Consider the following 72,089-nt stretch of genomic DNA (forward strand, 5'->3'; position numbering starts at 1 on the left):
ATTTCAATTAACAGGCGTGCCTTAATTTGTGGAATTTCTTTCCCTCGTAATGCTTCTGAGCCAATCAGTTGTGTTGTGACAGGTCAGGGGTAGTATACAGAAGATAAACCTCTTTGGTAAAAGACCAAGTCCATATTATGTCAAGAACAACTCAAATAAGCAAAGAGAAACGACACTCCATTACTTTAAGACATGAAAGTCAGTCAATACAGAACATTTCCTTCAAGTGCAGTCGCAAAAATCATCAAGCGCTATGATGAAACTGGCTCTCATGAGGACCGCCACAGGAAAGGAAGACCCACAGTTACCTCTACTGCAGGAGATACGTTCACTAGAGTTACCAGCCTCAGAAATTGCAGCCCAAATAAATGCGTCAGAGTTCAAGTAACAGACATCTCAACATCAACTGTTCAGAGGAGACTGTATAAATCAGGCCTTCATGGTTGAATTGCTGCAAAGAAACCACTACTAAAGGACACCAATAAGAAGAGACTCGCTTGGGCCAAGAAACACAAGCAATGGACATTAGACTGATGGAAAGCTGTCCTTTGGTCTGGAGTCAAAAGTTGAGATTTTTGGTTCCAAACGCCGTGTCTTTGTGAAACACAAAGTAGGTGAACGAATGATCTCCGCATGTGTGGTTCCCACCGTGATGCACGGAGGTGGTGTGATGGTGTGGGGGTGCTTTGCTGGTGACACTGTTGGTGATTTATTTAGAATTCAAGGCACACTTAACCAGCATGGCTACCACAGCATTCTGCAGCAATACACCATCCCATCTGGTTTTGTGCTTAATGGAACTATCATTTGTTTTTCAACAGGACAATGACCCAACACACCTCCCGGCTGTGTAAGGGCTAATTGACCAAGGAGAGTGATGGATTGCTGCATCAGATGACCTGGCCTCCACAATCACCCGACCTCAACCCAATTGAGATGATTTGGGATGAGTTGGACCACAGAGTGAAGGAAAAGCAATAAGTGCTCAGCATGTGTGGAAACTCAAACTGTTGGAAAAGCAATCCAGGTGAAACTCGTTGAGAGAATGCAAAGCTGTCATCAAGGCAAAGGTTGGCTACTTTGAAGAAACTAAAATATATTTTGATTTGTTTAACACTTTTTTGGTTACTACATGATTCCATGTATTATTTAATAGTTTTGATGTCTTCAATATTATTCTACAATGTAGAAAATATTTATAAAAATAAATTAAAGTAAAACCCTTGAATGAGTAGGTGTCCAAACTTTTGACAGGTACTGTGTATTCAGTTGTATAAATGTGCAAACTGTCTTTTTTCCCCAGTGACCCAGTAGGTATATAATTTAAAAAGACCTAATGAAACATTTTAAACCATTGGCCTTGTAGGAGGAGAGGAGAAAGAGGGAGAACAGTGTGGTGGAGAGGCCCTCCAAGCAGAGGATTGCTAAAAATATGCAGTTGCAGTGGAGGAGTGTCATTTTTATCTCAACTTTTAAATTAAGTTAAAAACTAGGCGTGTCAAACAAAAGCCTTTCTTGGATGCACTCATCTGTGCCCGCCTGTGACCAACACATACAGACCAGACCATTCACTGTGAAATGACAAGTGATTGAGATATTTAATTACCAATCCTATATAAATTATTTACAAGGTGCAGGTCTTTTCATTTAACAATAGACTGACTGGGGTGTCATTTTGTGTTTCTTGGAGAATAAATCAGTAGACTCTCAAGAGAAAGGCACAAGAGACCCATTGTGTAGCTAAGGGCGACTCCATGATGTACTGGCCACAATATGGGGCAAGGTGGCAGGGTGGCAGATAATCAGCTACCCTTGGGGTGTGGGGAGGCTTTGGTTGAGTTAAACGGAACCAGGACAGACACTGCAACTGGGCTGGGGAATAATAATGAGCTTTGGGTCTGACTCAAGATTTCAACAACTATAAAACAAATTAAAAAATAAAACAAAACAAAAATACAGACTGCCCTTTTGATATGTTCCGGCCGGTTCTCAAAACAGAGAGCAGACGGGTTTATAATATTTGGAACTTCAATAATCGTGGTTTTTAAATGTTCGTTCACGTCGGATCAGTGTTACGTTTCGCTCTTTTGTTCCTTTTCATCAAATCGTTAGTAAGAACATTACAAAGTACAACACAATCCCCCTAAGCAAGTCTCTAGTGGAAAAACAACCCTTAACAACAAGCCAACGTAGTGAGGAGTGGGGCTGGGGGGAGTGATGGCAACAGGAGGTGACTGGCGGTGCTGATGAGGGGTGAAAGGTCAAGCCAGGGGTCCTTAGCGCCCTCTACTGGGAGCTGGCCCTCTCCAGGGGGTGTCTGTGGCCCCTGCTCACAGTGAGTCTGAAGGAGGCTTGGGGGCCATTGTGGTGGAGGAGGGAGTCCTGCGCAGTGTATCCGGAAGGGAACATGGCCAGGATGGTGTAGACGAAGGCTGGGTCAGCAAGGGGCTTGACCGTGGGTTTGGGTCGGGGACACCGTTAGCCCCCCGACTGCCAATCTCGGAGGCTGTGGTGCTCTGGGAGCCCTCCGACTACAGCCCGGGCTCTGGAGAGCTCACCTAGCAGAGAGTCCACCTCGGTCCTGCTGATCTCTCCCGGCAGGTCAGTCACCTCCAGGACTTGCCCACTCACTGTCACAGACAGAGCAGCGAGAGACAGAGCAGCGGGAGGGGGGGAGCAAGAGAGAAACTGTCAAAACCAACTTGGAGACAACCTTAGGCCCATGACCTAATTAGTTTTACTGGTACAGACTAACCCTAGCGTCCTTTGCAATCAGTTTTGTTCTATGTACAAATCTGTGGGAATTCAAATCAAAGAAAAATACAATATAGATCTAAGAGTGAGATATGAGGGAGTTTTTTTAGGCTTGGAGGTCCACATCTCTGTCCTCTAACAGACAGAGGGTGTTCCCTACCATTACCTGGATCACCTACACTGAGATCTGTAGACAGAGCTTTCCTTGTCTGCTTCCTCCCTCTGCCCCCTCCACCGCTGTGCCGCATCCCCATGTGTACCTGGGTGCAGAAAGAAGGACAAGAGCATGTTCAGATTACCATCTCTCGCAACTATACTTTCTTTGGACTCCAGCTTAAGGTATCGGAATGATATTGATTCAATTGGAAGACAAATGAGGAACAAAAGAATTAGAGACCAATGTTTGACGTCTTTTGTTTTATTTGCACAGTACTAAAAAGATGTTTCCAGGCTTTGCCAAGCATTTCAGAAGGGTATATCGAAATCCCCACATAATTCCTCCTATAAACAATAGGTAGCTTCAACTTAAGTGGATGATCTGTCTTGTGTAGACTCACCTGATGGTTGGGGACCATGGGTGGAGCGTGGAGAGGAGGACGGATCTGGGGGTTGTACTGGAGGGCCTGCCCTAGTAACGGGTACCGCGCATCTCCTGGGAAACACAGAGATGACAACACACTTAGTTTGGCTCAATTTCATTAGGGTTACAATTTTGGAGCAACTGAGCTGTCCTCAGGGACCCTGAGCATTCCACACATTTGTTGAATTTAGTACTAGCACACCTGATTCTTCTAGTCAACTAATGACAGCAAGCCCTTGGGATATCATATTCCTATAAAATTGGAATAGATTAAATATGTAGAAATATCTGGTTGAAGGTCCACCAGGACTGGGTAGAAAAACACTGGGTGTCTCCCTCACCTTGCCCTGGCATAAAGGGTCTGGAGAACTGGGGCATCATGGGTACGGGGGCGAGGCCTGGACGGATGCTCTTCACATTGGTTAGGTGGTGTGGGTGGGAGGGTGTTGGCGACTGGGCGGGGGAAGTTGAGGGACTGCCCAGCTGGGGAATGCTCTGTACGGACAGTTGGAGAGGACAGGGGAGAGTTAGTGAGTGAACACGGAGCTCACAGACACCATTACATTTAGTCTCAGGGATACTCCCTTCTTAGAAAATTACAGACCATGGTCACGACTGTCCATATCATCAAACCAAACCTCATTACTACATTTACACTCCGCATGTGATACTGATAAATATATATATTTTTTAATTCCAATTTTTTTTTTTTTCATATATATATATTTTTTAATCTGCAGGTTCTCTCTAGGCTCAGCTGGGACCCTGCACTCACCTGTGAGGTGTCTAGGGTGGAGAGCTCTGTGGACTTCTGTCCTCTCGTGTGGTCCAGACTGTAGTACTTGCTGTGTTTCCACTGCGGGGGCGAGTGAGGCCGTGGTTGCTGGCCGGGGGGCAACGTCAGCTGCATCATCACCATCCCACCGCCTGGGGGAGGGGGAACGCCTAGGGGGGCACAAAGACATCAAGGACAGACATTAGAATCTCATATTAAATAAACGTTTATTCATCCCCTCAGGGGCAATTAAAGAGTTAATGTGTATAAACATCTTGTCCGCCTGTTAACGTGGGAATTCCATTATGTTCATCCTGTGTGTAGCAGGTTTACCTTAAAAATATTTATCAAGTTCAATAGGATCAGCATACGTCAGTGTGACTTAAATTATTATTTCATTAGTGCATTAGAAAAAATAAAAATGTCCACGTTCACTGTCTCACCGTTAGAATCCTTTGTAATCTATTTGTGTGACGTTAACATATTACATCAAATGAGTGGAGGTTAATAGTAACTAAATTCCATGTTTGAACAAAGTGTTTGTTGATATGCGTATTATTCTTGTCTTCTTTCCAAGGACAGCGCCAACCACTAATACATAATCATATCTAAAACCTTCAGCCGTCAAGCATCCATTTAAAGTTGTTTGCCCAACAATGAGGGGTTAGGACATTTACTAGACCTGCACTTGGCCTTATTAAAAGAAGAGTTCTGACTGCACTTAGCCTGTCTAATGATTTTTAGCGGTGGTTTAAAAGTAAACAGTGTCTATATAATGCTCTTATCCTGACAGGATGTAAACCACTGTATATAGCTAACTCATGCTTGAAGAAAACAAGTCTTCAAACAAAGTGTGCCAAAAAAGCTGTACTTGTAATAGAAAACCAGGCAAAATATAAAATATTTAGGCCTGTCTTGGTGCAATATGATGCAGTTTATTGGGATTTAATTGCAAATGAAGAAGCTTAAGGACCAAAACACAATTCCACATTTAAAGAAAGAGAATGCCATTATAATTTTGTACTAAGGACTTATCTAACTCCTCGTAAGCTTTCATATGAACATTTTGAATGATGCATCCTGTACACGGTGCCCTCTTAATGAACCTGTTACCTTTATACACATGGTTTAGGAATTCCCTCGTATCTCTACTGAACAAAAATATAAACGCAACATGTAACAATTTAAGATTTTACTGAGTTTGTTAATGGAAGGAAATCAGTCAATTGAAATAAATAAATTAGGCCCAAAACAAATTTGTGCACAGAATTTGAGAGAAATTTCTGGGATCTTTTATTTCAGCTCATTGAACATGGGACCAACACTTTACATGTTGCGTTTTATATTTTGGTTTAGTATATATTCTGGGATGAAGTAGCTTTGATCTTGTCCACTGATGTCCGAAAATATTCCTGCAACTCCTTTCGTTTTACTTTTAAATGATTTCTCTGTACTTCATTTCTTTGTCAGTGGCACATTCTTCTTGCTGGCCTAACGGCTGCAAAGAAAATGATTGCCGTATGATGGAAGCCTCCACACACTATCTGGCAATGGATCCTCACTTTTTTGGATGTAATTTATATGGAGGCATTCATGGAGCTAAAGAAGTCACTTTGAACCAATGGTTCTTTCCGCTGAAACACTTTGTGATGTGTTGCTTTGAGTTTCTCTTTTCCTATCATTTATTTTGATCCATGTATGTTTATTTAATTTGATACTTTAGGTCCTCGGATGGGATTGGGATGGGGGGAGGAGGGAGGTGTAACTTCATTTTGTATGTATGTATTCATGTTTGCTGACTATTATTACTCAATTTAAAAAACATTTGATTAAAAAAAAGAAACAGAACGCAACAAAATACATATGTTAATTTGATAGTATTTGCCACAAAAAAATGAAGGGAATTATTTTTCACTTGGTAATCCCTGCATGAAATTAAAACATTTACCACCTCACTTCTGAACGGAGCGAAATCTAATTTCAGGATTTGAAAGAACATTTCCCTTTCCATTTTAATTAGATATTCAAGGAGAAAAGACAAAAAGAGAGGGAGAGATGGAAAGGAGAGAGAGAGAGATGGGGTGACTGACGATGGCTATACTGATTCACAGGGGCTTCGCCACAGAGAGGAAATTAACATTAACTGAAATTAGAACACCCATGAAAGCCCTTACTTTTTAAAGATGGCCATAACTGGGAACAAAGCAGCAGAGGAATTACTTTTTAATTACCAGCCTATATCTGTTCAATAATTAGATCGTTAAGACTTGGAGTGTCATTTCAATTAGCACCTTAACGCTTCACAGCTAACAATCAAGGGGAGGGGGGGGGCTGGCAGGGTGTTAAGGCGTCTACATGACTACCTTTCTTTTGTTGTTGCCACGTCGTATAATTATAGCTTTGGCCCTGGGAGATGAGAATGCTGCCTGCCTGTCTGTGCCCCCTCACCCCTTTTAGAATCGATTCAATCAATTTTGAATTGCCAGAGAATTCAGTCTGAAGTCATTTCTCCTGATGACACTTGCCTCTGTTAAGTGGGGTTCTAATTCCAGGGTTTGGGGAAAGGTTATTTTAGGCTATTACACTCCAGTGTTTCGCAGAGGGGGGACTGGATTGAAGAGAGTATTAAAGAACAAAAAAGTACAGGTAGCAGAAAGGTTTAAAACAGGGTGCGAAGAGAAAGTCGTACATGGAAGCTAGTGATCTGTGGGTTTTGTTCTAGAGACGACCTATACGGCAGCTAATTTTATTGACAGTGATTGATATTTCATTCCTAGTTGAGACCTGGTTGTAATGGATGCTGTTGCTCAGGCTGGATCTGTGCTGTGACTGGGCTGTGTACCTGAGCACTGCTGTGCCTGATGGAGGGGCTGCTGGGAGCTGCAGGGGGAGGACGGCCGAGGGAACTGCATCTGCTCTGATCCAGGAGGAGGCAAGAACCCAACAGAGGAGCTGCAGAGAGAGAAACACACACACACACACTTTTTAAATCTGAGCAGCAGAGAGAAAAAGCTCTGGCAGCGCTTCACTCAATGTAATCAGAATTTGGCTCATCAGTTTAAAATGGGCTAAATTACTGAAGTGGAACACTGTACACAGGGGCATTAGAACTACCACTAATATCCTCAATCGGAAAAGAGTAAAGGCTGGGAATCGCTACGGACCTCATTTTCTACCAAATCAAAACAAATCAAGGGCAATCATCATTTTTTTACTGTGTCTCCGTAACCAAATTGCAGTTGCTGTGTGCAACTTTGGGTTTTCTGCTTTCCAGGCTCTTCTTTCGCTCATTTCAGTTGTGATTTAATAAGGATAAAACGCAAAGCGAAGGCAGGCAGGAGGCAGGGTGATGCGTCAGCCCAAAGCACAGAGGCAGGCAGCTGCTGCTGGAGACAGTCGGCTCTTCGCTCCGCTCTGCACCCTGAGGAATAGTGTGCGTCTGCACAGCGGACCAGAGGGCTGGCATGAAGGATGGTGTAGAGAGAGCAGCTCACCACATGGGACCAGCAATGTTATATTAAGACTCAGTAGATATCTGGCCTTATAAATCATCTTGAACATGGCCTACTAAAGAAGAGGCCCCATGAGGGGGAGGGAAGAGGGGGGTGGAAAGTGACCCCTTTCTTTGCCATGCATAGCCCAGTGTGAAGCATCACAGAGACGGGCTAGTTATCGGTTAAAACTAAAAACATCTCACTGTAAAATAAGGAATATATTAACGGTCTGTAATATTGTAATTCGTCTATAATCAGAGTATGTTCACATTAAAACATTGTGATTTCCTACTACACAGTGTTTTGTTAAACTGGGAATACATTTAGAACCGGTATTCAACAATGTAATGGGTCTACAATAAGCGTAATAATGGGTATAGGTATTTCCATGTTAAAACAGTGTGGTGACGATGTCCAACCTCATGGTGTTCTGTTGATTGGGTGTGATAACACTGTAGTAGACCTGGACACCAGAGCCAGGCATGGGCCCCTGGTTGGACTGGTTGTGGTTGGGGATGATGATAGGCTGCTGATATGTCTGCTGTGGCACACCCTGGGAGACTTGGGGCTGCATGGATACCTGCCAAGACAGACCCAAATTACACATTGTCAACATGGGATGCCAAAAAATATACAAGATCGTTATTGTAAAAGAGAATGGTTCTTAACGACCAAGGTACTTGGCTAAATAAAGGTTTAAATAAATATACTTTTTTTAACGTCTTAATAATGTTCATCATTGACAATTGTGTTTTGACATTATAGACTTACACTGACTTAGTGTTGGTGAAATGCCAAGTACCCACCTGATAAGATGGCATGGAGGGATACTGGACCATCATGCCTTGCATCTGATTTCCCATATTGCTATGCAGGCCACTGACAGTGTTCTGACTCTGTGGCACTCCAATCATACTCTGATAGCTCTGTGGCTGATTTGGCATCACAGTTTGGTAACCTGGAGAAATAAAGAGAGCAAGTTGAAGTTGATACAATCAAAAAGTGGACACAAATGACTTGAGGATCTTAGATTTCAGCAGACTTGCATTGAAATGAAATGCAAAGTTCCTTGGCACAGGACAGGCAGGCTGTGTGCTTATTTATTTGAAAAGTGATCAATGATTCAAAGTCAACATTAAAATGGCTCGGTGAATAAACAACCTTTAAGAGCCAAAGTCATTTCAATAGGATTTATCCTCCGCTGGTAAGATTATGGGAGACGAGAAGAGAGAGAGAAAAAAAACTTTTCATAGAGTATGTTAGAGAAATTATCCTCTTTTTTTTCACTGGGTAAAATACATCAGTGTCAAGGTTACCAGAGTGCGTGTAAAGCTCTGAGAACACCATTGAAAAACCCTCCAAAGCAGGCGCCCTGAGGAGAGGTATGGGGGGATGGAGGGGAGAAAACTGCAGGAGGTAAAAAGGAGGAAAGGAGTGAGGTGGGGGGCTGGGCAATTTTCAATTTCTCCTGGCTTTTGGCCAGAGCGACAGCAATCAATTTGGTCCAGATGAGAAGAGAAGTGGGACAAAAGGAATGGATGGCCCCCGGCGGGGAATGAAGGAGAGGCAAGCGACGAGAGAGGCTGGTCGCTATTTTTAGTGCCATTCTCTCGCCTCCACTTACAAACTGAGCATGAAGCGAATATAATATTAAACACTCTCTGCTTCGGCTGACTGAGCAGAGGAAGGTGAGGAGAAAGGAGACGCGTTGCACTATGGTACCACCCAGACTCTGAACCTGGACATAGGGACTCAAAAGGCTTGAATCGCTTGCTGCTTGCAGACAGTTTTGCCTGCCTGGTTAAAAAGGTACTGACTGTCAGGCGGCTATAGCAGATAAGATGAAACGGGCACGCCACCCCTCTCCTTGTTACAGCAGATAAACTGAGGCTTCCGCTGCCTTTCTCAAGTTCAAAAGCTTAATCTTTGCTTACAAGAATAAGGGAAAGGACTAGGCTTTCTCAGACGCCTGGGGAAAGGAGTTCAGACGGTACTGGTGTCCTTCAACTCAGATCTACCACAACATTTGTCTTCCTCCCTCTTTTCACCAAAAAACATTTTCCTTCAGCTTTATTTGACCACATGTGGAGAAGTATAGTACATGTTCACAGACAATGTCCAGTTTCAGCTGACATTAAGAATTCTGCTGATATTTTATGATGACAACAATTGCACAATTATGAATATAATACTTTGTCTTCATAATTGCAGTTGAGACTCTTGCACAAGCCTTTTATAGTTAACAGAATCAGCTAATAATGAGCAGTATAATATATGTTAACAGAATCTGATTTTATTATGAAATAATTATAGAAGTGGAGCACACAAAAAAGTCGAAGCCTGATGTAGAAGTCAAAACCAAAATGAGGACACTTTTTATGGCAGGAACATTGAGGATAAAAACAAAAATACACTTGAGTCTTCACAAATATTCACAGCGAGATGCATTTAAAGTCTCAGTCAAGTCAGAAGGCCTTCTGATTTGACCGTCAATAATCAAGAATGCCCAGAAGACAGGAGGGCTTTAACATGCGAGTTTTACAGCAGTTTGATTTATTGCGTAATCGTTCGTGCCGAGCGATTAAACAACATTTCTGTTATTTTTCATTTTTTAAAACAACTATTGTCCAACATTGGTTCAATTATTTGGATTCCATTTCATTCAGTGTTTTTTTGTGAGCTCAATGCAAATTATATCACTGCAGATTCTCTAAAGACAAATCAGATCAACCCTGAACTGTGCGATGTAGTAGGGAGTTATAATTCTCAACAGGCCAATATTCTATAGTTTAGCGCAGTGTTTCCCAATCCTGGTCCTCGAGTACCCCCAACAGTACACAATTTCGTTGTAACCCTTGACAGACACACCTCATTCAACTCATTAAGGGCCTTACTTTTAATTTTATTTAACTAGGCAAGTCAGGTAAGAACAAATTCTTATTTACAATGACGGCCTACCCCGGCCAAACCCTAACCCGGATGACACTGGGCCAATTGTGCACCGCCCTATGGGACTCCCAATCACGGGCGGTTACGATACAGCTTGGAATCGAACCAGGGTCTGTAGTGACACCTCTAGCACTGAGATGCAGTGCCTTAGACCATTGTGCCACTTGGGAGCCTGATGATTAGTTGACAAGGTGTGCTTGAGGACCAGGGTTGAGAAACACTGGTTTAGCGCAGAAAACATAGCAATGAACTACAATGACCATAATCCATTGCACGCCTACTTGTCCGGACACAACGCATGATGGAGGGATAAAGAGCAGTTGCTTTGCGAGGCACTGTATCTCTACCTGAAAATACATGATCACTTTGATGAACAAATAAAATTGAGATTTTGTCAGACAGCATAGACAGCCACTCTAGAGATGAGATGACTAGGAAATAAATAAAGTAATCAAATAAAACAAATGTAATATACACAACTGAAATATTAAATTAAAGTGAATAAAAGATGTGATAAGCAGTAATTGGTAGTCACTAGCATCATGGGACTTTTATTAATTATTTTATTCTGTGTTACAGCATAATGCAGTGTGCTTCTGCTGCCTTTCATTAAAAATGTCTACAAAAATTATGTAAACTGAAACCGACCGCAAAAAGCACTGATCGATCGCTCAGCACTACTAGTGGTAGGATGTGGTTGGCGAACAGTTCTGTCTGAAGAGGTGAGAGTGAGGGGCTGGAAAAGAGACCGGTTCACTGTGAGAATCATAGGCCTCTCAGACAGTGCCCCGGCCCCGTATCCTGAGCCTCTGGTTTTACCATGGAGGGCCAATACCTGGTTCCACCCATGGAGGGTCTAGATCCACCAGTATCCAGGACAGGCCTTTTGGTTCTAACCCAGTCTGGAGGGCTGATATCCAGGTAGGAAACCCATCTAAACACCTGACTTTGGACCCACAGGCATATAAACGTTCTGACATTTCCCTGCTGGAATTCACCATCATTTAATCATTTTCCCATTTGAAATCCCCATCCTTTTCTCCACTGCCAACCTGCATGACAGATGCATGTACAAAGGCTGGCAGGTAATTAAAACAAAATTCCCCATTTCCTTTCAGAGATCAGATTGGCTTCTGGATTTCAGTGGTGCAGCGGAGCATCTGTTTCTCTAGACAGGCCAGTGAATAATGCCTCAGCGATACACAGAGGGGGGAGGGAAACAATGCTAATAGTGTATTTGATTGGGAATTGTTATTATGGGGTAAAAGGGTAAGGCAAAACAATGGCCAAAACTGCAGAGAAAAGCATTCCAACACAGTAGCTTTTCGCTCTGCCCCAGGGGCACTGTCTAATTTCCCCTCTGCAGTTTACTTAAATTAGCCTATTGTGTACCCGCCATAAAAGCAGATAACCGGAGAGAAGAAAGTGCTGAGTATAATAGAAAAGAAGTGTGAAAAGGGAGGGAGGAGCAGTAACAGCCATCTCCCCGCAGCTTGATATTAACTGTCTTAAAATAAACACACAAGGAGGTGTGGTATGGGGTATTTTACCCCCCATGTAGATACCTTCAATGCAAACCACTCCACTGATGGTATTACATATATTACACCAGAGAAATAACACACCTGAAAGTAACACCTGTTTTTAATAGAAGAACTTGGCAGCTGAGATGGATGGTTGAGTTACTGGTTCAGCCTGTGCTAGATACCTACCTGTCTGTTGTGTGGGCGGGGGCATTGGCTGACTCTGTGGGGCGCTGAACTGCACTGTGCCCACAGGCCTGTACTGCTGGTTGGACAGGGGGTACTGGCCTGGCGCACAGTAACATGCTGGCATCTGTAGGCAGAGATAGAGCAGTCTAAAATGGCATACCATTAATACCAACACAGCTATCCATCTCTCTGAGGTCTCTGAACATACAGTACAGTACCTCTGCTGATGTGTGGTATATAGTTACCAAGTGCCATTTAAATGCTATTTTAATTAGAGAGAGAAAGTATTTATGAACAAATGTATTGTACATGTCTCTCTCAGATAGTATTGATGGAACATTACAATCATGTAGTTGAGGGAACAAAGATACTGGCCAGGCATTAATTAAGATAGTCAGTTAGATGGAACAAAAGTATATTAGTACTAATGTAACAGAATAGTGTAAAGACTAAGAGGAGTAAACCAGGTTAGGCTCGGATGTACAGAAACTACCTGCTGCTGCATGTAGCCCTGTTGCTGCATGACCGGCTGGTTGACAGGCGGAGGGGCGGGGGTGTTGTAGGCCTGGGGTGCCGGGACGGGCTGGACTGGAGGGGCCACCATGTAGCCCTGCTGCTGAGGGGGGGTCTGGAGCACGATGGAGGAGGGGTACATGGCAATGTGGGTGTCCCGACCTGGGCCCTCTCCAGAGACCTGCCGGGCCAAGCTCATGTGGCTGAACTGGGCTCCCAGGTTGTTTTGCTGTGGGAGCACACAGAAACGTGTTAAATTGATACATTACATTATTACATGTCTTTTATATATTTATTAATATAATGGGAGTTCAGTAATGGCTCTACAACAGAACATTGTATATAATTAATAATACATCGTACTTTTATATAGCGATTTTCTGAAACCCAAAGACTTCTATAGAAAACTATAGGCTAGTACTAACGAACGACTACTGCTGGATACAGCCACCCATGCAAATCAAAAATCTGAAGGCCCTAAAACTGAATTCCTCCTGACCTGTTTAAGTGTGGTTTGGTTTACTTTACAGGATGGCGGGTGGTTAGGGACTTTCAGCATTGCTATTCATAGAACATCAAATTCCATCATCTGCTGTGAAATTAATTATTCAAAGCAGCCTTCCACAAATGTAAAAATGTAATTAGTTATTAAGGGATGTTTATTGGTAGAGGGAGGTCAGGAAAGAGGTTAACGGAACACATGATTTGCATCAATGGATGGAGTGGGGTAGAAATACACAACACATGAAAATAAAACTGATTCCATTTAGCATTAATTGGCATATTAAGTCTTACTAAGGGGGAAAAACACTAACCATTGACTAACTGCATTCGATTAGCCTCGAGAAGTAACGCTAAGCAATGCCTGACACTAGTGAATATAAGTTCATTAAGGAACTTTTGCAAGTCTTGTTTGAAATTCTGTCCTTGTGTGTATTATTTCATGAATATTAGCCTACATGTTACATTCAGATCTTAATGTGGGCATATAGCAAGAACAGAACATTAGCTCCATTCATTTTGCTGTGGAGAATTTATATATTTATTAATCAGTCATCTATCATATAGCTGGAAAATGACCCTATAATATTCCCATTTAGCAGTCTCAGGCACCTACAGTAGCAAACACCAGTTTGGCTCTGTACTAAGTTCACTGTGTATTTACAAAAAGTATCAACAGATTATTTGGCTCTGTAATAAGTTCACTACACATTTACATATTTTTTTAAACAAGCCATAAGAGGGAAGATGGGATAGAACCCAAATATTGAGGTTGAAAGAGGAGGTGAATGAAGGAAGAGTAAAGAGATGAAAGTCAAGTACCACAGTGTATTGTTGGTTAGGGGAGACGGAGAGCAGCTGAGGTGGGTAAGAGACAGATGAGTACTGGACAGGCTGAGCAGAAGGCTGGAGGGGCCGGACCTGCTGAGGAAGGGATAGAACAGACTGAGAAGAGGAGGAGAGTAAAAGAGATAGAGGAGGAGAGTAAAAGAGGTAGAGGAGAAGAAGAGGTAGAGGAGAGGAAAATAGGTAGAGGAGAAGAAGAGGTAGAGGAGGAGAGAAGAAGAGGTAGAGAAGAGGCAGAAAAGACAAGAGGAAGATTAAAGGAGAGAAGTAGGCGTAGAAGGTGAAGAGGAGAGGTAGGAGGAGAGAAGTACAGGAGAGAAGAAGAGGAGGAGAAGTGGTAGAGGGCAATGGGTTTAGTCAAAGACATTAGGCAGAAGATGCAAACACTGCAAGAGGAGAAAGCATTGCCATCTCATAAACAAAATAATTACAGTAGGGGAAAAGGATATTAGTTTAGTGCTAGCTCCTGGGGAAATACAACTAAACAGTAATGAAGTTAATTAAGACAAAGAGCTCAGTCAATAGATGACCATGGATATGAATATCCTCTGTCTTCTACCAAGGTTGACTGGTGGAAATCAATTACAAGACATAAATATGAACACCATGGGACAGCTCTTAGTTCAACATAAATATCCTCCAATTTGCAAACCCCTCATCAGCCTCATCCCCTGTGTCTATAATGATGTCTTTATTAGAAAGGGACATTGCTGCTTCCCGTCATTGGAAAGGCATCCTTGTCCGACTCCTGGGTTGTGCACCCACACTATCAGAGGTCAACTCATTTTCCTGCCCTGGTATTTTCACTAATGAAGCTCAACCCCTCTGGCTCCGGTTTATTTTTTTAAAGGACCTCTCCATGACAGGTTGTGTTGATGGGGATCTTGCTATTAGAGATTGCTATTCCTACCACCGAGGGCCTGTATAAATTCTAATGATTACCGTTTGGGCTGTGTGCTGCACCAGGGTCACAGTGTTTAGCCGACACTCTGAACTCAATTCATTTACTCTGACAGGGGTGGCGACTAAGGAGAACGGCAGGTTGCAAAATTTCCTCAATGAATTACACCGTACCAATGTCAAGCACCGCCATGGTAATGTTTTGCAATGGGGACCATGTCAATCACCAGGGTGTTTTAGGATGACTGAGTAAGAATTGAACATGTACATCAGTTGTTTTCCTACTTTCCCTTGCCCTGCTAGGGATTAAACAAGCACGTTATGGTTTGCAATGTGTAGATGTTATGAATAAGCCAATGACATCTACATTTTCTCCTATGCTTCAATTGAATTGAGTTAAATCTTAAATTAAATTCAGTGCCCTGCTAAAGGGTGTTAGCGGACCTGTGAGAGTACGTGGTTGTGATTGGTGGGCTGGTGTTGGTGGCGGCCAGGAGGGTGTGGAGGAGGAAGCATGGGCTGCTGGGTCCTGCCCTGCTGATTATGATGCTGATGATGTTGATGCTGAGGAGCCATGCTGTGGTTGGGGTTGTATACCACAGCACTGCCATCCGGGTTCACAAAGGGCTGGCCTGTAGGTAGAGAGGAAGGGCTGAAACGCACTGGAAAACCACCAGCACTGGTATCTCTATTAACACATTAATGATCATAATTTCCAGCATTATAATCAACACAAACCATCTTTTCAAATCACATCAACCATTATTGTCAACATTCTCTTCATCCCTATTGATATTGGCCCCATTATCAACATTAAACATATTCTTCAACGCTTTGATACGAATTTGCCAAATTGTTAGGTATCCAGAAATGTAATTTGGCTAGCATTATCCTTACAGCAGTTGTAGACAGTATAGTGTCCAAAGGGCTTCATTTACATAGCCTATTTCTGAATTCACACAGTGAAGTGAGTAAATATTTATAATAAATGTGTACCTTTGCATGAGCAGGAAAAAGACTAAGAATATTGTGTGCGGAGGCACCTTGTGTAGAGAGAATATGAAAGAAACATCTAGGATAGATTTCTGCCCTCATTCTTTCCTAGGGCTCATTTCTCCTCTGAATCGCAGGTGAAAAATGCATTGATGGTTCTGAGGGTTCACTGTGAAATAGGCTGGCTCCGAATGCCGAATATCCTTTTGTGAAGGTATTTTTTAATGCAGAAAGGAGGTTATTGCCACGGAGCAGTGCAGAGACACTCAGCTCCAGTGTATGGCTTATATATCACATTACCTGGTCAAATCTTGGGTGTTTTTTCCTTACATTTGTATTCTACACACGTCTAATGAAGTGCCTGTTGGTAATATACATTGCCATAGGGACAAGGTTTCACACTCCACAGACATGTTTGCTTTGTGAGCTCTACAGTTACTCATATACTAAGAGGATTAGAGAGGGTTTGGGCCATGCTCTTATTTTACTAAATCTAATATCGGTGAGTATCTACTATAGTTAGCATTTTTCCTACACATTTGGAGTCATAATAAATTATTGAGAAGAAAATATATAGGCTATACATTTGCACTCTGGGCTCATTTGCCAGTGGTGAGAGGATGGGTTTTCCTCAACTTTTGGCACGTGTGACGCACACATGGACCTGAAAATAACTCCTCTTGAGTTTTGAACTATCAGGTGGCTAAATTAATTCCTGGGTACTACACAAGACATTTCCAAGTCCTTAAGAAAGGTCAATAAGCAATTACACACCCCTGACTGGCTCTTGAAAAACATATTAGTGCCAGCTCCATATACCCGGGCTTATCAGCCAGACCCATGCATATTTAAGAACTAACCTTCTCTATGTCGGCCTCTGAACGAGCAGACTGAAGAAGAATGCATTATACATCAGAGCTCCGACTTACTCTTTAGTTTTTCTATATTCAACACCATACAGTGTGGCTCCATTATCCCTTGTCTCAGCAACACTTTAGGGAATTTGTTTTTACCAACGTCGGGAAATATTGATCTTGCGAGCGCACTATCGTTTTTCAAAGTGCTTCTGTTCTGACCTCATCTGCGGGCAGCAGAGAGACGGATCCTCATTTGAATGCAAGCCGCCTCAGACAGCAACTCCCGTGTCAAATCTAAATAATTTGAGGACAGTGATACACATTCTGTCGGTTGGGTTTACTATTTAAAAGGACAATCAAAGCAAGTTCTAATTTTCACCTCCCCCAAAATACTCAGAACTCAAATACATCATAAATAATGCATGAAGAAATGCCTTGTGTTCTGCTGTGGCGTTCCACCACTTTTCTTCCAGATACCCCCCACCCGAGATACATCACCCTCCCAGCTGGCTCCAACGTTACAAACTACAGTACGCTGTCTGTCTCTCTATGCACCACAAGAAGAAGAAAGCAGTCAAGGAATAAGCAGCAAGTTGTGAGAGTTTGTGAGTCGTGTTAGTTTGAAGGAGAAGATATCGGTTTGTGAAAGAAACACATTTTACATCCCCCATGCAAGCCCCCGTACTGTACAACTAACTTATTCCTAACCAACCTGGTCCGATGGTAGGGTTAGAGGGTACCAACCTGTGTGTGGGTTGACCAGGATACTCCCTGGCGGTATCCCTGTGGCTTCCAGGGGAAGCAAATAGTAGCTAGTGTTAGCTGCATTTGCTAGTGGTGGCGGCACCGGGCCGCTCCTGCCTCCCGCCTCATAAGTCACAGTACTACTAGTGCAGGTGGCTGGGTAAGCCACTGGGCAGGAGGGCACGGCGTGGTTGTGAGGTTGGCCAGCCTGGGTTAGAGCTGGGACGGTGAGGGGCAGCTGGGAGCGAGAGAGCGAACCCGTGGAGGACCCTACACTACTAGAAGACTCTAGTGAACCTAAGGAAGGAAGGAAGGAAGGAAGGAAGGAAGGAAGGAAGGAAGGAAGGAAGGAAGGAAGGAAGGAAGGAAGGAAAGCCTTAACCTACAGACACAGCAGAGTTAACACACCATGCTTAGAGTTGTTATATGGGGTTGGAAAGGGAGAGTCGTAAGATGCATGCCAAGGGTCAAAGGAGATACTGATGGTATCTACTGGAGAAGCTGCTTGAATTCATTGGATAGTTATATTAGTCTGGCTTAGACAATCACCTTTAACTGTATAATGCATCAATGGTTGAGACCATTGCCATAAAAACCTTTAGTTGACCCAAGTTAGAAATCTAATGTTTTTCATTAAGAAATGCACGACTTTGAAAGGTCAGTTTTGAAATTCCAAACCTACACAACCAATGATCTATTCTAATTACCTGTGGGACTGATGCGGTCATAAAATAGAAATAGGATGATGATATCGTCAGCAGCTCTAAATGACAATTTAATTAATTTCTTGATTAACGTCTTCATTTAGCTATTCACTTTGTGTGTCCAAGCACCACCACCATGTCCATGGTGGGCAGAACACAACACAACACTTAATGAAACTAATAGATTTTTGAACTGTACATAATTAGATCATTAAGACTGGAATCTAATCACTGTCAGGTAAACAAAATAAAACATGATTGACTAAGACATTCTACTACAATTCTAAAAGAATGGCAAACCACTGATAGCATATTACCATAATATTTGTAGAACTATGGTTCAAAGAAAGAGAAAATGCATAAATGCTAAAATAATGCTTTGTTGAATTGGCTAGCTACTTCCCCTATTAAACTGACCATTGTATGTTTGAGATGGGGCTCTTCTTTTTGTGAACGTAATAACCAATGAATTCACACTCCAGATAACAAATGGTTGTAATAAAATGAGAGAGGAGGAGCGGCAAATGTAATAAGAGGAGAAAGTATGCTGGAAAGGCACGCATTAGAAAGCACACTGTCAAAAATGTACACACTGTCAATATGTGAGTGGTATGTTAAGTGCCAGCAAGGTGTGACAATGCACTAAGACCTGCATCAATGTTGCCAAATAGAAAAGTGCTCCGTCAATATCTTGATCAAATCAAATGGGGGGGACGACGACACACAAAAAGCATCCTATATCAACGCAAGGAGACAGGAGATGAAATGTGCATGGTTTGGTTTTCCTCATCTGCCGACATCTGTTTGAGAATACACCTACAGCACAAGACCACACAGTGAAGCACCCATTTCACCTGGCAGGAGTCGTCATAGGGAATTTGTCTCTTTAAAGACTAAAAGCATTTGATAGAATGATGGGCATTATTCTAGAATCTGCCTTTGTCATGTCACATGGCTTCTCTGATTGGACGCTCCTCTAAATGGACAGGCAGTTTTGACAGGTGCTGCACTGCTGATTGGCCAATATAAAGGTGGAGATTTAGAGTGAAGTGAACTGTGGTTGGTGGTTAGTTTGGTTAAACCAGACTGAACACTGCACTCACCATGGAGGGTGGCATTCAGTCTGGTTTAACCAGGCTAGTTGATAGTGGAAGTAGTGGTTATTTATTTACCAGTCTTAGAGAGGCGACCCATGCTCTTGCTGCTGCTCGAGCTGTCTCCCCTGATGAGGACAGAGATCCCGCTGAAGCTGCTGGCCTTGGTCATGGCTGGCCTCAGGTTACGGTTGGAGCTGTCAGAGTCTGTGCTGCTCCACGGCCGAGGGTCAGAGTACTTGGGTTCGTTCTCAGAGCTGCTCTGGCGACTGTTGGCCGGGTGGCCATCTTTTAACCTGAGGAAGGAGCCATTTTAAACCATTATGGGATTATACATTTATTAGCTATTATAACAGATATAAACTAATTAATCACATAACCATTTCCTAAGCAGAGAGTAAGAGATTGGTGAATTTGTCATGGCTATGTTACGGTGAGAGATAATTACCTAAACATTTGCCGCCTTTGCTGTGTACTGTTACAAGCATCATCCTCCTGTTTTCTTTTTTCAAGAGCCAAGCCATCTGGACCCTGGAATAAAATAAGCTCTGTTCGCTACTTGTATTTACTGACTCAAACTATATATTAAGGGACTTCTATGGGATGGTTCTTACATCTTGAGCAAATATCCTGTCTCTGGCCCTCTGGTACTCCTCCTCTCGTTCCTCTATAGACTTACTCCTACGGTCGTCCTTCAGCCGCATCCGCATCTAGACACGTCAACACAATGCTTTAGCACTAACATCTGACACATACATCCACTGTCTCCTTTAGCAATGGTTTGTTAGTTAATAGTAACAAAAGGCTAAGGGAATATACTCTAGGAAACACTGAACAAATCACCATTAATACCATTTGTCCATTGACTACTGCTTTTACTTTGTGCATGGAGGAAAAACATTCTGAGCTGTGCTAGTAGTGAAGACACCATTAATACCATTTGGCCATTGACTACGCTTGGCGCATCAAGGAAATACACTTTTCAAAATAGGGTGTTGTCTTTTTAAAACTTTACTGGCTTTCATGGAGAAAAGTGAATAATTTATTTTCACATTTTAACTTTCTTTCTTGGAAGCTAATTGATCATAATGAGGTCTAGTATTGGGGAGCCTCACATCAAATGACTATCTTACCATGTTGTCATCCTTGTCTGAGCCGGAGTTGTCCCTTTTGAGAATGTAGCGCTTTTGGAAGTCGTCAGTTTTGTCGTCTTTGATGTGTTCTGAAAACTTTTGATCAGGTCTACAGAGAGAGAGATATGGGGGGGGGGAAGAGAAAAAAAATGAGGAAACTTGAGTTGTAGTACTAATTCGTTCCAAGAAACCTGAGATGTTTACACCATCTCCCTTCCGCCTCAAACGCTGTTGCTCTCCTCCCAACTTTCATCACCCAATATTGAAAACGCAGATAATTACGTTTCCCCCAAAACTCATTTCGAGGGCTGCAAAGGAAAATCTCTTTTGCCTTGGCAGAACATTTCTGCAGGCTTAGCCATTTGAATTAAGAGTAGGGATGAACATTTAAATTATTGGTTGTGGCAGAGAGGGACGAGAGAGATTACTCACATTCTTGTATTGCTAGTTTTGTTGATGATTACAGATTTCCCGGTTTGGTCGACGTTGTGGTCTAGGCCGAAGTAGGCGGCGACGCGGTGCAGCAGCATTCTGTGGTAGGAGGTCATTGGAGGGAACTTTCTCTTCTGGCTTCTGAGGAGGTGGATGAGGAGAGGACAGGACAGGGAGGAGAGGAGGATAGATGACAGAGGGAGAGGACAGGAGGTGGGAGAGGATGGGAAAAGAGTGGGAGAGGACAGGGAGAGAGGAGGATGGAGGAGAGGACATGGGGAGGTGGGAGAGGATGGGATGAGAGTGGGAGAGGACAGGGAGAGGAGCATGGAGAAGAGGATGGGGGGCGAGTACAGGGGACCAAATCAATAATTTAAAGAGGGACTACAGGACAATTAGGAACAGTCGTTCTGTGCAAAACGGTCCAACATAGCCTGGAGTGAAATCTCATTAGTTCTCCCCAGGCAGAGAGAGACATCACACGAAATTATGCATGAGGCTTAATAAATGAACAGAAACAGCTTATTCTGTTTAAATGAAACCCCCCAAAATCCTCAACAAATCGAGACACAAGAGACTCGTAAATTCAGTTGAAATGCACAAAAAAAAAACTCGACTCAGCTGAGCTACTCACTCGTTATTACTGATAAAGTCGAGAATGTCCTGTTCCAACTTCAGCAGCATCATTCTGTCCCTGTGAATATAATGGATTGAACATGGAGATAATTAGTTTGGAGTCTGTTTAGTCATTTGAGCATCCATCTCATTACCTCAGGGTATGAAAAAAACTGCAACTGATGACTGATGAAGATGCCAAGTGTTCAAACCTTTTAGAGAATGAGTCTTTGCTTATTCACCAGTGAAAGAAAACAACAGCTGGGCTTGTGGGAACAGACTAAATATTTTCAAATGACTGGCATGGGTACACACCTGGGGTTGTTTTTCAATGTGTTTACTAAGAATTCATGGATATCGATCCCGGTAGAATCTGTGTACTCCTGACTGGAATCTGGAGGGGAAAAATAGGCATTAAAGAAAAACTTTTCTATTGTGTCTCCTCATTTCGCAGAAACTTCGCAAAAGTTAGAGCATTAATGAGCAAGAAAGATTTTTTTTTATAAGTAAGCTAAACTTGTAGGACATAAGACCATCCATTGTTGTGGTTTATTTTAAATCAACTTTACATCTGAGAAACCTCTGATTCCAGACAATAGCCGGTGCTTACCCACACAGGATGGCTGTGTCCCAAATGGAAACCTATTTTGTATTTAGTGCACTTCTTTGGACCAAGGCCCATAGGGGACGCAGATAATGCCTACCTCTGGACAGCATCTTCCTGGGCATCCTCTCAGTCTTCTCTAGCAGCTTCTCCACACCTTTGTCCTCCTCATCCTTGATGGGTGACACCTCCTCTTTGTCAAATGACTGGGAGACCTGGATCTCAACTTCATCCTGCAAAATAAAATACTGTTGGAGTCACCTTTTATAATGAAACAAATGGGATAAGATGATTTCTCTTACTTAAGGAGCTATCCATCAGGATAATGATGACGACCCCACCAACTTTCCAAATGTACAGATTATGTAGCTAGTGGGGTGGCATGGTAGGAAAGCCCATGTGTACTAAGGGTTATCAGTTTAATGCTATGATCTTGAGCATTCACACCCTACAGAGTAGCCCAGCCTACTCTTTCTCTGATTAAGAATCTGAAGCACCCAGAAAGGCTTTCATTTAATCTTTTGGTCAATACAAAAGTAGAAGTAAAACAAGCACACAATGAGGCAGAGGGACAGCAAATGTTTTTTTTTTGTTGTTGTTTTTTTTTTGGGGAAATCTGCTATGTTTACATTGGAAGAAAAAAAAACATTGCACCACCCCTGTAAAAAGTACTAGCCTAGGGGAGTTGCAGCTTGCTAACAACGCTTTGATGCTGCACAGACTGAGTAAAAGCGAGAGAGCGAAGGATAGTGAATAGAGTGGGGGGAAAAACTCCTGGGAAAGGAAATCTCAATCACACACCAGTTCAAGGGCATACATCTGACTGAATGAGTCTTCGTGACACCCTGCCAAGCGTATTCTTTCATGAGGTGGAAGATAATTTGACAAGCATTTGTTTAATTCACTCACACAGTCAGGGAGTTTCCATACTGCTCCTGATTTAGGGTTTTTATACAGTAAACCAGTTAAACGAGACACTATTTCTACTATGGAATGGGTGGAATGAAAGAAAGTTGGCCTAACACCTAATAAAACAAACGTGTTCTACAGAAGCTTGCATTCAAATAATTCAACAGATTTGAACCCCTGCTGTCAGATTAAAACAAATTATTTTAATAGGCTAATTCTAGTATGACCTTTTGGATCTTAAGAAAAAAATCTGATTTCATGTTGAACAAAAAAATGTGAGAATCTAGACCACAGCTAACACGGAACCCAAACCGGCTGCGCACGTGCGCCATCATGCGCTATCGTGCATAAATGTATTTTGTCCCCCTACACCAAACGCGATCACGACACGCAGGTTAAAATATCAAAACAAACTCTGAACCAATGACATTAATTTGGGAACAGGTCAAAAAGCATTAAACATGTATGGCAATTTAACTAGTTAGCTTGCACTTGCTAGCTAATTTGTCCTATTTAGCTAGCTTGCTGTTGCTAGCTAATTTGTCCTGGGATATAAACATTGAGTTGTTATTTTACCTGAAATGCACAAGGTCCTCTACTCCGACAATTAATCCACACATAAAACGGCCAACCGAATCGTTTCTAGTCATCTCTCCTCCTTCCAGGCTTTTTCATCTTTGAACTTAAATGGTGATTGGCATCTACACTTTCATAATACTACCACGAAAGCCGGCAAAACATTTAGTCTTTCAATCACCCACGTGGGTTTAACCAATGAGGAGATGGCACGTGGGTACCTGCTTCTATAAACCAATGAGGAAATGGGAGAGGCAGGACTTGCAGCACGATCTGCGTCAGAAATAGAAAGGAGTTCTATTTTACCCCTTGGCAACGCAGACACTCGTTGGCGCGCGCTAGCAGTGTGGGTGCAATAATTGAATAACATTGATTTCTACATTTATTTTGCGATGCTTGCGCCACGTGTCCGGTCTGGTCAGCATGTAAAGCTAAATATGAATCATGTGGTGAGTGACCTGAAACAAGGTAGGTGCTTCAATAGTCACAAATCCTTTCAAGCAACTGGAAACGTCGTGTTATTCAAACAAATTCCTTTCTGAAGCTTTTGTTGCGGGGAAAATGCTGTTCTGGAAGCTGAAGATAACCAAAGAGGGGAACAGTTGGTGAGGTGTGGAAACTACAGGAATTTCTTGTAAACCTCTTTCTTGACGTTTCACTATTAAAAGAGATGCACTTGTGGGGTATAAATATGCAATGAAATGATGGTTTGACACCAGCTGATGGTTTGGGGAGGGGCGGTGAATTGTCATAGGAGGGGCGTGGGGGATTTGCGGTTTACCTTGTGTTCTCGAGGCAGATCAGTGGTAATAGGGGGAGGAGGAGAGGACTCTTCGCAAACAGCCAGGCTCCGAACTAACTTTAACTTTGAGTTAGACTGGGGATTGGAGAGTGGTGAGGGTTAAGAAGAGAGTCAGGATGGGACAAATACGGTGCAGGCAGAGTTTGAAAAAACACCACAAACCAAGCGCATGAAGGGAGGGAAATGTATATATCAGAAGGAAAATCAGAAGGAAAATATCAGAAGGAAAATTGAAAAAGAATCCAGAATTCCCATGCAAGCACAGCACACACTGGCATGGCAACCCAAGCTCAAGACACCATGCACACGGTCACCTAGGTTAGATTGACCATTAACTGGTCACTGGTTAGATCACTCGTCATGATTCTGATGCATTAGAATTTACACTTGAATAACTGAAAATCACAAGCTTAAAAAAAGCGTAAAAAATATATACTACACAAAATGGAGGCAGTGTAAATTAAAAGGGAAAAACAACTCATTGTCAGCTATTAGATGGTGGGGTTCATCAAGCAAACACTGTTACAGACATGCCTCTTGCCACTGTACCTTGGGCCTTTTTCCCATCTGTCCCGGTGTTTGCCGCTGTACAGTAGGCAATGAGACAAAATGGATCACATGAGACAAGGGTCTCATTGTCTGTAAGCCCTGGGATGAGTCCCCTTAATAACAAAATGACTGAGGACAATTACATAGTAAAGATGGGAATCTGCTCTTGAAACCATTTAGTCCATCTCTACAAAAACAGATCCATTAAATGTTTTTGTAATGAAGAAATATATTATTAACCTTTTCTTTTGCCTAAATATCCAACAGATTCTAACCCTTATTTATTAATGGTTGATGCACAATAACATTTTAATTTGTTTGCCCTAATGTTTGCCCTAATGCATCAGGCTAAATTATACCCAAGTCTAAATAAGTCACTGTAGTAGAGGATTTGGAAAGAAAGAGTTCCTTGCCCTCCATGCTACTCTGAATTCTAGACTCGGAAGAACGGCCGCGGGGAATTGTAAAATAACTGTTCTCTCCTGCACACACATCTAAAACAGCACCTTGTGTGCAGTGAGGCGCCTCGATCTGCAAAGTGGAGGAGACAGATGGCAGTAAAGGCATTTGTTCCGCCTCCTCATCCCCCTAGGGGTGATACAGGAGAAGTTTGTGGATAAACTGGGATTTGAGATCGAGATTATCTGCTTTTCCGCTCTTGCATGGATCTCCTCAGCAGACTGACTGCATGGCTCCTGGCCTTTCCATTCCCTTACAGGTATATGCCCCCCCCCCTATCTCAACTGCCTTTAGTACTATACAACCACCTTTACAAGGGGGGGCAGCCAGGCTAAGATACAACTGAAGTGGCAATCTTTTCCATATAAAGTGCACTACTTTTGACCAGAGCCCTATAGGCCCTAATCGAAAATAGTGCACTATATAGTAAATAGGGTGCCATTTCAAACGCAGCTCTCCTCTGACTGCTGTAATACCATATATAACCACCAATACACATGGAGCCAGGTTGAGAGAAGACTGGTGGTGCTGAGATATGAAAAGGGTCAAGGCTTTTCAGAAAGGGGGATAGCATGAGGGAAATGTTACAACATGAAAGGAGACTAGCCTAGCTGTTCAAATCTTTCACGCACTACCTGTCAGAGGATGGGAGAGAAAAAACGATATAGGCCGCCTGCCATATAAAACCTCCACAAGGTTAACCTTCAAGCGTATGATAACTGAGTAGTGGTTTTGCGGTACACCGCTTCTGCGGGTTCTCACAACTCAATTATCTGACAATTGATTGGTTGTGCTTTGCCAGGGACTCCCCAGGGCCCCTGAGCCTGTGCTGTATCAGAAAGCAATTATTTCTCCCCGCTCTGCTAACCATTACAAAGCCCACCGATACCCCCAACCCTCACACGTCTGTCTCACTAGTCCCCTACCATTTCTCGCTGCATATACCTTTAGTGTAGTCCTCTGGTACATAACCCAACCCCGTCAACGGACATGCCATACTTTGATACGGAAATTGTGTGGGTAATGATGGTTGATTTTGTGGGGAGGGGGGGTTGCAGGCATTGGTTAAAAAAGGCTGACTGGTACGGGACGGTGTGGGGCCCAGGTGGTAAAATACAACCCTGCTCTGTGAGGAGATTTACCTGAGTTTCGTTCTTGTCTTGGCAGAAGCTCTCTGGTTGAATCTCGGGTTGGAGCTGGGTTTGAGCTTTGGCCTGTGGCGGGGTCTCTGCCTGCTCCCTGCCGTTTGTCTTGGTCGGGCTTGGTTCTTCTCCCCCCGCTGGTGTCGGTGTGGCACTGGCATGGTGGCTCTCCTCCGCCTCCACACCTCTCATAGTGGCGCTAGTCTCCTTTACAGTGACAGTATCAGACATCCTCATTAGAGAAGGCTACTTGGAGCTTCGTCTACCAAGAGCTCGAGACCTAGAGAGCAGAAAGAGATGGACAACACACGACACGGTTGCTTCGGTCAGCCTCAGCCACTGCCTGTCCTCCCCGAGGCTACTAACAGATCAATGAAGTTTCCTCAATGACAAATCACCCAATATTATAGCCAACTGTGTAATAGTGCATAATTTTAAACTCTTAACCTCTCCCCCTTTCCTTTCCCTACACCCCTCCCTCGATCTAAATTGATGAAAACCGTGTCCCTGAGAGTGTGAGCAGCACCTGGCCCTCAGGAGAGCCCAGCCAGCTCAAAGGTGCTAATGAGAATCAGTGGCTTCTGAAGCGCTTCCATTAACACTTTAGAGGGTGAGATGTGCTCTACTCCTGTGTGTGTGACGCTCCTCTACTCACACCGTGGTCCTGCCTGACAGTGCGTGTCTGGTGCCAGGGCGGACGTCAGCATGGCCAGATGGTGCAACGAGCTGTGACTGCTCTGCCTGCCAGGCTGCCTGCCTCGCAGGGAGAAAAGACACGGTGGTGGTGACACTCCCATATGCGGGCCTGTAGACGCTGTAGCAAGCAGCACTGAGGCCTCCAGGGATCCCGATCTTCCTTATCGTGAAAACGGGAGAAGCAATCTCCCTGCATTATCTCCTATCTGGCAACCTGTCACCACACTGGCATCCTATTCTCTCCCACCCAGTCTCTCTGGCTGTCACTGCCCGCTCTACCCTGCCTATCCAGTCTGCCATCTCTTGTCTGAAATGGACTGCCTTTTTAATGCTTTGTCCTGAGACATGGGCTGTGACTATTACTGCAGAGGCTGTAATGTCTGTGATGCGAGTGATGTCTGATTGTGTGTGTGTGTGTGTGTGTGTGTGTGTGTGTGTGTGTGTGTGTGTGTGTGTGTGTATTTACCGGCTGCGGTGCTTGGCCTGCAGGTCAGTGGTAGCGCCGAAGAGAAGGGCGAGACCCACTGAGGCGGGGTCCCTCTGCGTGCTGCTGCCGTTGGTGTCTGGGTGGTGCTGGACCAGTTGGTGGCTGAGGCTCTGGCTTGTGTGGAGCTGGGTCGTGCTGGAAGCCCTGAGGAAGAGGCCCATGTCCCCGTCACCAGCACTGGGTCCGGCAAGCAACAGCGCTGGCCTCCGACAAGGCTCTCATGCCCCTCAGTGACCTGGGGAGAGAGGTGGTGGAGGGAGGAAGAGAGAGAATGGTTTGTTAGTATGTGTATTCACTGGTGATTTATGTATTTAAATGTAAACTCATCTTTAACATATTTGTACAACAGGGTGTTGAAGTTATCAGTTGCATACACTCACAGAGTAGGAGTGATACTAAAACAATAATTTTGAATCAACTCTATTTGGCTGACCGAACAGCCACTGTCTAGCTGAGAAGACGTGGATTTGTTGCTTCTCTGATTCTTTACTCTCCTGTAGTTGGAGGCCAAACTGCAGTGCAGGAGGCTGTCACAGAGAGCTAACGTTTCCATCTCTCAGCTTCCTCAGAGCTCCGCCACGCTCTAACCCCGCTAAACTCTGCTCTCTTCTGGGTTAAGAAGCTGTGTGGAGGAAGTCCCAGTCAGAGGGGTTGGCCAGGAGGTCAAGTGGATTTCCAGCTCGCTCCATAATCCAGTTAACAATGGCTCCAACTCACCTCTTAGCCCTACGGAGCCCCAGGTAACCGGGCACTGTGTCACCTCGTAGAGGTTGCCATGGGCACCAAGAAGCATGGCGTCATGGTAGCTAGTTCATCCTAAATCTATTCTCTCTCTTCAGTCCAGTTTACTGAACAGTTATCTGATCTGCTCTACACTGGCCAGGATGACTGTGTTGGTGCTTCTCAATTCACATTTTTAGCAGAATTCAGCAGTGGAAATACCAGTCCAAATAGAGGCCTGAGATCATTGGGACGTGTTGACTTGCGAATGGCAGGGTACAGCTAAGCAAACACTTGCTGTGTACCTGACTGACAACGTAGCACATTTATCAGGCTAATGGAGGTGGCGCAGAGCTGAAGCAGGGGCTGCTGCATTATTTAATCCTCCGATGGCCTCGCCTGATTGGGATTCATGAGATCTGTAGCCCAGGGCTGGTGGGGGGCTGTCAGTAGAGAGGACAGGTGTGTGCGCGTGTCTGGTTGGCTTTTAGTGTCTCACACACACACTTACGGTCACACAAATGCTTGTCAACACACACACACCCCCGTCTGTCGGTGTGCGGCAGCCTCCTGTCTGTCAACAGGGCGTGTGGTGTCTGTCACAAGTCCCTCTGCTCAGTCTCTTTCCCCAGGCCTCCTGCTGTCTGGGCTGCCTGCCCTGTGCTTTTTGGGAGTGACAGCCTGCCATAAGCCCTCCACATCTCAACTACGCAAGCTGCGCTGTGGGGGCGGGGGGTCACAGGGACCAGACGTCGGCGAGGGGCTGAACGAGACACTCTGCATATTTTCCCACCTCTTCTCTAGGCGGACTCACACTCAAGGACAATTATGCTTTTAATGCGACCAGACAAGAGCAGTTCTGGAATTCATGAGAGCTCAGTAGTTCACCACCCCACCCCCTCCCGTTTTTTCCGCAGCACATCCAGCGTCAGGAGAGTAAGGACGCCCATGCCTGGCCAACCTTTTCCCTCCCACGCCCCCGCTTTGGAGTGGCCACAGATGGAGGCTCCCCCGGGCTGAGAGAAGGGGTTGGCTGGTGGTGGAGGGCTGGTGGTAGAGAGGAGAGTACAGTGCCGTCTCTTCTAGTGGGAGGACCAGTGCTGCCTGACTGAGGCCCCATGAGGATCAACCTCCATTAAACAAGTTTGTGGTGCGTGCAGTGGAACATCTAAGAAGCAGGTCTTTCTTGACCCTGGATGTTGAGCCTTGTAGTCACATGACTCTTCTGGGACTTCTGGTCTCAGCCGGAGCACTGACTGGACGTTCCGTAGAATTTTCGGTGTCTGTCCATATGCTTGTGGTTTGTGTTTTCTTATGAATTTATGAGTGCATCATTTCTACGGCAGATGCTCGTTCACCTCACAAGGTGACTTGGTTCACACAAATGCTTTTGTGGATGACAGATGGACAATATTAAAGAGGCAAAGGGCATCCCCCCCTGGTGACGCAAAAGTCCAATTCATGGAGCTTCATGGATCTTCCTCCAGGGGCTTGTAATTTTGTTACTTTTCCTTCTTTCCTCTTCAATGGGGGGGGTCTGAGTCCACATTTCACACTAATTGGTCAGGGTGCTCTATCCGAGCGGCTAGCCGGAGCCAGACAGAGACAGCACCGGCCATCTCTTCTCCTCACAGTTGACTCGAGGAATGCTTAGGTGGTTAAGGATTTACATCGAGCTGCTCAACCAACTGTGGCCGACCAGTGAGCAGAGGGAAAACTAAGAGTACAAATAAGGTTGGAAGTGGCGAGTTTGTGAGTGATTGTAACGCGTGTTTGTGTGTGTGTGCGTGCCTCTCTCTTTCCGATCGGTCATCCAGTCGGCGAATGGATGTTGGAGATACAAATGAGATCTGTGTTGGTGTCAACGAGTGACAGCTAAGAGTGGAAAAGGCATTGATTTTGTCAGGCTGGATAAATAAGCTGTTTGCTGCTTCCTCATCCCTGCTGTGTACAAAACAAGAGGCAGGGTAGCACCCCAAATGGCACCTTACTCCTGTATAGTGCACTACTTCTGACCAGGGCCTGTCCAAAGTAGTGCACTAATATAGGGAATAGGGTGCCATTTGGGACCCATGCAGGGAGGTGTCCTATAGACTTAAATAGTGAGGAAGCATGGCACGAACATGGGCAGGAGGAGAGGAAAGCGGGAGCAGTCCGCTACGGTCGATCTGCAAGTTGACACCGGAATAAACCACAGAGACAAATGGACTGATCTGTCTGTGACAGTCCAATCATGTGTTAACTAACCATGAACATACAATTTTATTTTCCAGAATATAAACTAGGTAAACAATATTTCCTTCTTATGAAAGCATGTGACTCACCAAAAATAATTTTACTCTTTATCTGTGGGGAAAGCTTTTATGACAATGCAACAAGAAACATTTTTTGGGGTCAAGAATAAAATAGTAAATTTATATAATTCTGCAAGATTAGAATACTTTGTGATATTGAAATAAGAACTGAGGGAGATGAAAACTTTAATTAAATTCCTTCCTTTCAACCTTTGTTATCTTTTAAGCACATAGACCTGGAGAGAGTTTCTCTTTTTTTCTCTTTTTTTAACCACCCACACACAGGGGGATGGCGTCCTTATTAATAATCCCCATCAGCACTGGGTGAACTATTTTTTCATAGCCAATTATATTTACGGATGATTGACAGTTGGCTGACGTCAGAACGGAATATAAATTGCAAGAAGAGGGGGGTGCTCTGAAGCTGACACAACTGTGCCTTAACTACACACACACACATTTAAAACACAAAATGAAAAATACCATATGATGCCAGCTCCGTAACTGCCCCTTTTTGCTCCCACCATGCCCCCTTCCCTTACATACAGCACCATCTGAAATATGTAATTCCCTGGCTTCAGTTTGGAACTGCGCCAAGAAGTACACCGTTCCATTGACAGACTAAGATTCCGGTGCATTCAACACTCAGAAGGCTCAAAAGACAGTCCACCTCTAGCCCCAGGGTGCTTTCTTTAATGACGCTCTCTGAGTTAGGGGAGATTTTTTTTTAAATGCCCCTGAGGCGGAAGGTTCAACTCTCAGACCCCAGTGGTGCTGTTCATTTCCATCTGCTTAAACACAAAGCCGTGATCAAAAGTAGAGTCTTGCGGACAAAACGTTTTTTTTTTATTGAATGCAGGAATAAAGAAGTCTATATCTATGTCCGAGCCAGGGCTATCAAAAATGAGATGGGAGAATTCCCAGTAGTGCGGGGCAATATGGACAAAAATCCATATCACCATAAATGCAATGAAATTACCACGATAACGATACATTGAACATTAATGTGCACCAATGTGTACTTTTTATTATATTACCCTTAAAACTACTACTTTAAATATGTCTATCATTGTCCTGTTAGCAATAGCCCATTTTAGCAGCCTTATTTTATTTCAAACTTCACATTCCTCTAGTAAAGGCTACTTATCGTTCTTATTAATATCAGTAAAAATGCCCTCGATAAATGGTCGGTATTGATACATTTTGATTGATCGTCCCAGCTCTAATTCACAGTACATCGAGCTACACTAATGACTTCAATAGCAAATCACAATATCCACTATCCATCATCTCATCCAGCAGAGAGAGGAGACATGGTGAATCTCTCACCTGCTGTGTGAGTTTCCTAATAGATGGGCCAGGTGACTTCAGGGCTGCCGTCAGAGGTGAGGCTACCTCTAGCTTCCTTTCAATTACCAACGGGGGAGAAAGAGGAGAAAGAATGAATGAAACATATAAGGGAAGGAAGGATGGATAAGGATCAAAATCTTGGTGCAGTTCTTTCCTTTGCTGGACGGCAGCAGCCGACACTCAGCACACAAAGGAGCGCTACTTTTCACTAATGAGGACTTCCTGCGGAGGTTAGAGCGCAGTGCGCCGGGCTACGCTCCCTCCCCGGCTACATCCATATAGCAATTACACCACTTAATTGCCTTCATGGGCCAGATATTCCCCTGCCTTTTGCCCCAATCATAATGCAATTACGCCAGGTTCCTGGGCAATGTTAAACGCCATCTCTGGAGTGCATCTCTGGGGCATTGTGGCTTGCAGTAGCATTGGGTCCCGTTATGTTATTAATTTCAACCCCCTCTTAGAGTGAGGCTGGAGGAGACTGAACTGAATCATTAGCCAGACTCTGAAAACGACCCTTGTCACCTCGCTCCGGCCGTCTGGGACTGTGATGGGAGCCAAAGCTCACTGATGGCAAGTGACATTTGGGCTAGGCATCAAATTAGAATCCTTCACTTGTCCCCTTCATTAGATGTCCGATTAGTAGAGATAAAAGGATATGAGTTGAAGACTGGAGGGGAATTGATGAGAATGGCTGATTCAGAGTAGCCGTTAGGTGTGCGCTGACAGTGGTGGTCTGACGGACTCCATTCCCATCATAACCTTGTCCCACTTTACCAGAACTCTGATTGCCCCATTTAACAGAAATTAGATGCATAGTATTCAGGGAAACTAAATACAAGTGGCCCCACTCTACCAATTACGACACAGTTCGCACACACTTAGCATAAAAATAATTTGCTAACAGTCCCCTAAGGTATCATATGGGGAAATGGAATAGGCGCAATTACCAGTGAACTATTAGCAAATAAAGCCAAGCTCGTAACGCTATAGAATAATCTATGACAGGGATAATAACCAATTCATCAGCCAGCCAGAGGACGATTGAGGAAACAAACACACCTGGAGACACAGAAATGAGCATAAAAATGCTGACAGAGGCACAAGACAAAAACAGCAAACCTCTACACTTCTAAATTGCTTATGAGCTGATTGAGCACTTACTAGTAGAATTGCAAAAATGACAAAAGAACAATAGCAAGCGCACTCCTACCAGACAATGTAATAATATTCAGAGTTGCAAAAGATCTGCATATTCCGCACCCCATTAGACTCAACAACTTTTCCAGTGTGAAAAAAGCCACAGTGTCACAAATTGACAACGCCATTGAAGGAGAGAGATGGAGACTGTCTTACTGTTGCATGCATTTCCCTCCTGGTCCAAGCATGGCACAGCGAGTAAGGTTTTAGAGAGGGACTGAGCAGCTTGGGTCCGAGTGTCGTGGTGCTATTCAGCACACATCAAAAGATCTCAGCAGGGGTTCAAGCGCACCGCTTCCTTCCCCCTCTCCATCCTAAGGGGAAAAGCCCTTTGGGAAAGAAACAACGTCGCAGCAGCGCAAATAACAATATTTTCAAAGGGGAAGTTAATGGGACTATGGCCAAAGACAACCTTGGTGCAAAAAACTCACAAAGCTCCAGACAGCTAATCATATTCCTCCTTTTTCGAACGCAAAGCTTGTGAACTTCTAGAAAAGCTGCAGCATTTCCCCAGCAAACTCTGCTCCCTCACTGCAAATTGCTGAATACTAAAGCCACGCTCAAACAGTCTCAGGTTTATTTCTCTATGTACAAAGACAAGATCCACTTACACAGGGTGCTCATATATTGGACCTTGTTCTGGTAGGTACTTGCACCTCTCGAGTGGAGCGTGCACAGCACATATCACTCACCTGCCACATTGTAGCCACGATTATTTCCATTGGTCAGAGGTTTAGTTTCCATAGTACCAGAGGCTGCATTGGCTGTGAAAGTTGCTGCTCAGAGAATTGTCCCCGAGACAGCCCCCTTCTTTCTTCCTTTCTTTCTCTCTTTGCAGCGCTATCTCGCTCTGTCTGTGCCGGGCTGCCTAAGTGCCAGAGCCCATGGTTGGGTTGAGACTCTCACTCCGAAGCCTCGGAGACAGAGCCAAATCAACGACTGGGCTGTATGATGTCAGAGCCGGGCTCAGCCACTCAGGTGGCTCGGCTGAGCTCGCGGCACGTCACTGGCTAAATTGAGCTCTTTATTAGCGATACAGCCCGAGCCCACGGCGTTGAGAGGAGCCATGGGATGTTTACCTACCTCACCCATCCCTCCCACTTCATAACCAACCACCCTCCCCGCAATAAAATCACAACCCAACCAGAGTGTGTGTGTAGGTGTTTGTGTAGGAGTGAGTGTGTGTGTGAAAGGTGGGGGTATGTTGGACCACAGTATATGCCTTACAGAGGAATAGTGTAAAGAGGTAGTGCGATGTAAAGAAAGCTTGAGATAATTCTACTGTCTAGGTGTATTTGATTGATTGACCGTAGCAGTCAATTAAGGGGGAGAAACATCTCATTTGAATAAAGGTTTTGACACTTCTCTTCTACAAGTCTTTTAGTGAACAAAACGTGTTTCTAAAGAGATAGTTACGACAAGATAAAATATTTGATGCATTATGCATTAGTGATGAAGAATTGTTTATTTATTATTAACTCTCTCTCCTCTGCTCTCATCCTTCTAGACCTATCGGCTGCCTTCGATACTGTGAACCATCAGATCCTCCTCTCCACCCTCTCCGAGTTGGGCATCTCCGGCGCGGCCCACGCTTGGATTGCGTCCTACCTGACAGGTCGCTCCTACCAGGTGGCGTGGCGAGAATCCGTCTCCTCACCACGTGCTCTCACCACTGGTGTCCCCCAGGGCTCTGTTCTAGGCCCTCTCCTATTCTCGCTATACACCAAGTCACTTGGCTCTGTCATAACCTCACATGGTCTCTCCTATCATTGCTATGCAGACGACACACAATTAATCTTCTCCTTTCCCCCTTCTGATGACCAGGTGGCGAATCGCATCTCTGCATGTCTGGCAGACATATCAGTGTGGATGACGGATCACCACCTCAAGCTGAACCTCGGCAAGACGGAGCTGCTCTTCCTCCCGGGGAAGGACTGCCCGTTCCATGATCTCGCCATCACGGTTGACAACTCCATTGTGTCCTCCTCCCAGAGCGCTAAGAACCTTGGCGTGATCCTGGACAACACCCTGTCGTTCTCAACTAACATCAAGGCGGTGGCCCGTTCCTGTAGGTTCATGCTCTACAACATCCGCAGAGTACGACCCTGCCTCACACAGGAAGCGGCGCAGGTCCTAATCCAGGCACTTGTCATCTCCCGTCTGGATTACTGCAACTCGCTGTTGGCTGGGCTCCCTGCCTGTGCCATTAAACCCCTACAACTCATCCAGAACGCCGCAGCCCGTCTGGTGTTCAACCTTCCCAAGTTCTCTCACGTCACCCCGCTCCTCCGCTCTCTCCACTGGCTTCCAGTTGAAGCTCGCATCCGCTACAAGACCATGGTGCTTGCCTACGGAGCTGTGAGGGGAACGGCACCTCAGTACCTCCAGGCTCTGATCAGGCCCTACACCCAAACAAGGGCACTGCGTTCATCCACCTCTGGCCTGCTCGCCTCCCTACCACTGAGGAAGTACAGTTCCCGCTCAGCCCAGTCAAAACTGTTCGCTGCTCTGGCCCCCCAATGGTGGAACAAACTCCCTCACGACGCCAGGACAGCGGAGTCAATCACCACCTTCCGGAGACACCTGAAACCCCACCTCTTTAAGGAATACCTAGGATAGGATAAAGTAATCCTTCTCCCCCCTTAAAAGATTTAGATGCACTATTGTAAAGTGTCTGCTCCACTGGATGTCATAAGGTGAATGCACCAATTTGTAAGTCGCTCTGGATAAGAGCGTCTGCTAAATGACTTAAATGTAAATGTAAATGTAAGGAATGCTTGGCCTAATCAACCAAATAGGACAACATACAGATGCTCAGGCTTACCCATGGCTGCGCCCCTGCCCAGTCATGTGAAATCCAAAGATTAGGGCCTAATTAATTAATTTAAATGGACTTATTTCCTTATATGAACTGTAACGCAGTAAAATCATTGAAATTGTTGGCTATTGCGGTTATATTCCTGTTCAGTATAGTTCTGTACGATGGCGAGTGGTGGAGTCGATAAACCAGGACGATTCTCCAAAGTTTAAATCTCCAGTTAGGGAACATTTTGGCTTCACAGTAGACTGCAACGGCGATGGAAAGAGTGGGTATGTTGCCAGTTCTCAATGAGAATAGCCTACGCAGCTGCCAACACCTCAAACATGTTGACACATTTACACCAACATCACCCACGTGTACATTGTACCTCAACATCGGTGCCCCCCGCACATTGACTCTGTACCGGTACGCAATGTATATAGCCCCGCTATTGATATTTACTGCTGTTCTTTAACTATTTGTTACTTATCTCTTACTTAAACATTTTTTTGAGGGGGGGGGGATATTTTCTTAAAACTGCATTGTTGGTTAAAACTTCTTATGGCTGCAGAGGCAGTATTGAGTAGCTTGGATGAAAGGTGCCCAGAGGTGCCCAGAGTAAACGGCCTGCTCCTCAGTCTCAGTTGCTGATATATGCATATTATTTGTAGTATTGGATAGAAAACACTCTGAAGTTTCTAAAACTGTTTGAATGATGTATGCGAGTATAACAAAACGCATATGGCAGGCAAAAACCTGAGAAGAAATCCAAACAGGAAGTGAGAAATCTGAGGTTGGTCGATTTTCAACCCAGGCCCTATTGAATTCACATTGGGATATGGATGAAGTTGCACTTTCTAGGGCTTCCACTAGATGTCAACCGTCTTTAGAAACTGGAATGAGGCTTCTACTGTGTTGTGGGCCTGAATAAGAGCTGAATGAGTCAGGTTACTGCCAGAGAGCCATTTCCTGGTCAGACGCATTCCACATGATATCGACCTGCGTTCCATTGCTTCTCTAGACACAAAGGAATTCTCCGGTTGGAACTTTATTGAATATATATGATAACAACACCCTAAAGATTGATTCTATACTTAGTTTGAAATGTTTTTTCGACCTGTAATATAACTTCTTGAAGTTTTTGACCGACGTTCGGCTGGACCTGCACGAGCGTTTGGATATGTGTACCTAACGCGCTAACAAAAGTAGCAACTTGGACATAAATAATGGACATTATCGAACATATCAAGCATTTACTGTGGAACTAGGATTCATGGGAGTGCATACTGATGAAGATCAAAGGTAAGGGAATATTTATAATGTGATTTCTGGTTTCTGTTGACTCCGACATGGCAGAACATTTTATTTATTTTCTGAGCGCTGTCTCAGATTATTGCATGGTTTACTTTTTCCGTCAAGTTTTTTTTTAAATCTGACACAGCGGTTGCATTAAGGAGCGGTATAGCTATAATTCCATGTGTATAACTTGTATTATCATCTACATTTATGATGAGTATTTCTGTTGAATCGATGTGACTATGCAAAATCACTGGATGTTTTTGGAACTAGTGAACGTAACACGCCAATGTAAACTCAGATTGTTTTATATAAATATGAACTTTATCAAACAAAACATACATGTATTGTGTAACATGAAGTCCTATGAGTGTCATCTGATGAAGATCATCAAAGGTTTGTGATTCATTTTATCTCTATTTGTGCTTTTTGTGACTCCTCTCTTTGGCTGGAAAAATGGCTGTGTTTTTTTGTGGCTTGGTGGTGACCTAACATAATCGTTTGTGGTGCTTTCGCTGTAAAGCCTATTTGAAATCGGACACTGTGGTGGGATTAACAACAAGATTACCTTTAAAACGGTATAGGATACATGTATGTTTGAGGTACATGTATTTTGTATTATGTATTTTAATTATGAGATTTCTGTTTTGAATTTGCGCCCTGCACTTTCACTGGCTGTTGTCATATCATTCCGTTAACGGGATTGCAGCCCTAAGAAGTTAAGGGCTTGTAAGTAAGCATTTCTGTTGTATTCGGCGCATGTGGCGGCAGATAGCCTACTGGTTAGAGCGTTGGACTAGTAACCGAAAGGTTGCAAGATTTAATCTGACAAGATAAAAAAAAATCTGTTGTTCTGCCCATGAACAAGGCAGTTAACCCACTATTCCTAGGCCATCATTGAAAATAAGAATTTGTTCTTAACTGACTTGCCTAGTTAAATAAAAGGTTAAAAAAAATTAAAAGACCAAAAAAATTGACAAATAAAATTCGATTTGAGTATTCCTACCAGCCAAGCAAGACGGTAAAGGCACAAAAAAAAAACTCTCCCACACCTCTGCATTCAAGCAGCCGTTTGCAGGGGATTCTGACCAGGCCAAAGAAATAACAAGAACGATAGTTATGTTAATAGCTGGGGATATGCGCCCATTCTCAGTGGTTGAAAAGAATAACGGATTTCAGCACCTTGTGAAAGTGCTATAGCTACGTTATTAACTTTGCCCTCTCCAACCCATTTGAGAAAATGGTTAGTACCAGCTCTATATAAGCAAGCTAAAGCCAAAGTTGTCAATGAACTGGCCAATGCACCCTGTGTTGCAATGACAACAGATGGAAGGAGCTCAAGGGCTACAGAGATAGCCCATCACATTACCTTGGAGTGGGAAATTAGAAGTAACCTGCTACAGACATTGGTGCGCATGTTTTTCTCTTTGTAAGAAAACATGGCATAGGCCTATATAATGTCTGAGCCATTTTTACATATTGATTTTATATACATAATGCACTTTGTTTTAATGTTACATAGTAATCGTGTATTCATTTCAGAAAATACAAAGTGTTGGTATTCCTGATTGTGCTCTCATCAGGCATTATATGACTCATGATCATATATGGAATCAGGAATACCAACACTTTGTATTTTCTGAAATAAACAAAAATTAACTACAGTACCAAAACCGAACAGTTACCCTAAAACAACAATACTACTGAACCGTGGGTTTGGGGAACCTTTACATACCTACTAAACAAGTAATTAAAATCTAGATGGGTATTAAAATAAACAATAGCATTTCTCTCAAGGATAGGGCACAGGCAGCGAAATCCTTTCTTACCCCTCTGCCATTGATCTACGTGGGGTCCTCACAACCCCCCCCGGGAAAACACACCGACACCTAAAAAAAAACATCCAATAAACAATTACTGCACATGAGTGCGGCACCCTGCCTCTACTGTAAACAAATGTGATTCTCACACCTTCAGAATTATACAGTTCTAGTAGGGAATGAATGCTTACTTCCTCCATCCTCCCCCAATAATATACTACAGATCCCTGTCAAGCAACCATCAGGAGTCTGTGTGTTCATTAAATGTGTTTACATTATACTGCAACGACGTGGGGAGTTGAGCCCAAAGTGATGGTGTTCGGCAATAACAGACGCTTTGAATGCCTCAGTAAGAAGCAGATGAGAAAGTTTGAGACAATTGGAGGGAGAGGGAAAGTTAGTAAAACAAAATGTAACCAAGTGTTTGTTTTTGCAAGCATTTCCCTGAAACCTTGTTGCATTATCCCTGGCAGGCTCGAGTCCTAGATTAAAACATGTCCCTGGGTGTCCCTGACAATATTCATATTTGATGATGGCTCCTGAAAAGATTGAAACTGCAAGTGCACACACCTTCTCTAAACTGTAGGAAAAATATAATTTGGCTATGGCTTAAATTATCTTGAAAGATAAATTCTGCTGAAAGAGAGGCTACTCCTGTATATCCAACCTATTAGACTTTACTCTGTAGTTGAAGAAAACTGCACCCCTGAAACCTGTGCGGACAAACAATTATTTCAGAGAAATAATGACATGAGGTATAATTAACTAAATTGGTCAAAGAGCCTGTTTTTTTAAGCATCACACCATTGAGCTGCAAAGTTTCACTGTCACCTCTGGGTGGACGACTATAAGTGGAGCTGCGAGGAATATAGTTGTCATCGCTCTTGAGTGCTAGAGCAGGTCTGGTTGGGCGAACTGTGACAAGCTCACAGGGCTATTTGCATACACACCAACAGGCTACACAAGTACACACACAAGCTATACTTACGCACAAACAGGCACACACGCTCACAGCATGGTGCGGTGGTGAAGGAAACATCTAGGCACACAGGTGCTGGTGCCCTCAGCATTTCATACTTCACCAGTGATTGGAAGAAATTGAGTTACATACCGCAATATTATTTTTGGCAATATTATATTGATATTTTTGATACTATTTCCTCATGCTCTCTCGTCTTTCTGTAGCCGACATATAGTGAGCAATATGTTTGTAATATCAAATCTTAATACATATAGAATCTCAACACATCGTTTTGGCACCTAAGAATTGTGATATCGTATTGTGAGTATCTGGCAATTCCCAGCCCTTCAGCTGAATAGATTGGTTAACAAAATACCTCTGGAAGATAAAATCCACCCGGTGCACTACACAACACACCCCTGGCAAATAAGGTAGTTCCTTTCGCCACTGTAATTGGAGAATATTCACTCATACTAATTAACTGAATGCATTGCAAAGCAAGCTGGGGTTGGAAATGGATTCAGATTAGGGCTGGCGATATGACCAAAATATCATATTACAATATTTCTCACATTTTTTACAGTATTTTATGTTTTTGAATAATAAAAGTTTGCTTTATGAGTAGCGCTTGTCCCTAGGGTGGCAACACATACATTCTAAGTGATTTCAAAATGGGGCTTTCTATTCTGATTTATATTATTCAGTTTTATACTGTTCAATTAAACTTCAACCAAAAATGTTTTTCAGCATTATCAATTTCCTGCACTCATTTCAGACCACACTGCCACTTAGAGCTGTACAGATGGGCAAAAAATCTAGACCTTATTTTAACTAAATATTGCAATTTGACTTGTGATTTAGATCAAAACACTTAAGCTGTTGGAAACTGTTGGAATCATGGAAATAGAACGATTATTCTAATAAGTGGGCACCACCTAACGTGAGATTAGCATTAGCGGTTTACATCATTTGGCCACAAACTAGCTGTTTATAGACAGTAAGAAACAAACAGTGCAATTATAGAATGCTTGTGGATTTAAATTAAGGAGCAAAGTGGAAACAGCATCGTCGTCATCATTTTGTTGCATGTGCCCCATTGACCATGCAGACTGAACGCAAGTGTTCTCGTGGTCGAGTAACATCTGCGATCCTTGAGCTTGAGTGACAGGGGACGGGCTAGGTCTGTGTGGAAAGTGGCAGGGAGAGGAGAGAGACGACTCAAGTAGCAAAGTAAACTATAAAAATGGACATTACACGCGGCTGAGTAGCGCATCACATTTAAACAAACCAAACATTGAAATAAGGTTATAGAAGGTAAAGTAAAAACCTAAACCGGTCCTTGCATCAATACCGGTATATAGTCAAAAATGGTATACCTCCCAGCCCTAATTCAGATTAGCACTGATTTAGTTCAAACTGACAAGTGTGGTAGTGGTAGTGGAGACAATGTATTTACAAAGAGCAACCAACCCATGAGTGACTAATTCTAGTAGTGAAATACATCCTGCAGTCAATTTAACTTGAGGAACATACAGGTAACTGTGAACTTTAAGGAAACACCAACATAAGTGTCTTAATGGGCACTGGGCCTTCATGAGCCAGAACAGCATCAATGCACTTTGGCATAAATTCTACAAGTGTCTGCAACTCTATTGGAGGGATGGGACACCATTTTTTCAATAAATTCAATAAATTCCCTAATTTTATGTTTTGTTGATGGTGGTGGATGGGGGCATTGTAATACCTATGCAGGGATAGCCATGGGAGCCAAATCAATAGCCAAAATAATGGCCTGCTGTAAGGGTGGATGGTAGGCCCCTTACTTAATCTGGTGAGCAAGGAGAGGCAAGAAGCAGAAGATCCCGTGCATCGTATTTATTTAAGGCTCTTGGAGCAGGTGCAGGTATTTACAAAATCTATAAATCATCCAACAAGATGGTGTACCAGGCTCAAAGTAAATAATAAACTGAAACTAGTCAAATGAATATGAAGACGGAAGATCAAACAACTCTACAGTAACAGTTGAGATACTATAACCTGTACGATACAGAAATATATATAGAATACTTTTAAAGAGCTGGACTAGAGCAGAAACCCCCCCCCCCCCCCCCCCAATTAGTAATGGAGTGTTCCTTCTTAATGAGCAGACCATGGCCACGCCAAACATTTGTGGAGACAAATCTCACACGCAAAAATGTGTAAGTAATGCTTCAGACTAGCAACATAAAGTTTATTAGTTATCTAATTTAAAGTTTTTAAATTATTTGGACTAGATCAAAACACATGAAACATGTAACTTAACCAAAATGAATGTTTGGTGAGATGAAGCAATTATATATATATCACTGTGTATACTGTGAAATGGGACCAGTGAGAAAGCACAACTAGCTTTCTCACACCTGCCCAACATTTTTATACATGGCTATAAGCATGATGAGGTGTTAATCGCTTAATTAACCACATCTGTGTTTAAGAAACTGCTTTCAGCATACTTTGTATCCCTTATTTATTCAAGGGGTTCCATTATTGAGGCCGTTACCTGTACATGTAGCGGTAGCAAATATGACAAAAATACGGTCTACGAGGCGACGGTGCCGTCACGTATACGCACTCCCTCTCTGGGACTCGAGGTCACCAGGCTGCTCATTATTTATTACGCACACCTGTCACCATCGTTACGCTCACCAGCGCCTCAGTGAAATCAAACTGTCCACTTAGGAAGCAACACTGATTGACAATAAATTTCACATGCTGTTGTGCAAATGGAATAGACAACAGGTGGAAATTATAGGCAATTAGCAAGACACCCCCAATAAAGGAGTGGTTCTGCAGGTGATAACCACAGACCACTTCTCAGTTCCTATGCTTCCTGGCTGATGTTTTGGTCACTTTTGAATGCTGGCGGTGCTTTCACTCTAGTGGTAGCATGAGACGGAGTCTACAACCCACACAACTGGCTCAGGTAGTGAAGCTCATCCAGGATAGCACATCAATGCGAGCTGTGGCAAGAAGGTTTGCTGTGTCTGTCAGCGTAGTGTCCAGAGCATGGAGGCGCTACCAGGAGACAGGCCAGTACATCAGGAGACGTGGAGGAGGCCGTAGGAGGGCAACAACCCAGCAGCAGCACCACCGCTACCTCTGCCTTTGTGCAAGGAGGAGCACTGCCAGAGCCCTGCAAAATGACCTCCAGCAGGCCACAAATGTGCATGTGTCTGTTCAAATGGTCAGAAACAGACTCCATGAGGGTGGTATGAGGGCCCGACGTCCACAGGTGGGGGTTGTGCTTACAGCCCAACACAGTGCAGGACGTTTGGCATTTGCCAGAGAACACCAAGATTGGAAAATTCGCCACTGGCGCCCTGTGCTCTTCACAAATGAAAGCAAGTTCACAATGAGCACATGTGACAGACGTGACAGTCTGGAGACGCCGTGGAGAACGCTCTGCTGCCTGCAACGTCCTCTAGCATGACCGGTTTGGCGGTGGGTCAGTCATGGTGTGGGGTGGCATTTCTTTGGGGGGGGTCGCACAGTCCTCCATGTGCTCGCCAGAGGTAGCCTGACTGCCATTAGGTACCGAGATGAGATGATCCTCAGACCCCTTGTGAGACCCTGGGTTCCTCCTAATGCAAGACAATGTGGCTGGAGTGTGTCAGCAGTTCCTGCAAGACGAAGGCATTGATGCTATGGATTGGCTCGCCCGTTCCCCGGACCTGAATCCAATTGAGCACATCATGTCTCGCTCCATCCACCAACGCCACGTTGTACCACAGACTGTCCAGGAGTTGGCGAATGCTTTAGTCCGGGTCTGGGAGGAGATCCCTCAGGAGACCATCCGCCACCTCATCAGGAGCATGCCCAGGCGTTGTAGGGAGGTCATACAGGCACGTGGAGGCCACACACACTACTGAGCCTCATTTTGACTTGTTTTAAGGACATTACATCAACGTTGGATCAGCCTGTAGTGTGGTTTTCCACTTTAATGTTGAGTGTGACTCCAAATCCAGACCTCCATGGGTTGATCAATTTGATTTCCATTGATAATTTTTGTGTGATTTTGTTGTCAGCACATTCAACTATGTAAAGAAAAAAGTATTGACTAAGATTATTTCATTCATTCAGATCTAGGCTGTGTTATTTTAGTGTTCCCTTTATTTTTTTGAGCAGTGTATATACAGTGGGGCAAAAAAGTATTTAGTCAGCCACCAATTGTGCAAGTTCTCCCACTTAAAAAGATGAGGCCTGTAATTTTCATCATAGGTACACTTCAAAAATGACAGACAAAATTAGAAAGAAAAAATTCCAGAAAATCACATTGTAGGATTTTTAATGAATTTATTTGCAAATTATGGTGGAAAATAAGTATTTGGTCAATAACAAAAGTTTATCTCAATACTTTGTTATATACCCTTTGTTGGCAATGACAGAGGTCAAATATTTTCTGTAAGTCTTCACAAGGTTTTCACACACTGTTGCTGGTATTTTGGCCCATTCCTCCATGCAGATCTCCTCTAGAGCAGTGATGTTTTGGGGCTTTTGCTGGGCAACACGGACTTTCAACTCCCTCCAAAGATATTCTATGGGGTTGAGATCTGGAGACTGGCTAGGCCACTCCAGGACCTTGAAATGTTTCTTACGAAGCCACTCCTTCGTTGCCCGGCGGTGTGTTTGGGTTCATTGTCATGCTGAAAGACCCAGCCACGTTTCATCTTCAATGCCCTTGCTGATGGAAGGAGGATTTCACTCAAAATCTCACGATACATGGCCCCATTCATTCTTTCCTTTACACGGATCAGTCGTCCTGGTCCCTTTGCAGAAAAACAGCCCCAAAGCATGATGTTTCCACCCCCATGCTTCACGGTAGGTATGGTGTACTTTGGATGCAACTCAGCATTCTTTGTCCTCCAAACACGACGAGTTGAGTTTTTACCAAAAAGTTATATTTTGGTTTCATCTGACCATATGACATTCTCCCAATCTTCTGGATCATCCAAATGCTCTCTAGAAACTTCAGACGGGCCTGGACATGTACTTAAGCAGGGGGACACGTCTGGCACTGCAGGATTTGAGTCCCTGGCGGCGTAGTGTGTTACTGATGGTAGGCTTTGTTACTTTGGTCCCAGCTCTCTGCAGGTCATTCACTAGGTGTGGTTCTGGGATTTTTGCTCATCGTTTTTGTGATCATTTTGACCCCACGGGGTGAGATCTTGCGTGGAGCCCCAGACCGAGAGAGATTATCAGTGGTCTTGTATGTCTTCCATTTCCTAATAATTGCTCCCACAGTTGATTTCTTCAAACCAAGCTACTTACCTATTGCAGATTCAGTCTTCCCAGCCTGGTGCAGGTCTACAATTTTGTTTCTGGTGTCCTTTGACAGCTCTTTGGTCTTGGCCATAGTGGAGTTTGGAGTGTGACTGTTTGAGGTTGTGGACAGGTGTCTTTTATACTGATAACAAGTTCAAACAGGTGCCATTAATACAGGTAATGAGTGGAGGACAGAGGAGCCTCTTAAAGAAGAAGTTACAGGTCTGTGAGAGCCAGAAATCTTGTTTGTTTGTAGGTGACCAAATACTTATTTTTCACCATAATTAGCAAATAAATTCATTAAAAATCCTACAATGTGATTTTCTGGAATTCTTTCTTTCTAATTTTGTCTGTCATAGTTGAAGTGTACCTATGATGAAAATTACAAGCCTCTCATCTTTTTAAGTGGAAGAACTTGCACAATTGGTGGCTGACAATACTTTTTTGCCCCACTGTGTATATATATATATTTCCCTAGACGTTATGATTTCTGTTTCAGCGTTTCATGTCTGTACGCTACTCGAGTTTCTTGTTTTGTTCCTTGTGTTATTTATTATTAACATCACTCTCTGTACTTGCTTCCCAATTCGCAGCGTACACGTTACAGGCTCCTTCACTTCGGCTGTGTCTGACGAAGTTACTTGAGGTCAAATCCTTGCTTTCGTTCTTGTTTCTATCAATTCTTTTCAAATCTCATTTTGGGAGTGAAACATGGATGGAAGAAGCAAGGACTTGACGCCAGCAAGTAAAGTTTTCAGACACAGCCTTGGAGTTGACCAGAGAGACAATAAGTGGAAGAAATAGACAAAACAAATGCCATTTCTTCATCCAGGCTCCGCCATCTAATTGCCCCTCGCCTTCTTTCACCCAGATGAAAATTATCCCTCTCCGTTATTCAATTAGAAAGAACATATGTCACGGGCAACTCAGCATTGGCAAATTATAATCCTTCTGACCATAAATCAGAAGTAGCGTCACTGCACTGCTAATTACAGACACTCCAGAGGTTCGGAGAGTCAACCACACCGTGCCACCCTACCTCAAAATAATTAATGGACGGACACTATGCACACTCACTGGTTCATCAGGATTCTATAATCCCATGGAAAGAACAAGAACATTTGGGGGAATTAAACGTCTGGAAAATCGTGAGTCATTCTTGACAGAGGGTCGCTTATAATGGCCAACAGTAACACAATCACAATGCTTCCTGGACCCCGACCAATCAACCCATTTCCCAAGATGTCTACAGTGACAACTGGGTGTTTTGAGGTCCAACAAAATAAATTGAATAATATTCAGGCGTGCATTCACACACACACACACACAATCAAAGTGATAGAAACCTCATCTCTCAAATGCCAACCCAACACTTAAATAGCAGACGTCTTGCCTTTCTGTAGTTAATAAATCCAATGTGAAACGTGATCAACTAGCATTGAAAAAGTTACTTGATTGTTCTCCAATTAAAATCTCTCTCTCTGAATCACACCTGTAACATCAGTAGCTACAGTAGAATATGCATGCTTCGGAGGGAGGGGCAGGTGGCCTATACACACACACAGGCAAAGATGTTAGGCTGGTAGTCTCTGGAATAAGTTTGAGAGACAGTGAGGGCTTTGTTGCATTTTTTTGTGGGACTGAAAAATCCAAGAACGTTAAAGAAAGTTATTAACTGGTTTCCATGCTTTAAAAATAGCAGTGCTGTTCCAGAACATTATAGTCCACTTTCGTTCTCGGTTCGGTTCCTCACAAAAATATATTTTCCAGTTTTCGCTACCGTTCCCTGAACTGGTTCCAACCCAGTTGGAAAAATGATTTACATTTTTGGAAATTGGGTTAAAAAAATATTCAAATGCATAATAAAGAGATACTGTATGTGATCATATACAAGTTTAAATTAAAATCAGTTTGGTCTTCTTGCAGTCAACAAATTATTTGTTTTTATGTTCCGGCCTCCTGACCATGCCCTCAAGAAAAGAAAGAAAATGTCCCACAGCTGAATCAAGTCGAGATTACCTTGGGTTATTGGCTCAGCAGGATATATACATTTTTCTTTGATGGTCGTTCCGAGGCAAAATAGCTTGCATTACTTTGCAGTGATTTACAATGTTAAGAAGAGCATACCTTTTGCCAACCAGACTAGAATCAGATTCCAATGGCAGGGTTTTTCATGCCTATTTGTACAGTTATAAAATGCATTGTATATCTATTATATTACATTGCTCCCCACAGTGATATGCTGCTGGCCATTATTCTGTATACTTTCACAGTGAAAAGCCCAATCAAAAACAGAAAAGAGGTCTCATTGAAGTGACTAGATCAAAATCCTCCCAATTGACGTCAATCCAAATTACACAGGGGAGTGGGTCTTCAACATCAAGCCATTTCAAGTATGAGTTTTGGAATGAGGGGGTTCTTCTAAGCAATAAATGCACTTTAAGTGACTTGGCAGAGCTGAATGCGCTGGCTCAGCTTGGGAAAGGAGAGCAAACGGAGAGGCAGATCTAACAATGTTGTCACACCCACTATTCCCAGTGTCTCCTTTTCACAGAGATTTTGAGATTGAGCCATTAACAGATGGTATTCTCAATACAAAGCAGTAAAATCCAACATTTTATCATTTGACTCCATCCAAAACATTTAATGAGGACAGACCACCAGCCAACTATATTCCTGCCTGCCTTCTGTAGTTTAATAAGCTGTTCGCAGGTCCATTCTTCCACTGCCCATGCAATGGATCCACCATCAGATGTGGAGGTTTGTGGCTGGCCTGGTCAGGTGGTGGAGGTTTGTGGGTTTATGAAAAGGAGGAGAGGAACTGGAGAAGGCGTGTCAGGGAGCCCTAATCTCCCTATAAAAAAGGTTTCAATATTAAACGACTGATAACACCTGCAGGCTATTCAGCACTGCAGTTTTCAGGCACATTGCACTCTGGATTTATGAGTATCAATTTCCACGTTTGGCAAAGATGGTTTCCCGGGAAAAGGGCAGAGAGCGAGAGGGTTCCTGAATAACTGAATGCTGAACAGCAGTCTGTCCAATAGGCACTCGACAGCCACCACTATGCACCCAAACTGTAACAAAGGATACTAAAGTAGCCCGTCACTCATGTATTTCCAGTACTATAGCTGGAAAAACTGAGGAAAAACTAATCTGTCAAATAATTATAGCTTGTCCTATGATTTCACAGTGCAGTTGTCTTTTTGATTCTTTCACATGCAAAAAATAGACCCCAGCATTCAGCTTGGAAACACCTGGCACGAGGCTTGTGAGACAACACTTCCAAACCGCTCGACCAATTCATTTGCATAATAAAGAAAGCGTAATGGCAGCGTTTACTAATTAAGCCTCAAATTGCAATTTGCTCCCAAGAAAGAGGACGAGGGAGAAAAAAATAAGAGGGAGGAGATAGAAGTGACAAATGCGTTTATTAAAATTTTTCCTCAAGGACCTACTGATTCCTGCACATTCTAGGAAGGCAAAAAAAAAAAAACTTTCTAATGAGGTCCCTTGGCGTGTAGGGAGAGCCTTCCCGCTCTCCCGCTTTCTCTCCTCCCTCTCTCTCATTCCTTCTTTCTCCCCCTCTCTAACGTGACAGACCTCCTGTGGACACGGTTCTATCCTTAGAGCACAGGCAGAAACCGGGGCTGCACAGACACTATAGGTTCCGCATATGTCAGACGGTGACACGTCCTCACACCGTGAAATGCTTGTGCCGAAACAAGAGGGCTGGTGGTGATGGAGGGGCAGCAGTGTGAGCACGTAATGGATTCTGACAGCCCAAACCAACGTTAGCGTACATTAGATTTCCAGTGCGCTCTAGCCAATAGAATAATATTGGTCTAAACTTTGATTGGCTGGGTCAATTCAGGCAACTCGCAATTATTGCATGTCAACAACGGCATACAACTGCAAAGTTGTAAATTGCTTTAAACAATGACAATTCTGTGTTTGCAGAACACAGGTCTGGGGTGGTTTGTGATGGCAAACCTTGATCCTCAAATGACGACCTCTGGTACACATCTATTGATCTGAAGAGCACGGTTTCCTCTGGGCTTTTTATAGGACACCGTGTTTCTTAGCAACCGTTACATCATTGTTTTTCTTTACCCAAGCCGTCGGAGCAAAGCCCTAAAATGATTATGCGACTCCAGACAGTTTCCCAAGCCCAGACTTCATAAACAAACACAGCATATTAATGCATGAGGCGACAGATCACTGCTCACATTTATTGATTCCCAGAGCGGCAGGCAGGCAGGCAGTATGATGCACATATCCAGATTGGCATCTTCATACACACACAGTGCAGAGCGTCAGTCTCCTCCACAGTTACTTAAGGTAATAATCTCCATGCAACCCCCCCTAGTGATTGACCTTTTCTATTGAATAGGTATACAGAGCAGCAGAGAATCACTCCAGGGAAAGGGCAACAGTGTTTGTAGAGCAATATTAAATCCCTATACGGACCAAACCGCAACGTTTCTCTACATCGCTCCTGCTCTATCCACAATCTGCAAATATGTGTGAGAAAAATTGCTAGGGGAGAAAAAACTCATTAGAAACACACGGGACAGATCCGTAGCAATTAGAGGGGAGCTCGTCAGCTGTGAACCTCTACTTGCAACAGTGGCTCTGCAGCTCTGCCGTGCAGAGATGACAGGGTGAGCTCTCAGCACAACTGACGCTCTGTCTGCCCGCCTGATCTCCCTCTATCCCTTTCTTCCCTGCTCTCTGGCGGCCCTGAGCGTCGGTGGAAAATATGCAGGACTACGGGCAACCACAGAACATTTCTCCGGGGGGTTTCGGAAGAAAAAGCGGATAAGCGGGGTTTCAACGGGCATATGTTCTTCCTAGGTCAACACTCGTCCTACTAGTCGACCTCTACCTTGATTTTACAGAACCAGGTGCTGGTGAACCCCCGCCTGGCTCGCAGACTGCAGGGGGAGGGATTAGAGGGAGGGAGAAACATCAAAGGGGAGGGTATCGTTCAAGCCCAGGCGAAGGACTACCAGACGGCAAAACAAAAATAGATTACCGTCTGGCGAGAGCAAAAGTTTACAAAAACGGGTTTCCACCCTGGCTTTCAGTGCTTTATCGCTTGTATGTTGCACTTGCAAGCTTGCTTACAGGGAACTGAATGCAATATAAATACCTGACATTGTCCGAGAGATGTCCTCATGCTGTGTAGAATGATATACATCGCTAGCCAGCCATCGCAGGTTATTCCATAATTTTGTGGCAATTTAATTGGCTCTGGGACACTTTTCTGACGACGGACAACTCCGGATTTGGAGAGCATTCAAACAATGAGAAAGACTGATCAGAGTCTAATAAGAAAGCACTTGGGTCACTGCAAAGGTGGATAGATGAAACTGCTATCTGCCTGCCTCAAAGGAAAAGCTCCAACAAATCTTGAGAGTCAGGTATTTCACATTTGGGTATTTCCCAAATAGGACATGTCTTTTTGGGCAGGAGTACCGGCACCTCAAATTGTCTTCTGCTTGCGCTACTGCATCGCCATAGAATATTAGCTCAAAATTATTGAGTTCCTGCACACAAAGTCAACCACTGGCCTAGACATGCATACACTATCAAATAGAATTCATAGCAAGCAGTAGGGAGGGAGTGGGACGAAAGGTATATACACTACATGACGAACAATATGTGGACACCTGCTCGTCGAACATCTCATTCAAAATTCATTGGCATTAATATGGAGTTGGTCCCCTTTGCTGCTATAACAGCCTCCACTCTTCTGGGAAGAAGATTGCACTAGATCAGTGGTTCCCAAACTTTTATAGTCCCGCACCCTTCAAACATTCAACCTCCAGCTGCGTACCCCCCTCTAGCACCAGGGTCAAAGCAATCTCAAATGTTGGTTTTTGCCATCATTGTAAGCCTGCCACCCACACACTATATGATACATTTATTAAACATAAGAACGAGTGTGAGTTTGTCACTTCCCACGAGCCAGGTTGTGACAAAGAGCTCTTATAGGACCAGGACACAAATTAAAATAATCAATAATTCTGCTCTTTATATAACCATCTTACATATAAAACCTTATTTATTAATCTAAATTAATTAATCGTGGTTGCAAAGGGAATCAGTGTATTAACAGCGATTTGCCAATGCAGAATACTCGGAGCGCAACCTGATCCAGAAATCTGTCAGCAGCTTCTGATTAAATAAAAAATTTCACAGAACCGCTTGTTGCAATTTCGATGAGGCTCTCTTGTTCAGATATCGGTAAGTGGACTGGAGGCAGGGCATGAAAGGGATAAGAATCCAGGTGTTTGTGTCATCCGTTTCGGGAAAGTACCTGCGTAATTGCGCACCCAGCTCATGCAGGTGCTTCGCTATATCACATTTGATATTGTCCGAAAGCTTGAGTTCATTTGCACACAAATAAATCATACAATAATGGAAATACCTGTGTGTTGTCCTTGTTAATGCAGACACAAGAGCTCCAACTTCTTAATCATAGCCTCAATTGTGTCCCGCACAATGAATATAGTTGTGAAGAGTCCCTGTAATCCTAGATTCAGATCATTCAGGCGAAAAAACATCACCCAGATAGGTCAGTCGCGTGAGAAACTCGTCATCATGCAAGCGGTCAGACAAGTGAAAATTATGGTCAGTAAAGAAAACTAAGCTCATCTCTCAATTAAAACAAAATGTGTCAATACTTTGCCCCTTGATAATCAGCACACTTTTCTTTTTTTTACCCCCTTTTTTCTCCCCAATTTCGTGGAATCCAATTGGTAGTAGATACAGTCTTGTCTCATCGCTGCAACTCCCGTACGGACTCGGGAGAGGAGAAGTTCAAGAGCCATGCGTCCTCCGAAACACAACCCAACCTAGCCGCACTGCTTCTTGAAACAACGCACATCCAACCCGGAAGCCAGCCGCACCAATGTGTCGGAGGAAACACCGTACACCTAGCGACCTGGTCAGCGTGCACTGCACCCAGCCCGTCACAGGAGTCGCGCAATGAGACAAGGATATCCTTGCCGGCCAAACCCTCCCTGACCCGGACGATGCTGGGCCAATTCTGCATCGCCCCATGGACCTCCCGGTCGCGGCCGGGTGCGACAGAGCCTGGGCTCGAACCCAGAATCTCTGGTGGCATTGCGATGTGCCACCCAGAAGGCATCAGCGCACTTCTGTATGTTGTAAAAGCGGTACATGGTCGCTACCCATATCGTTGCATAGTGCAGAAAATATACAAGAGTTCGGGGGCCTTGCTTTAACCAAGTTAACCATTTTCACTGTAGTGTCCAAAACTTATTTCAAGCTGTCAGGCATTCACTTGGCAGCAAGAGCCTCTCGGTGGATGCTGCAGTATACCCAAGTGACGTCGGGAGCAACTGCTTGCACGCGAGTTACCACTCCACTATGTCTCCCTGTCATGGCTTTTACGCCATCAGTACAGATAACAACATAAGCAGCAGCTACGTTTGGCTACATATGGACCGTTAGTGGAATTCCCGCAAGAGAGTAACGGTTAATGTGGCACGTTATCTATTTGTCAGCCATTTTTTTTTGTTAATGCAAGTTATTGCTAGTTTGACCGCATCTTTGAGAAGCATTTGATAGTCTTCCGTATTTGGCATTTTGGTATTTTATTAGGATCCCCATTAGCTGTCACAAAATCAGCAGCTACTCTTCCTGGGGTCCACACAAAACATAATACAGAATGACATAATACAGAACATCATTAGACAAGAACAGCTCACCATACATTTCTAAAAAGGCACATGTAGCCTACATATCAATGCATACACACAAACTATCTAGGTCAAATAGGGGTGAGGTGTTGTGCCACGAGGTGTTGCTTTATCTGTTTTTTGAAAATCAGGTTTGCAGTTAATTTGAGAAATATGAGATGGAAGGAAGTTCCATGCAATAAGGGCTCTATATAATACTGTATGTGTTCTTGAATTAGTTTTGGATTTGAAACTATGAAAAGACCCTGGTGGCATGTCTGGTGGGATAAGTGTGTGTGTCAGAGTTGTGTGTAAATTGACTATGCAAACAATTTGGGATATTAACTTCTTTGGGATAGGGGGCAGCATTTTCACTTTTGGATGAATAGTGTGCCCAGAGTGAACTGCCTCCTACTCAGTCCCAGATGCTAATATATGCATATTATTATTAGTATTGGATAGAAAACACTCTGAAGTTTCTAAAACTGTTTGAATGATGTCTGTGAGTACGGCAGGCAAAAACTTGAGAAAAATCCAAACAGGAAGTGGAAAATCTGAGGTTTGTAGTTTTTGAACTCAGCCCCAATCGAATTCACAGTGGGATATGGGTTATTTTGCACATACTAAGGCTTCCACTAGATGTCAACCGTCTTCAGAATGTTGTTTCAGGCTTTTCGTGTGAAGGGGGCCGGATGGGAGCTGTTTGACTAAGGGGTCTGCCAGCAGCCTCGTTCTCAGTCACGTACATTTCACATGAGAGGGATCTCTCGTTCCATTGCTTTTCTACAGACAATGGAATTCTCCGGTTGGAACATTATTGAATTTTTTTTATAAAAACATCCTAAAGATTGATTCTATACTTAGTTTGACAAGTTTCTTCAACCTGTAATATAACTTTTTTGACTTTTCGTCCGACTGACGAACGCGATTTTGGATTTGTTTACCAAACGCCCTAACAAAAGAAGATATTTGGACATAAATGATGGACATTATCGAACAAAACAAACATTTATTGTGGAACTGTGATTCCTGTGAGTGCATTCTGATGAAGATCATCAAAGGTAAGTGAATATTTGTAATGCTATTTAAGACTAATGCTGACTGCGCAACATGGCAGATATTTATTTTGGCTGGTTTGGGCTCAAGGAGCCGTTCTCAGATTATGCTTTTTCCGTAAAGTTTTTTTGAATTCTGAAACAGCGGTTGCATTAAGGAGAAGTTTATCTAAAGTTCCATGCATAACACTTTAATTTTCATCAACATTTATAATGAGTATTTCTGTGAATTCATGTGGCTCTCTGCAATATCACTGCATGTTTTGGAACTACTGAACATAACATGCCAATGTAAAATAAGATATTTGGATATAAATAGGAACTTTACCGAACAAAACATACATGTATTGTGTAACATGAAGTCCTATGAGTGTCATCTGATGAAGATCATCAAAGGTTAGTGATTCATTTTATCTCTATTTGTGCTTTTTGTGACTCCTCTCTTTGGCTGTAAAAATGGCTGGGTTTTTCTGGGAGTTTGTGGTGACCTAACATAATTGTTTGTGGAGCTTTCACTGTAAAGCATTTTTTTTATCAGACACTGTGGCTGGATTAACGAGAATTGTATCTTTCAAATGGTGCCTAATACTTGTATGTTTGAGAAATTTGATTTATGAGATTTCTGTTGATTTGTATTTGGCGCCCTGCAATTTCACTGGCTGTTGTCGAGGGGTTCCGCGGTTAACTGACTTGTCTCGTTAAATAAAAGGTTACACTAAGAGCATAACATTTCTGCACCCTAATTTTCCCTATGCTTGCCTCAGAGCAGCGCGAAACAGTGCTAAAATAGTTGTAGGCTTTTGCTTCTAACCTCAATATGCTCTTTAAATAAATAAGACCCCCACCATTTTTAACATCACATTAACTCAACACTTGTGAGACTCATTTCGCCTATGGTAGGCCTACAGTATATCGAAAAATATTTTTTTCACTTATAATTAATAATTACATTTAGAGGATTGGAGGACTCTAAATTAATATCTAAGGGGCATTTTCCATGAGATATTCTCAGATATTCTCACAGATCCCACGGGGCTTTTATAAAATTATTAATTAATTAATAATAATAGCTTTGTTTAAAAATGAACAATATTTGAATGCAATATAAATACCTGACATTGTCCGAGAGATGTCCTCATGCTGTGTAGAATGATATACATCGCTAGCCAGCCATCGCAGGTTATTCCATAATTTTGTGGCAATTTAATTGGCTCTGGGACACTTTTCTGACGACGGACAACTCCGGATTTGGAGAGCATTCAAACAATGAGAAAGACTGATCAGAGTCTAATAAGAAAGCACTTGGGTCACTGCAAAGGTGGATAGATGAAACTGCTATCTGCCTGCCTCAAAGGAAAAGCTCCAACAAATCTTGAGAGTCAGGTATTTCACATTTGGGTATTTCCCAAATAGGACATGTCTTTTTGGGCAGGAGTACCGGCACCTCAAATTGTCTTCTGCTTGCGCTACTGCATCGCCATAGAATATTAGCTCAAAATTATTGAGTTCCTGCACACAAAGTCAACCACTGGCCTAGACATGCATACACTATCAAATAGAATTCATAGCAAGCAGTAGGGAGGGAGTGGGACGAAAGGTATATACACTACATGACGAACAATATGTGGACACCTGCTCGTCGAACATCTCATTCAAAATTCATTGGCATTAATATGGAGTTGGTCCCCCTTTGCTGCTATAACAGCCTCCACTCTTCTGGGAAGAAGATTGCACTAGATCAGTGGTTCCCAAACTTTTTATAGTCCCGCACCCCTTCAAACATTCAACCTCCAGCTGCGTACCCCCTCTAGCACCAGGGTCAAAGCAATCTCAAATGTTGGTTTTTGCCATCATTGTAAGCCTGCCACCCACACACTATATGATACATTTATTAAACATAAGAACGAGTGTGAGTTTGTCACTTCCCACGAGCCAGGTTGTGACAAAGAGCTCTTATAGGACCAGGACACAAATTAAAATAATCAATAATTCTGCTCTTTATATAACCATCTTACATATAAAACCTTATTTATTAATCTAAATTAATTAATCGTGGTTGCAAAGGGAATCAGTGTATTAACAGCGCGATTTGCCAATGCAGAATACTCGGAGCGCAACCTGATCCAGAAATCTGTCAGCAGCTTCTGATTAAATAAAAAATTTCACAGAACCGCTTGTTGCAATTTCGATGAGGCTCTCTTGTTCAGATATCGGTAAGTGGACTGGAGGCAGGGCATGAAAGGGATAAGAATCCAGGTGTTTGTGTCATCCGTTTCGGGAAAGTACCTGCGTAATTGCGCACCCAGCTCATGCAGGTGCTTCGCTATATCACATTTGATATTGTCCGAAAGCTTGAGTTCATTTGCACACAAATAAATCATACAATAATGGAAATACCTGTGTGTTGTCCTTGTTAATGCAGACACAAGAGCTCCAACTTCTTAATCATAGCCTCAATTGTGTCCCGCACAATGAATATAGTTGTGAAGAGTCCCTGTAATCCTAGATTCAGATCATTCAGGCGAGAAAAAACATCACCCAGATAGGTCAGTCGCGTGAGAAACTCGTCATCATGCAAGCGGTCAGACAAGTGAAAATTATGGTCAGTAAAGAAAACTAAGCTCATCTCTCAATTAAAACAAAATGTGTCAATACTTTGCCCCTTGATAATCAGCACACTTTTCTTTTTTTTACCCCCTTTTTTCTCCCCAATTTCGTGGAATCCAATTGGTAGTAGATACAGTCTTGTCTCATCGCTGCAACTCCCGTACGGACTCGGGAGAGGAGAAGTTCAAGAGCCATGCGTCCTCCGAAACACAACCCAACCTAGCCGCACTGCTTCTTGAAACAACGCACATCCAACCCGGAAGCCAGCCGCACCAATGTGTCGGAGGAAACACCGTACACCTAGCGACCTGGTCAGCGTGCACTGCACCCAGCCCGTCACAGGAGTCGCGCAATGAGACAAGGATATCCTTGCCGGCCAAACCCTCCCTGACCCGGACGATGCTGGGCCAATTCTGCATCGCCCCATGGACCTCCCGGTCGCGGCCGGGTGCGACAGAGCCTGGGCTCGAACCCAGAATCTCTGGTGGCATTGCGATGTGCCACCCAGAAGGCATCAGCGCACTTCTGTATGTTGTAAAAGCGGTACATGGTCGCTACCCATATCGTTGCATAGTGCAGAAAATATACAAGAGTTCGGGGGCCTTGCTTTAACCAAGTTAACCATTTTCACTGTAGTGTCCAAAACTTATTTCAAGCTGTCAGGCATTCACTTGGCAGCAAGAGCCTCTCGGTGGATGCTGCAGTATACCCAAGTGACGTCGGGAGCAACTGCTTGCACGCGAGTTACCACTCCACTATGTCTCCCTGTCATGGCTTTTACGCCATCAGTACAGATAACAACATAAGCAGCAGCTACGTTTGGCTACATATGGACCGTTAGTGGAATTCCCGCAAGAGAGTAACGGTTAATGTGGCACGTTATCTATTTGTCAGCCATTTTTTTTTGTTAATGCAAGTTATTGCTAGTTTGACCGCATCTTTGAGAAGCATTTGATAGTCTTCCGTATTTGGCATTTTGGTATTTTATTAGGATCCCCATTAGCTGTCACAAAATCAGCAGCTACTCTTCCTGGGGTCCACACAAAACATAATACAGAATGACATAATACAGAACATCATTAGACAAGAACAGCTCACCATACATTTCTAAAAAGGCACATGTAGCCTACATATCAATGCATACACACAAACTATCTAGGTCAAATAGGGGTGAGGTGTTGTGCCACGAGGTGTTGCTTTATCTGTTTTTTGAAAATCAGGTTTGCAGTTAATTTGAGAAATATGAGATGGAAGGAAGTTCCATGCAATAAGGGCTCTATATAATACTGTATGTGTTCTTGAATTAGTTTTGGATTTGAAACTATGAAAAGACCCCTGGTGGCATGTCTGGTGGGATAAGTGTGTGTGTCAGAGTTGTGTGTAAATTGACTATGCAAACAATTTGGGATATTAACTTCTTTGGGATAGGGGGCAGCATTTTCACTTTTGGATGAATAGTGTGCCCAGAGTGAACTGCCTCCTACTCAGTCCCAGATGCTAATATATGCATATTATTATTAGTATTGGATAGAAAACACTCTGAAGTTTCTAAAACTGTTTGAATGATGTCTGTGAGTACGGCAGGCAAAAACTTGAGAAAAAATCCAAACAGGAAGTGGAAAATCTGAGGTTTGTAGTTTTTGAACTCAGCCCCAATCGAATTCACAGTGGGATATGGGTTATTTTGCACATACTAAGGCTTCCACTAGATGTCAACCGTCTTCAGAATGTTGTTTCAGGCTTTTCGTGTGAAGGGGGCCGGATGGGAGCTGTTTGACTAAGGGGTCTGCCAGCAGCCTCGTTCTCAGTCACGTACATTTCACATGAGAGGGATCTCTCGTTCCATTGCTTTTCTACAGACAATGGAATTCTCCGGTTGGAACATTATTGAATTTTTTTTATAAAAACATCCTAAAGATTGATTCTATACTTAGTTTGACAAGTTTCTTCAACCTGTAATATAACTTTTTGACTTTTCGTCCGACTGGACGAACGCGATTTTGGATTTGTTTACCAAACGCCCTAACAAAAGAAGATATTTGGACATAAATGATGGACATTATCGAACAAAACAAACATTTATTGTGGAACTGTGATTCCTGTGAGTGCATTCTGATGAAGATCATCAAAGGTAAGTGAATATTTGTAATGCTATTTAAGACTAATGCTGACTGCGCAACATGGCAGATATTTATTTTGGCTGGTTTGGGCTCAAGGAGCCGTTCTCAGATTATGCTTTTTCCGTAAAGTTTTTTTGAATTCTGAAACAGCGGTTGCATTAAGGAGAAGTTTATCTAAAGTTCCATGCATAACACTTTAATTTTCATCAACATTTATAATGAGTATTTCTGTGAATTCATGTGGCTCTCTGCAATATCACTGCATGTTTTGGAACTACTGAACATAACATGCCAATGTAAAATAAGATATTTGGATATAAATAGGAACTTTACCGAACAAAACATACATGTATTGTGTAACATGAAGTCCTATGAGTGTCATCTGATGAAGATCATCAAAGGTTAGTGATTCATTTTATCTCTATTTGTGCTTTTTGTGACTCCTCTCTTTGGCTGTAAAAATGGCTGGGTTTTTCTGGGAGTTTGTGGTGACCTAACATAATTGTTTGTGGAGCTTTCACTGTAAAGCATTTTTTTTTATCAGACACTGTGGCTGGATTAACGAGAATTGTATCTTTCAAATGGTGCCTAATACTTGTATGTTTGAGAAATTTGATTTATGAGATTTCTGTTGATTTGTATTTGGCGCCCTGCAATTTCACTGGCTGTTGTCGAGGGGTTCCGCGGTTAACTGACTTGTCTCGTTAAATAAAAGGTTACACTAAGAGCATAACATTTCTGCACCCTAATTTTCCCTATGCTTGCCTCAGAGCAGCGCGAAACAGTGCTAAAATAGTTGTAGGCTTTTGCTTCTAACCTCAATATGCTCTTTAAATAAATAAGACCCCCACCATTTTTAACATCACATTAACTCAACACTTGTGAGACTCATTTCGCCTATGGTAGGCCTACAGTATATCGAAAAATATTTTTTTCACTTATAATTAATAATTACATTTAGAGGATTGGAGGACTCTAAATTAATATCTAAGGGGCATTTTCCATGAGATATTCTCAGATATTCTCACAGATCCCACGGGGCTTTTATAAAATTATTAATTAATTAATAATAATAGCTTTGTTTAAAAATGAACAATATTTGAAATTTTGTTTTTCATTTAACTTAGAGCGAGAAAAAGGCTATTCTTGAACATGGGGTTTCGCACTCATTTGTAAATAAAGTCAGTTTGTTATTTAGAATGTTTTATTTATTTAGAAACCAAACTAGATTATTTTGCAGACATCACTTGCTTATATTCATGAAGATGATAAAGGCAATCTAATCTGCTAACATCACGGCATGACGTCGCTCTAATTACAGTCAGAAGACAGTTGAAGAAACTAGCATGGAAAGGCTCAGTAAGAAATTGTATATATTCTTTAATTATCAGAACACTAACCGTGTGTTCACTTGTTTGGAACTGTTCTGTAGTTTCGAACCAATAATTAATCTGACAAACATGGCCCTTGAGCAATTTGCTCAAAATCGCTACAGAAAAAAAAGAAAAAAGATCAAGCAAGCCGAGTCCCAAGCATCTGCTCAAACTCCATGTGTGGGGGGGTAATGTCTCGCCAGGGACCAGGCCCATATTTGATTTTTTGACATAAAATACTGTAGCATACACCTCACGGACTGTTATGTGTTCCACAATAATTCACTCTTGCCTCCTTTTTCAGGTATCATCCTTGAGATTTCTTTGAGGAAGAAATCAAGAGATCTCTGACATGGGGTCCAGCATAAGTGTTTCTGGGTACACACCGTTTATTTCAAGGTAGAATTATAGCAATATTTTGTTAGGTTTAGGCCTATTTACATGTATAATTATATTATTGTACCTCATTTTGGTTGTTAGGCTAAATGTATTTTTTTCTTCTCCAAATGCAGACAATGACCCAAAACACACTACCACCCGGGTTTTCATTGCAAAAGAGGGCATAAACTGGGTCAAGATGCCAGCAAAATAAAATAAAAAATACCTAAAACACCTTCGGTCTCATGATTTAAACCCGATCTAACTTGTTTGGCATCAACTGAAAACATTAATCCGTAACTCTGCCAAACCAACAGGAAAAGATGAACTGGTCAAAGCCATCAAGATGTTTTGGCTAGAGAAATTGACGATACAACAATGGAACAAATACATTGATCATCTCAGCAAGGTTTTACCTGTGGTCGTGGAGCTGGGTGGAAGTGCGACTAAAATGTAGTTAATTAAACATCTGCATTTGGATGTCTTTTTTCTCTTTATTTTATTAACGAAAGCATAAAGATGTTGAAGAAATACTGTACTTCTGTTTTGAGTTAGAAATGTAACACTTTAGAGTACTTAAGCATCGAATAAATTACGAGTTGAGGGACTTCCAAAACAGTAGCCGGGTTATAAAAAAAGTATATTGTCCTGCTAATAGGAAACATTTGCATGATGGGCTACACCTGCTACAGTTGTGATGTCTTCACTATTATTCTACAATGTAGAAAATAGTAAACATATAGAAAAATCCTGGAATGAGTAGATGTCCCCAAACGTTTGACTGGTAATTAATTAATTAGATTAGATTAATATCATGGTGTTTATATTCCATGTAACACGAAAAACCCTCGGTTTCTGTTAGGATGGAATGGAAAATATGGCGCGGTACAACGTGAAAGTTAAAAGTAAAGTACTGGGCTATTTAGCTAAAGAATCCCTGTGTCGTGCGGACGGGAGACCAGTTGTAATTGTAAGTAGGCCTAATAAATAAAAAAATCTGACTTCTATTAGGCCGTTAAGACTCATAACTGGATGAGGTAGGAAAAGTTATTTTATATATGTCTAGGCTCCGAAGAAAGACTCCAATTAAGCCCTCTTGTTGATTGTAAAGTCAAATTAAAATTAAGATTAATGTTGAAATGAATTGCTTGACTGGTGTAGGTTCTCCCTTTGTTGGTGTACAACACTCGCATAAAAAGTTCGCTATATTTTTCAGCACCAGCCACTGTTCAGCTCCTATTTATTGCGCTATGGTTGCCGCCTGTTTTTTTATTTTTATTAAACCTTTATTTATTTAACTAGGCAAGTCCGATAAGAACAAATTCTTATTTAGAATGAAGGCATACCCTGGCCAAACACGGATAACGCTGGGCCAATTGTGCGCCCCCACATGGCACTCCCAATCATGGTCAGATGTGATACAGCCTAAATTCGACCCAGGGACGGTAGTAAAGCCTCTTGCACCGAGATGCAGTGCCTTAGACCGCTGCTCCACATGGGAACCATGACCAATTATGTATATATGTATGTATGTATGTACAGTGGGGAGAACAAGTATTTGCTACACTGCCGATTTTGCAGGTTTTCCCACTTACAAAGCATGTAGAGGTCTGTATTTTTTTTAATCATAGGTACACGTCAACTGTGAGAGACGGAATCTAAAACAAAAATCCAGAAAATCACATTGTATGATTTTTAAGTAATTAATTTGCATTTTATTACATGACATAAGTATTGGATCACCTACCAACCAGTAAGAATTCCGGCTCTCACAGACATGTTAGTTTTTCTTTAAGAAACCCTCCTGTTCTCCACTCATTACCTGTATTAACTGCACCTGTTTGAACTCGTTACCTGTATAAAAGACACCTGTCCACACACTCAATCAAACAGACTCCAACCTCTGCACAATGGCCAAGACCAGAGAGCTGTGTAAGGACATCAGGGATAAAATTGTAGACCTGCACAAGGCTGGGATGGGCTACAGGACAATAGGCAAGCAGCTTGGTGAGAAGGCAACAACTGATGGCGCAATTATTAGAAAATGTAAGAAGTTCAAGATGACGGTCAATCACCCTCGGTCTGGGGCTCCATGCAAGATCTCACCTCGTGGGGCATCAATGATCATGAGGAAGGTGAGAGATCAGCCCAGTACTACACGGCAGGATGTGGTCAATGACCTGAAGAGAGCTGGGACCACAGTCTCAAAGAAAACCATTAGTAACACACTACGCCATCATGGATTAAAATCCTGCAGCGCACGCAAGGTCCCCCTGCTCAAGCCAGCGCATGTTCAGGCCCGTCTGAAGTTTGCCAATGACCATCTGGATGATCCAGAGGAGGAATGGGAGAAGGTCATGTGGTCTGATGAGACAAAAATAGAGCTTTTTGGTCTAAACTCCACTCGCCGTGTTTGGAGGAAGAAGGATGAGTACAACCCCAAGAACACCATCCCAACCGTGAAGCATGGAGGTGGAAACATAATTCTTTGGGGATGCATTTCTGCAACGGGGACAGGACGACTGCACCGTATTGAGGGGAGGATGGATGGGGCCATGTATCGTGAGATCTTGGCCAACAACCTCCTTCCCTCAGTAAGAGCATTGAAGATGGGTCGTGGCTGGTTCTTCCAGCATGGCAACAACCCGAAACACACAGGCAGGGCAACTAAGGAGTGGCTCCGTAAGAAGCATCTCAAGGTCCTGGAGTGGCCTAGCCAGTCTGTATGTATATATATATATTTTTCAAAGAATGGAGTTTGATAAACCTGGTATTGGAAATGACAAAAAAAATCTTGCTAAATAGCGATTTTCATAAATGAACTTTATGACAAAAAAATATGCAATCATTTATCTCTACATTAACAATGTTTTTGCTTTTTTTTTTATACCTTTATTTAACTAGGCAAGTCAGTTAAGAACAAATTCTTATTTTCAATGACGGCCTAGGAACAGTGGGTTAACTGCCTGTTCAGGGGCAGGCAGAACGACAGATTTGTACCTTGTCAGCTCGGGGGTTTGAACATGCAACCTTCCGGTTACTAGTCCAACGCTCTAACCACTAGGCTACCCTGCCGCCCCAAATTTTTTGCTTGACTCGTTATGACATTATAATTACTTCAATTAGCTTCACTGTAATGTTTTGTCAGTCATCTTTGCTGAAGAAAGTCACAAGGGACTGGTGGCTCATGTCAAATTTGTCATTGAAACCACTCGATATGATTGGTCATATAAAAACCTTGGGAGCCAAATGCATAATGAGAGCTCTAACTCCCCCTTGCGGTGGTCTGGAGTAGAGGTTGACCGATTATAATTTTTAACTTAATATAAAACATAAATAAAATCAATTTAGTCTCAAATAAATCATGTAAAAACAGTGTTGGAGAAGAAAGTAAAAGTGCAATACAGTTGAAGTGGAAGTTTACATACCACTCCACAAATTTCTTGTTAATAACAAACTATAGTGTTGTCAAGTCGGTTAGGACATCTACTTTGTGCAGGACACAAGTAATTTCTCCAACAGTTGTTTACAGACAGATTATTTCACTGTATCACAAGTCCAGTGGGTCAAAAGATTACATACACTAAGTTGACTGTGCCATTAAACAGCTTGAAGACAAACAGCGCTGTGCTTCAAGCATTGCTAAGAGCTGCAGGCGAAAGCAGTAAAGTGCTGTTTGAATGAATGCTTAACGAGCCTGCTGCTGCCTACCACTGCTCAATCAGACTGCTCTATCAAATATCAAATCATATACTTAATTATAATAAAAACACAGAAATATGAGCCTTAGGTCATTAATATGGTAAAATACAACTGAGGACAGATGATTTTTACGCGCTACATCACTTGCTGGTCCCATTCTGTCAGCTTGTGTGACCTACCACTTCACAGGTGATCTGTTGTTGCTCCTAGACGTTGCCATGACTTTTGTAAATATAGTGTACACTGACAATAATAATTTTAACTTTTAATAATTTTAATTTTATTTGGCAGATGTATTTCAGGTCACTCAAGGAGATCTTAAATAAAGTGTTGTTCAAAAAAATATTTAATTTAGGCCTAGGCTTAAAAAATGAAGGAACGCGTTAAATTATTGTCACGTCCTGATTGGTCAACAAGCTTATTTGACACGTCAAATAGTGTTATTTGACATGTATCTTTTTTGACACGCAAAAGATCCAAACGGTGTTCCATAGAAATCCTGGTTGAGAATTAAACGACTGAACAAATGAACAACAAAACAGAACAGCAAGTAAGTAGAAGAAATATGATTTGGTTATGTTTTTCTGGTAATGGGGACAAACGTAAATGCCAACAAAATAACTTTTTGGTCAGTGTGGTGTGTAACCTTTATTTAACTAGGAAAGTCATTTATGAAAAAAATATTATTTACAATGACGGCCCGGACAACGCTGGGCCAATTGTGTGCCCTATTGGACTCCCAATCACAGCTGGATGTGATACAGCCTGGATTCGAACCAGGGAATGTTGTTACACTTCTTGCACTGCGATGCAGTGCCTTAGACCTCTGCATCCATGTGTGTATGTTAACTGTACTATAATGCTTAAAATGCCGCAAAAATTTAAATATCGCTATTGCTTTTTTTTGGGCAAGGAAAATATCAGTTATCGCTATCGACCAAAAATGTCATATCGGTGCATCACTAGTCTGAATACACTGTATATGAAAATAGGGTATTTACATTGACAGTAAATACACGATCCTATAACTTTCGAGAATTTAATTTTATTGGATATAGAACTTTGCCCTGTGCTTCTTTGCCCATGCACTATAGTTGGGCCCTATAGGCTATTGATCATTTAATTGATATCCCACAATACATTCTAGGCGCAGTTGAACTCCCGCGCCCAGCAGAGAATGGAACTCGGCTTGCATTTTGACTCAGTGATTTTGACTAAAAAAAGGTTGGTGACCACTGTTCTAGTCTATATAGGCTATGGCTGCCTATTGTGATATATTACTGTTATATTAGGGCATTATGTCCTAGTCTCAGTCTAATTATAGGCCTATGATTTATTATGTGTAGCCCTGTGTGAATCACATTTTAAATGCAAGAGTCACGGATTTTATGTAGGCCTACAAGACTATTTGGTCAGTAATGCGAAATCACTTTAGATGGTTAGTTGTGTGCGATTGATTACATTAGGGTATAGGGTAGGCATTTATGATAATTGAGTGATGATTTGAATACCCACATTTTGGCACACCTACATTTTTGCCATCAACAGATCGCTGCCTAAGCCACTAGATTGGAGATGGGAAGACTTTTGATGAAAGCCACATGAAAAGGGTGAAGGTAAACTAGGGATACGGTGCTTTAACTTTTACACAAGGTATTGAAAATTCAGAATTCTACCATTCACATTTCCATAAAAAATGTGTTGGAAAAGAAGACAGAGAGAGGGGGATAGGAAAATAAATGGCAAAAAAAATAAGATAAGTTTCAAGACAACAGAAAGAGAATAAAAAGTTAGGACTTTATGAGCTTAACAAAAATCACTGACATGTTTTCCTGTCTAAGTGCAGGTACAAGCTCCATTTCTCTTTATTCTGGGTTTACAGGTCCCTGCAATGCAGCAGTTTCCCTAGGAGAATTAAACTAGCAATAATCCATGCCAAACATTTGAGCTGTACCATTTCCATAAACCATATCAATAAACCAAAAGGGACAAATTAGTCAGCTACTCTATTTGTATGATTAATGAACGAGTACAAATTACAAAATACGATTCAATTAGCCAGTCAGTCACACAATGATGATAGCCTAGGCTAGAGCTCAAAAGCAAGGACACTATTCATCAGTCCCTCTGTCCTAGTCTCATCCCAGAGGGGATGGGAGTTTTGTCATCCTTCTAGAACCTGGGGCCTTGTTACCTCAGTGCTCCATTCTCATCACAAGGAAGTGTAATTTAGCTGCAGCACCCGTGACTAGGACAGCACCATAGGTGTGGTAAAGAGATAAATCGAACTCAAACAAAACAATGGAAATGCCATGGCAACACCACTCAAGCGTCCCACCGAAGGGGACAAGATTCAGAATCTCCACATTGCCCCCCATCAAAATTAACCTACATTTAGGCTATTGTTTATATGTGTATTTATATGATCTATTATGACTGTATGGAAGACTATGTTATAAGGCTACTCCTGAACTACTATTTTAGTGTGTGTGCGCTTTCTGGTGCCCGTGACTACCGTAGTATCTCCCCTTTGACCACCTCCTCCATCCTCTGACCTCACTCAAGCAATGAACTTCCTTCACCTTCAGTATCTTGACTGTCGATCTACCCATGATGATTAATGTTGTTTGTTGTTGTTGTTGTTGCTTCACAAATTTATTTATGTAATGAATAGTGCTAAAAAAGTTTAATTACTAATATTCCACACTATTTTGGGGTAAAAATCTGAGTATAATGCTTGTATGGGATGTCAAGCCCAATACTTGTTCATGTCATCACCAATCAAACATATTACACCACCAATTTCTATATATGCTAGCTATGCTACCAGCTTATATAGACGAGAGTTAGAATTTACCATAAATGTTTTCTAAGCACAAAAAGGCCAATTTGTAAATATTATGCAGCAAAAACAGCCAAATGTATCCAAATTTGATTTTAGTAAGGAAATGTGTGGGCCTATTAGAACACAAAAATCATGACGGATTTGACGAATATCCACTTTGCAAGATCATATTTTTTGCATGTGTGCCAATGACAGTGTCCTTGTTCTTTCCCCCACAGTCTGTGTTCCATTGATCTCTTTAAGGCATGCATAGGGACCCAAAGGGCAGCCACCAAACAGATGGACTAACTCTTGACTTGCAACTTAGCAGTATGTGTCGCAGGTAAACTACTCCATTCAACACCACAGAGCCTACTTGCCTCGCCCATAATACCACTTAAAGCTTTTCAAAACAACATGATTAGAGAACATGACATTTTATGTACTATATAAGATATATAAAATACACGTTTAGCTTCCAGATGATCAGTGGGGAAAGTGAAATTATGAGGTCATTCACAACATGCAGGTCAATAAAAAGGCAGGCTGTATGCTAAAACAACAAGGATAATGCATCCTAAAGTGTGTTTGTTTGAAGTTGGGCAACGCTACCTTATTGCTGTGTTTCCAAACACGAGCTGTGCAAAGCCAGGCAGTTAGTCAGGTGGGAGCCTCCTGGGGCCTAATGGAGACTGACGTTTGTTTCTGTTTCTCATTCCGCAGGAGCCCATATGGGCTAAGTCGCAAATGGCACCCTATTCCCTATGTAGTGCACTCTTTTGGACCAGGCCCTGAAGCAAGCAACTCATGCATCACATCCCCTCAGTCCCATTAATATCCCCCTGACAGATACAGGCCAGGGAAAAAGAGACCATTGCCAAACAATACTGAGACTGACATTAGCTGTAATGCAATTAGACAGCCTGACAAACCTCGCCCAGAGAACATTACAGTCAGGGACGTAGCCTATCTGGAGGAAGGTGAGACTCATCGGGTGGTTCTTTCTCCTTTCAGTGTTTTTTTTTCACCTGACAGATAATCATGTTCTCTCGATAAGGCAAGGCATCGTCCTGACCGCATGGCACACGGCAAAGCGGCTGCTCTGTGCTTTGTCCAGCTTCACTTCAGTTGCCACTAGAGGACCGACTTATGATCACATTTGTTTGAACACCTTGTCTTGGTGGAGTGCTTTGCAAATTGGCATAATGCCCTCGAGTAAATGGATGTCCTGGTGGATTAGTATGTGTGACCTAACCCTGAGAAACAGGCAGAAACGGTTCAGCAGTTTGACAGTCCGTGAGTGTAGCATTGCTGAAAACCCACATGTATCTATTATGAACCACTCAAAGGCAGACAGGTGTATTAACACTGAGGTGCCGCTGGGCAGCCCTGATTAAAACGAGCCAATAATGTGGTTTGGAAAATTGCAGTAGTTGCAGGACCCGGAGAAGAGGAAGATCTTCCCTCAGGTGATCAACTATTTATTGCTTTGGAGCATGTGCCATTTCCCATCATGTGTAATATCATTCTGTAACCACGTTCCCACCCCCAATTTTTATGCGAGTAAAGTCATACAGTATAAAAAAATAATGACAACTGTGATGGAAACAGAAGTTGTATTCTTATTTTTGGGGGGGTAAATAAGCTTTAATATTGCAAATAGGATTGTGGCTTCCATCAATGCAATTGTCTGAATCATTTCCAGTCCCCCATTTCCAGTACATTTGGAAAGTATTCAGACCCCTTGACTTTATCCACATTTTGTTACATTCCATCCTTATTATATATATTTTTTATCCTCAATCTCCACACAAGACCCTTTACTTTGTTGAAGCACCTTTGGCAGCTTTTAGAGCCTTGAGTGTTCTTGGGTATGACACTTCAAGCTTGGCACAACTGTATTTGGGGAGTTTCTCCCATTCTGCAGATCCTATCAAGCTCTGCCAGGTTGGATGGGAAGTGTTGCTGCACAGCTATTTTCAGGTCTCTCCACAGATGTTCGATCGGGATCAAGTCCGAGCTCGGGCTGGGCCACTCAAGAACATTCAGAGACTTGTCTCGAAGCAAATCCGACCTGGTCTTGGCTGTGTGCTTAAGGTCGTTGTCCTATTGGAAGGTGAACCAGTGTCTCATTCTAAGGGCCTGAGTGCTCTGGAGCAGGTTTTCACCAAGGATCTCTCTGTACTTTGCTCTGTTCATCTTTCCCCCGATCCTGACTAGCCCCTACCGCTGAAAAACATCCCCACAGCATGATGCTGCCACCACCATGCTTGACCGTAGGGATGGTGCTACGTTTCCTCCAGACGTGACGCTTGACATTCAGGCCAAAAAGTTCAATCTTGGTTTTATCAGATCAAAGAATCATGATTCTCATGGTCAGAGTCTTTAAGTGGCGTTTGGCAAACTGAAAGTGGGCTGCACTATTGGTTAGAGCATGTAAGTAAGCATTTCACTGTAAGGTCTACAGCTGAAGTATTCGGCACAAATGACAAATAAACTTTGATTTGTGCCTTTACTGAGGAGTGGTTTCCATTTGGCCACTCTACCTTAAAGGCCTAATTGGTGGAGTGCTGCAGAGATAGTTTTCCTTCTGGAAGGTTCTTCCATCTCCAAAGGAACTCTGGAGCTCTGTAAGAGTGACCTTTGTATTCTTGTTCACCTCGCTGACCAAGGCCCTTCTCCCACGATTGCTCAGTTCGGCCGGGCAGCCAGCTCTAGGAAGAGTCATGGTGGTTCCAAGCTTCTTATGGAGGCCACTGTGTTCTTGGGGACCTTCAATGCTGCAGAAATGTTCTGTCTTCCCCAGATCTGTGCCTCGACACAATCCTGTCTCAGAGCTTTACAGACAATTCCTTTGACCTCATGGCTTGGTTTTTGCTCTGACATGCACTGTCAACAGTGGGACCTTATATAGACACGGGTGTGCCTTTCCAAATCATGTCCAATCAATTGAATTTACCACAGGTGGACTCCAATAAAGTTTTAGAAACATCTGAAGGATGAGAAATGGAAAGAGGATCCACCGGAGCTCAATTTCAAGTCTCATAGCAAACAGTTCTGAATACGTATGTAAATCGGGTATTTCTGTTTTATACATTTGCAAAAATGTTTTTTTTTTATGATTGATTATTTAAATCAATTTTAGAACAAAGCTGTAATATAAAAAAATGAGGAAAAAGGGGTCTGAAAACTTTCCGAATGCAATATATTTTTCGTAAATATATCTATATATTTTTTAATATATTCTCCTTTATTATTTTCCCCTAACCCTACCACCACTCCCCTAATTGGTGTAAACCAAATGGCAAAAAAAAAACTAAGCTTCTACTTCCAGCTAATACATAATATACACATTTTACAGATAAAGTATATTTTATAATAGTTATCTTTTGTTTGTTTTCAGTTCCATCGTTCAGCTACCCTCAACCCCCCCGATCAATCTCTGAACACCACCCAGTTTGCCATATATTTTGAGACTGTGCAGTGATGTTTTACAAAAGTTCTGAACCTTTCTAGTCTTGTAGTTTCTACAGATTGTAAAATAAAATATTTCGCTAAGAGTATATTATTATTGATCGTCAGCGGCCCAGCGACATCTGGGTTTGGTCGGGGTAGGCTGTCATTGTAAACAAGATTTAGTTTTTAACTGACTTGCTGTGTACTACTCCCTTCACAGAACAGCACCAACTGGCTCTAACCAGAATAGGAGTGGGAGGGCCCAATGCACAACTGATTAAGACAACAGTGTCTAGTTTGAGAAACAGACGCCTCACATGTCCTCAACTGGCAGCTTCATTAAATAGTACCCGCAAAACACCAGTTGCAACGTCAACAGTGAAGAGGCGACTCCGGGATGCTGACCTTCTAGGCAGAGTTCCTCTGTCCAGTGTTTGTGTTCTTTTGCCCATCTTATTCTTTTATTTTTATTGGCCAGTCTGAGATATGGCCTTTTCTTTACACAGAGTTCCATGAGAACTTCAGTTTCTTGGCAATTTCTCACAAGGAATGGCCTTCATTTCTCAGAACAAGAATAGACTGACGAGGTTCAGAAGTAAGTTCTTTGTTTCTGGCCATTTTGAACATGTAATCAAACCCACAAATGCTGATGCTCCAGATACTCAAATAGTCTAAAGGACCGTTTTATTGCTTCTTGTGCTTCTTTAACCAGAACAACAGTTTTCAACTGTGCTAACATATTGCAAACGGGTTTTCTAATGATCAATTAGCCTTTTAAAATGATAGACTTGGATTAGCTAACACAACGTGTCATATGAACACAGGATGGCCGCTAATAATGGGCATCTGATCTGTACGCCTATGTAGACATTCCATTAAAAATCTGCCATTTCCAGCTACAATAGTCATTTACAACATGAACAATGTCTACACTGTATTTCTGATCAATTTGGTGTTATTTTAATGACCCCAAAAAATTATTTTCTTTCCAAAACAAGGAAATGTCTAAGTGACCCCAAACTTTTGAATGGTAGTGTATATTTTAATAACTGAGCATTTTCTAAATTCAAAACGGACAAGGACATTTTATATGACCCCTGTTTCCACAAATCGAGGACAAAGACAGTATCGCCCAAGCTAAGGTTGGTTCGAAAATGTTCTGTGCTACAGCAAACAGTACCTAACCTGCAACTCCCAGTATAATGGATACCAAAAATGTTGATAAAATTCCATTATCTGGTGTTACAATCTGTAGCTATAGAATTACCAGATACCCTACATCGTGTCCAACTCATTCCAC

The 72,089-nt window shown here is 42.7% G+C and overlaps 1 protein-coding gene across 2 annotated transcripts; it reads right to left on the reverse strand.

Moving 5' to 3' along the window:
* Positions 1–1,788: 1,788 nt before the first annotated feature.
* Positions 1,789–27,889, reverse strand: LOC115110099 (R3H domain-containing protein 1). 2 transcript variants are annotated; one of them, XM_029635552.2, is made up of 24 exons: positions 27,800–27,889; positions 26,638–26,917; positions 25,037–25,072; positions 24,467–24,562; positions 22,301–22,433; positions 21,912–21,990; positions 21,616–21,675; positions 20,982–21,122; positions 20,550–20,658; positions 20,031–20,126; positions 19,865–19,947; positions 19,495–19,712; positions 15,469–15,656; positions 14,101–14,223; positions 12,758–13,006; positions 12,265–12,388; positions 8,410–8,561; positions 8,023–8,183; positions 6,952–7,061; positions 4,110–4,279; positions 3,676–3,829; positions 3,312–3,406; positions 2,921–3,014; positions 1,789–2,630 (listed from the first exon to the last, which is right to left on the reverse strand). In XM_029635552.2, exons 2-24 carry the CDS (start codon positions 26,872–26,874, stop codon positions 2,479–2,481), a joined length of 3,060 nt encoding a protein of 1,019 aa, XP_029491412.1. In that variant the 5' UTR covers positions 26,875–26,917; positions 27,800–27,889; the 3' UTR covers positions 1,789–2,478. The 2 variants fall into 2 exon arrangements, with proteins under 2 accessions (XP_029491412.1, XP_064869216.1); XM_065013144.1 differs by having other exon boundaries at positions 2,541–2,630; positions 2,934–3,014.
* Between the last annotated feature and the right edge of the window lie 44,200 nt (positions 27,890–72,089).

This window comes from Oncorhynchus nerka, linkage group LG3, assembly GCF_034236695.1.
Source record: "Oncorhynchus nerka isolate Pitt River linkage group LG3, Oner_Uvic_2.0, whole genome shotgun sequence".
NCBI classification, from domain to species: Eukaryota; Metazoa; Chordata; class Actinopteri; order Salmoniformes; family Salmonidae; genus Oncorhynchus; species Oncorhynchus nerka.

Excerpts from the sequence above, each read along its gene's own strand:
- LOC115110099 (XM_029635552.2), bottom strand. The coding sequence starts at position 26,874 with ATGAGGATGTCTGATACTGTCACTGTAAAGGAGACTAGCGCCACTATG. Across the intron at positions 19,713-19,864 it reads CAAAGGCGGCAAATGTTTAG|GTTAAAAGATGGCCACCCGG; the intron begins GTAATTATCTCT and ends CTCCTTCCTCAG. Across the intron at positions 15,657-19,494 it reads GGGTCGCCTCTCTAAGACTG|GCCAGCCCTTTGTGAACCCG; the intron begins GTAAATAAATAA and ends CTCTACCTACAG.